Raw genomic sequence first — 72,089 nt, forward strand, 5'->3', positions numbered from 1 at the left:
AACTTGGCTCCCAACTCTGCCAATAATTAGTGGTGTGATCTTGAGCAAGTTACTTAATGATTTGGGGCTTCAGTTTCATCAGCTGTGAAATGGGAGCATTGGGCCAGATGATCTCTAGGACCTTTTCCATCCCTAAAATCGTTTGATTTTTTATCTGAGTTTCTTTCTTAGAGACTCCTTTTCTGTGGTTGGAGATCCAATCTGTGGACAGAATGCATCAGTGTCTGAGATGTAGTCTTTCTCATAAAATTTATTTTATTTCTATTTATTTGCATTTATTTATTTCTTCATTGAGACACAGAGTCTCATTCTGTTGCCCAGGCTGGAGGGCAGTGATGCAGTATCGGCTCATTGCATCCTCTGCCTCCTGGATTCAAGCAATTCTCATGTCTTAGCTTCCCTAGTAGCCGGGATTACAGGTGTGCACCATCATGCCCAGCTAATTTTTCTATTTTTAGTAGAGATGGGATTTTGCCATGTTGGCCAGGCTGGTCTCGAACTCCTGACCTCAGGTGATCTGCCTGCCTTGGCCTCTCAAAGTGCTGGGATTAAAGGCGCGAGCCCCCAGGCATGGCTATAAAATATATTTTAATCATCTGTGAAATCAAAATATGGCAATAGAGTTCACATTTGCATTTCCATAGGCTCTGTGTCTGTCTCTCTCCTATATTTTCTTTGTTTCCACAAATAAAAATTATGAGACATCCTAATTGTTTCTATTACTAATAGAAAAATCGGTGAATTTATCAGAACCCAAACTGAGCTGTTTTAGCTTCACCTAGTGGTCTATTTATGTATTCAATATTATTAAACATATTGGGAGACAAAAATATATTGGGTCAATGCTTTATTAATGTCATCACATATGTTATCTGTTTCCACTCCTGAGAGACGTCACCCACATGCTTATACCATTTTAACAGTCAACATTAACAATGACTTTTTAAATCCCAACTTGTTCTCTTTATCCTTTCACACATCTGTCCTATTTTGAAAAGCAACAAAACAGATCTCCTTATATACACTATTACTCTAATCACCTCCCTTTCTTGTTTTAACACAGTCATACATTTTTAAATGTGTGTCACTGATTTTGAAATAAATATGTATCTCTTTTGTCACTCCCTAAAACTGATTTCTAGCAGAAAATATGGAAAAATAACTTTGTCAGTAGAAAAATATTTCTCAGACAATACAAAAAAGAATGATTCTTAATGTAAAAGACTGACACTACTGACAACATTAAAAAATAAAGACGTCTTTTCAGCAAAACACACCATAAACAAAAGACAAACCTTAGATCGGGAGAAGATGTTATAACCCAAATACTCAGTAAGTAATTACTGTATAAAATATACAAATAAAACTTAAATCAGAAAAAAAGACAAACAACTCAATAGAAATAGGCAAAGTGATATGAATAGTGAATTCACAGATGAGGAATTGTGAATTGTCAAGAATATTTGACTCTGTGCTAAGTCTCACCAATAGTCAGGGAAATGCCATCAATAAAAGCAATGCAGTGTCATCAAATAACAATTCATCTGGAAAAATGTTTGCTAGTTGAGACAGAGGATTTGAGGAAACTTGAACTTCCAGTATAAATTGGTACAACTACTATGAAAATCATGTATCTCTTTCTCTATATATCCATAAATTAGAAGTTCCACTCCTAGGTACACCCCTTGGAAACTCTTGTATATGTATGTTAAGATATAAATGCCAAAATGCTCATTGCATCACTATGTGTGATAGCAAAGAAAGAAGAAAAAAAGAACAAAGAAAAGTAGAAATAAACTAAGAATAGTTGAATTGCATGTATTTATATATTAAAATACTATATAATGGTTTAAATAAATTATAGCCCTAAATATCTACCTGAAAAAATCCCCAAAGTCTTAATTGAAATAATAATTTAATCATGCAATCCATCAGATAGTTTATATTAAGTTAATAAATACAAAACACTACTATGTATGATTTTTGAATGCACACATATGTAGTAGAAGTATAAAAAAATATGCAGGGGAATAATAAATGTAGCATAGTGCTTTCCTCTGAAGAAAGAGTAGATTATGATTGGGGAAGAGAATACTGAGGTTTAATGTGTATGTAGAATATTTTATTATTCTTATAAATCTGTTGTGAATAAAGAAAAATATTGAGTCAACAAAGCTTCGTGATGAGTAAGGACACTATGTCCATGATATTGTTCTTTGTAACTTTAGCATGTTTCTCATGTTTCATGAGAGTTTCTCATGTTACATGAGAACCATATTTCAAAAAAGAAATGTGATCTTACTTTGTTTTGGGCTATGGAAACTGATCTCTGAAGGTAACTAGCAGTGTCCTTCTTGTCAACTTCAAAAATATTTTTTTCATTCCTTGCTCTTTCTTTGAAAGACTGAAAAATTCTGTAGACAAATTCAAGAAACGGCCTCCTTTTCCCCCCTTTCTCATTAGTGCATTATTCTGCTACTTCTCAGTATCATGGTTGAATCCATAATATCTTAATATATCCCATAGATAAATAAACATCCTTCTATATTTAAGGCCCTAATTATGTATCTATAGATTTCAAATTTTCAGTGGAACAATATCCTAAACTCTTCAAAAAATTAGTCAGCTTTTTACTAGTGAGCTGAAACCCAAGATTAGTAAAATAATATTGGTCAATACATTTTTTTGTCATATTTTCCAACTCGAGACTTAAAAAACATACCTTCCAAAGAGAAATCTTGTACTGTTAACTTGTATATAGTATGGCTAAAATATTTTTCCATTCCCTACAAGAAAAAGGAAACAAATGAGAGAAAAAAATTAAAATTACCAGTTGGGAATATTTAATTGGAAGAATTAATATCAGATATGTAATAATCTATTTTATTCATAAAATGATGAAAGCACAAATGTATGTTTTCAAAGGGATTTTTGATACCAAGTTCCTTTGATGCTTTAAAGTACTCAGCTGTGGAATGGGTGGCTTCTAATTATAAAAGAAATGCCATGAATTGACTCATTCTTGACAGTAATATCCAGAAAATCTTAGCAAATTCTAGATAATTTTTAAAGTACTGAATTACATTTGAAAACATATACGAATAAAACTTATTCTAAGATATATATCGCTTTTTATAATTAATTTATAATTTGTTTCAGGAAAAGTACAAGTTAATGCACATGTGTGTAAATATGTCTCTACATACATAATACATGCATACATACATGCTGTGGGAATGAGTTAATCATGTTGAAAAGCAATTAATGATTTGGACCATTGTGTTAGTCCATTTACATCACTGTAAAGGAATACCTGAGACTTGGTAATTTATAAAGAAAAGAGGTTTGTTTGGGTTCACAGTTCTGCAGACCATATGAGAAGCACAGTGCCAGCATCTGCTCACAGTGAGGCCTCAGGAAACTTCTAATCATGGCAGAAAGCAAAGGGGGAACCGGCAAATCACAAGGCAAGAGAGAGAGAGTGAGAGAGAGGGGAAGCTCCTAGGCTCCCTTTTAAATAACCAGATTTTGTGTTGACTGATTACCACGGGGAGGGCGCTAAGCTGTTCATGAGGGATCTGCCCCCATGACTCAAACACATCCCACTAGACTCACCTCCGACATTAGAGGTCATATTTCAATATGAGATTTAGAGGGGACAAAGCAGCCAACCCATATCAAGCATACAGGTGTAACTGTCCAACAACGTCCACCCTAAGACAGCTATTACAATTTCAGAGAATGATTTAAAGAAAGTATACCATGTATGGTGTATAGCTTTTCACACCCAATTTTAGAAAATAAAAAGTTTGCACATGTCTTGTATCAATTATAGCTCATCCTAGGTAACAGAGCCCAGTTCTCAAATTCAGTTGATGGGGAAAAACAATTTGCAGTTTATAAAACTGAACATTCTAGATGCAAATGGGGCTATGGGTGAAGCTTGACCCAAGGCTCACAATGCACAGGATGGCATCAGGACTAGTTTCTCTTTTCTTGTTTCTAGGTGATGCTTTTCCGGTTGGCTCATGGTTTTAAGAGGACTTCCAATAGTTCTTAGTCTAAAGGCACAGAGATTTAGATCCAGAGGTGAAGAATATGAGTCTCTTTCAGAAGACTCAGTAAAAAATATCAATGTGACTTGGTGGTTCTGATTGGTCACCTCTCCAAGAATATAAATGTTTAGTTGACAAGACTTGGGTTATGTGCCTTCTCCTGGAGCTAAGGTAGTATTCATTTCCTTGAAAGTACACAAAACTGGAAGGAGTGGGTGGACCTCAACAGAAAATATCAAAAGAGCAAATTAATGCTGCACAAGGGGGAAGAAAAACATTATCCATCCTCCTCACCACCATTATGTCACCTCCTCCTCTTGGAAGTATGGTGTTTCCAAAGCTTAGTCCTAAATGTACTATTTTGGGCTCTCCTATCTCATTTGAGGACTCACTCACTTTCAGTCCTCAGATGTTGACTTTTGGCTAGCCTACCAAGTTTAGATCTATAGTCTGCCTTGCAGTTCTGAGTTCATCGTTTGTTTATAGATACTTAATAATCCACTGTCAAATTGGAGTCTGGAAACTGGGGTAACATAAACCCTGGAGGTATAGACCGAACACTTCACAGAGTACTTCTGTATAGAGAGTTTTATGAGCACTAATTGATAGATTATCAGATTCCAATTGTGCTTTTCCCAAAAACAGATCTGCCTGAGAAGGGATTTATATTCCTACTAGTCTTGTCACCATTGTAGCAACAAAGGGCAAACATTATACTCTTTCCAAATTATATTGGGGTGGTTAGTTCTGGGCTAATCATTAAAACTTTCTGAGCATTAAAATAATCATAATTTAAAGTACTGGTTTTAACAATATCTCCATTTTTGATTAATTAGAATATCTTAAATCTGAAGAGCTTTCTTTCCCTGCTATTCATGTCTGTTAAAGATGAGATTTTCCTTACCTTAGAATGTTCTGAATTCAGAAAAACCTAAGGAGTACAGGTCATGATATTGATTTTTAAATATAAAACTAGAATATTTTCTAGGGTTATCACAATTTTCAAGAACACATTACATAAAAACCTATTAATAGAATATTTGTATGATTTGTTTTCTCAAATTATGTATATATATTACAGTTGTTAATGTCTATTTAATCCAATTATAACATGGTATTTAATCAGGTAGTCAAAATCTATTTTTACCAAAACATGAAATATTTATTCCATTAGAATAAATTCTTATTATTTTTTAACTTACTAAACCTATTATTCCCTCCAAATAATAATTTTAAAATAAAGTTTTAAAAATTCACAATGGAAAATTTCAGACAAATTAAAATGGGTTGGAGGGATGTCATTTTCCAAATATTGTAAGATTATATGAGTTAAAATATTTGAAAACCACTGTCCCAATATGTAGGGAATTATATGTAAATGACCATTACAAGTGAGGTATAAAATCCTTAGATCAGCTTGTAGGCCATGGGTAGATACAGTGAGAGTGTGAAACATACAGTGCTGATTTAGACCAGATTAGGAAATATCACTCTGGCCTTCTTTTTTCTCAGGGTCCAGGTCTTCCGCATGCTCACGGCTCCCTTCTGCAGCATGTTATAAGAACTGCACTCCAATTTTCCTGACTTTTTCAGACAGTCCCTCTTATCAGAACCAACAAGCTCTCCAAGTCGAAGTGGGTCTTTTTTTTTTTTTTTTTTTTTTTTTTTAGGGAGTTGACAAATCAATCAGACTAGCACGATGGGGTGAGCGTATATGTGCAAATACTATTTCCATCTAATAATAGGTTTGGTTATTAATGAAAACGAACACCTTCTAGAACTAGTGCTGCAACTTGGAGAAATTCTATTGACTATAGTACCTGGGGAGTAAATAATTCGGGGCTTACACTTCATAGTATCTTTCAAGTTATTTTGGCTGTGTAAGCTCAACTTGAGAAATAATTATATAAGTAAATGACCATTACAGATGAGTTATAAAATCCTTAGATCATCTACTACTGAAATAATAATGAGAAAAAATGCAAATAATTTTACTGAATATAAACATGAATTTCATATGAGCTTCAAGAAAGGTTATTAGGTATCTTTCCAGTTATTTTTACATAGATGGAACCTGTGGTCTCAAAAAGATTACTTCTTGTCCTCTCCAGGAAACAAATTTAGAAAACAGAATTGAAATTCTGTCAATACAGTTAGATACAGTTTTTTTAATTGCATACCTATATGTAACTTCAGATTCCTAACTCTATACATTCTTAATTTTAACTTTAAGCATATCTATGGAGTTACATTTCTGAATCATCATTCAAATAGCTAGCATCTTTGTCCAGCACAATAAGCTTATCAACTTCCTCCTAACCATTGTATATCAGAGAAATGTAAATGAGACCCTATAGTGAAATTCAAGATATTTAAAAATATATCCAGAACCTGCTGCGTCTATCACACAGACCCTGGCCAATGGATAAAATGAGTACTCATTCAAAGATATGCAGTGTAAGAGCAGTTAGGTGACTGCCTGGCTCTAGCGGCCAGAGAGCAGCCCCGAGAAGCTGGAGCTGCTTGCTTTTATGTGGTGCAGGCACAACGCTGAAAACCTGGAGCCCACACAACCTATAGGTAATTAACTCTTATTTTTCCCCTTTCAGGGAACGTCACACGTGTGGATGATCAAAGGTTAGTTCCTGGTCAAATAAACAAACAAGCTTGTTTAAGGTAAATTCCCCAACACTCCCTTGCGCCTACTCCTTGCCCTCTGCCTCAGGGTTACAGAACAGGTGCCTTCAGCTATTCTCCCCCGGGGCTCTGTAGAACGTTCTGACCTTTCAGAAGGTTTGTGTCCTTTCCCTATAGCTTTTCCCACCACTCTGGCCGATCCCGCACATTCAGATATCTGGTATTATATTAAGGCATACAGTTCAGTTAAATACCCTAATATTTAACAGATCCTAATATTTAACTAAACTGTAAATTTTTTATATTAAGATATTCAACTGAACTGTAAATTTTTTATCTGGATATTTAGGCACAATGGAACCACAGACAAAAAGAGTGAAGGTGAATCTGCACGTCTTTGCATACTCTTTAGAATAGCTTCAGAGTAGATGTGTATAAAAGGCATATAGCGGGGCCGGGTGCGGTGGCTCACGCCTATAATCCCAGCACTTTGGGAGGCCGAGGCGGGTGGATCACGAGGTCAGGAGATTGAGACAATCCTGGCTAACACGGTGAAACCCGTCTCTACTAAAAATACAAAAAATTAGCTGGGCATGGTGGTGGACGCCAGTAGTCCCAGCTACTCGGGAGACTGAGGCAGGAGAATGGCATGAACCTGGGAGGCAGAGCTTGCAGTAAGCCAGGATTGCGCCCACTGCACTCCAGCCTGAGCGACAGAGCGAGACTCCATCTCAGAAAAAAAAAAAAAAAAGGCATATAGGCATATAGTTATAACTATGTTATAGTTATAACTATGACATATTTGAAAGTACTTCCAGACTTTTCTTACATGCTATCATGGAATAGCAGTTAGTTATTCTTATTTGTCTTTGAAGATGGTGCTGGTTTTTATTCAACCTAGTCATAAACTGAATCTGAAAAACAGAACTGTTTTAGGCTAAAAAATCCCCAAGCCCAACTATTCTTTAAAGTATTGTACTGATAGCCTCAGTTCATACAAGTCTACTGGCTATTAGAACATATGGATATCACCTGGGAGAGGTTGCCTGCTATCCACTTGACTATACTTCTTTCAGCACCCTTAGTTCCACCATTACGTTATAAGAGAAATAAAATAATGATGTAATGCATACTCTAGGGTGGCTTCAGTAAAATGTGAGAATTAAATGAGAGCCAAGACCATTCCGAAGTAAGTAAAAGCTAGATGCCTGACTCACATCATAATCAACATAAATTTAACATGAATTTGACATTTAGATGTAAAAAATGAAACTGCAAAATTATTTTCTAAAAGAAATTGTGGGTGCTTATTTATGTGATTCTGGGTGGAAAGAGCATTGTAAATACACAAAAAAGGGAGAAATCATAATGAAAAAGACTGGTAAATGTAAGTATTTTAAATATACACAAGTAGCTATTGTGCATAGAAACGTGCACACACGCGATGACTTCTGGGCATTAAAAAGACTTTTTTTTTTAAAGGCAAAGATAAACTGGAAAAATTTATTTTCAATGATAAATAGTTCTTGCAAAACAACAAAAATAAGACAAACATCTCCAAAAATGGGCGCTGTATTAAGAAAATGCAATGACCAATAGAAGGAAAAAATGAAGTATTATTAATTCAATTAAAAACAAAAAATATATAAATTTTAAAATAAAACAGACAAAAAAAAAAAAACCTCAACGTTAGTGGGAAAAATGTGTATTTTCATGCACTACTAGGAAACTTAGAGAAATGCCCAAAAAGCCTTAAATGTTTGCATGCCCATGACACGATCTTTCCATGTGCATGAATTTTTCCTAAGGAAATATACACAGATATGTGTCAAAATAGAACTATAAATCAAAAACACCGTTGATAATTCTACAAAATTAGAATCAAACAAATTAAGTAAAAATAAGCTTTGGCACATTAATTGAATGATACTTAATTACTAGTTTTTATTTCTTTAAAGTTATTTGGTACATATTATTGCAAGACATTTTTTAAAAATACGGACAAATATGTGTAACCCTAATATCAGACCTGTGAGGCAAGGCAGTTACTATAATTATCCTCATTTTACAGGAAAGGCCAATTTACAACTTTACAACTTTATATTTTACAACAGGCCGTTTCACAACTGAGGCCCAGAGCAGTAACTGACAAGTTCAAGGTCATATAGCCGGTGAATGGTGGAATTTGTCCACCTGACCATGCAGTATTCTTTAAACTGGCTACCTTCTATCAATATTAATGAAAGCAAGCTAGCATGTTTTCATTCCCAGAATTACAGTGTCCAAGTTAGACCAGCAGTATTTGATATAATAAAACACATTTCTTCCAAATTTTGCTTTCCTTCTGATCAAGAGCTGAATTTCTATGAGGGCGGAGGGAAAACAAAATCAGCCTTGGAAACATTCCACCTTAAAAGCCATTGTGGAGGATGCACAGAACCTATTTTACATCATCCTGCACAGTGCTCATTCAGTATAAATCTCTTCATTGCATGACTTTCTGCTGTATGCTTACGAAACAGTCCATTTCGGTACACTCATATATACACTTCCTTTCCCCATCCCCCATGCTCTGAGTGCTATCTTATGCTGTGAGCTAAAGAGTTAGAGCAGTGGCAGACCGTTCTGTACATTCTTGGACAATGAGTTTTAGTGTAAATTCTCTCATCCATAACCATTCTAAAATGCTATTCAGAACTGACTGCTTTGCAATGTGTATTATTTATTTTGGTCTGACCTCAATTTCTGCCATGTATTTTATCCTTGATCAAGAGTTTTGGCATACTTAAAGCTGACAAAGAATGAGCAAATGCTAGTGCGGGCATTACCCCCCAAAAAGAGAAGATGATTGTCTCTCTGCATATTCAAATGCAAGGATATATGTGGGGGGTGGGAGTGTGTGGAGCATAACTCCAGGGAGAGAACACAGAAGACAGCGGATAAGGGGGAAGTGATGGTAGTTAATTGACATTATGAAGAACAGTCTAACCATCACTACAACCTGTGAAGTTTAACCAAAACTGGATGGGTGGGGAGGGCAAGGTTACGCTGGTGAGGCCCTAGTGAGGACTTCAGGGAAGCTGAGAGGAAAGGAAGACAGTTGTTGTTGTCTGATGATTAATGGAACACTAATCCTCTTACTCTTTCCTTCCAAATTTCCATTTTTCCCAGTTAAATCCACTCTCCTATCTTTACTTCTGACATTGTATTGGGTTCTTGGTCTTGAGAAGGGGGCTTCCAACTCAAATATTTTCATCACTTTGAATTTAGACACCTCTTAGTTGCTTAAGGGGCTAAGGATACACATCCAGTTTAGTACAGACTTCATCTCCATTACTAATCGAGTCAGTGTCTGTAAAGATTTCTTCATCCCCAGGTAGTTATACTCCACAGACTAAATAAAGAGTGTGATATCATGAGGGCTGGGCCTTTCTCCGAGGTAATGTTCCTCAAATCTGCATTCCTAAGTGTTCTGAAAGAAAGACAGCAAAGTATCTTCTGGTTAAAAAACGTTCAGGAAAAACTGGGTTAAATCAAATTGCTCAGTGTTCTTTACTCTGGGACCATTCAACAACTTAAATATGCAAATATATTTTAGGTATTTTTCAAAGAGGGATTAAATACTGATGTAGCATTTCCCAAAGAGAATTTCCCATAAGGATCCTGTTTCATGGAGCACAATTGCCATTTGCTAGAGCTGAAGCCCTGCAGAACACATTTGAGGATGCTGATAAGGACCCCATCCAACAAGCCTCTTATTGGGTTCTTTCTATTGCCTCATCTTCCTTTTTTTGCAGTTCCTACTCAGCTCTCACTGGCAAACTATCAGTAGAAGAAGCCTGGCAGGTGGTCCTTTATCTCTTTAAAAGTTCTCCACGTAATTTGAGTAAAAGTGTCATAAATTTTTCCAAAAACTTTCCATCATAAAAACATACATACAAATCATAATAAGAAAATTATCAACACACCTAATCCCCCAAATATAGGCAACTTGTGTACATTTTTGTTACAGGACCACCAGGTTTGTATGCCCACCGTGTAGTAACAAACCAATACACTGAAACAGCAAGGTTTGCAGCAGAGAAATAGTTTAATGATTGCAGGGTGGCTGAGTGACTGAAGGAGGAGATGGGAGGACCCTCAAATCTGTCTGCCTGAAGAGTTCTGGCTTGGAGCTTTTAAGGAGATCCTGGAGAGCAAGGGGCTGTACGACTGGGGCCATTGATTGGTTGGGATAAGGATGATGAAATCATCAGGATGTGGAAACTACCTTCTTTGGTGAGTGAGTCAGCTCCTATGGGGTTGTTCACAACAGCAGACTTTAGAAGTTTTATTGGTATGCAGGACCTGAAAGAATATCTCAAATGAAAAACTAAACACTTCACATCATTCAAGTTGTTATCTCTAGAGCAGTTAAAGGGAACTATAATCTTGTGGCAGGGTCTGCATAACTCTTGGGTAACAGGCACCAAACAAGTATGAGGAAGCAGGTCAGAAAGCATCTGACCTAATGATTAATGCCAAATGTGCTGCAAACTTGGCTTATTTTCATTTCTCTCCCTATTTTCCCTAATTAATTTTATAAAGTTTATAGGACTGGTTTAATTTCAGTTTCATTTCTTTCATTTTACACATTTTTACTTATCATTTTTTAGGTCAGTTAGAATCACGCTGTATAATAATTTTGTATCCTTTTTTCAACTTTGCATCATTTCAATAGTATGTCCTAATGATATTACAAGTTGTGCAAACAGAACATTTGGAATAAAACCCAAACTGTTAAGCCCATCAGGCCCTACATGTCCGGTCTTCTGTTTCCAACTCCAGAGGAAGATCGTAACTCCCTCCTTCTTTGAAACAATCTTTGGGCACATTTGTCTCCTTGCTGGTTTCCAGGTCAGAGCTTTAGTACTTACTTTTGATCTTCTGGAAACTTCTTCCAGATCTTTAAAAGGTGTGCTCCTTTTCATCATATAGTTTAATGATAATTACACAGGTTAGGAATACTGATTTTCTGTCTCCCAGGAGTAACGTATCTGTTATTATTAAGAAGTAAAATTCTGCTATTTTATTAGTATTATACCATCATTGCACCAATAATAATAATCTGAAATTGGAATCGTTAATGTTTTGGAATCAAGATAAAAAATTCAATTATTCTATTTCTATCAGAAGACAAAACAAAGTTGTATGTACACATCTGGAGTGGTCCATACCTACAGAGATGACAATGTATTGAGGTACTGCAGAGCTTCTGTTGCAACTATAATTCTCACTTTAGTTCAAAGACAGAGTGAGTGGAATATAAATATGAGGGTACTGATATTGATTCAGGCAGTTTTATCTATATATGATAAAACTCAAACTATGACAAACTACAAGTCTTTTTTGAAACAAAAACTACAGCTTTCTATCAACAAAAACACTGAAGGTCCTTTAAAAATATCAAAATAAAGATATAAACATGGTTTTTCAAAAGATCTTTTCAAATATTTTATCAAGAAGTGGAGTTATTAGAAACAGTCAGAAGAAAATATTCGGTGTTAGTTCAACAAATGGCATACAATGACCTTCGCTACAAAATTATGACATTAATGCAGTTTGTTGTTTAATACATAGACTAAATTATGTTACTTTTGACATTTTTGTGTTAAATGTCTTCATTTTGTGGAACGTTTATTTTTAAATAATAATTTCCTAACAATTTTATCAGCTAATAATTTATATTTAAAATGATAATGCTTCTTTGGCCTTTGAATTTATGAATGTATGATGTCGTAATACATTTACAGATTTTATATTTGAAATATATTAAATATCTAGTTTCATGGTATTGTATCTTATTTTGTGAAATTTGAACTTTTTTTCTTTTTGTAAAATATCAGTAGGTCAGTATTATGTAAAATAACTGATGAAATATCACTGTATCCTTTTGTTTTCAGTATTGCCTTCTTTAATCACTAATTTGGGTCTCTTGTCAAATGTCACCATGTCAGAAAGGCCTTTCCGGACTACTCTGCCCAAAATAGAACACTCTAAACTCCCACACCTGTCCCTTTCATTAACTCACATTGCTTAACAAATTGCTATTTATTATGCCTCTTCTTGCAAAAGAATGCAGTCTTCCGGAGGGTAGAAACATTTTCTATGCCCACGGCATAGAAAAATGCTTTGCATACAGTCGGTGATCAATACATATTTATTAAATGAATGTGGTAATAACTGAATTTAAGATATGTTTGTTTATTTTTGGACAGCTAATAATAATGATTACTATATAAATTGCTAGTGTGTGGGAGTTCTTAGTATTGATACTGACATGCATAGCTTTGTATATAAAGCTATTTTCAAATTTGGTATTATTTATTTAAGATAAAAAATCCATTTTTAAAATCACTGGGTCTAAGATAACGACTATTCTAAAGTGACTAGAAATCCATTTCAAAATTGCTCTTCGGGAAGATTCTATGAATTTACATCTCTACCAATGATTCATTCTCACTTTACTGTTTGACTTTCAAACTTCTGTTCATGGGCTTCTGTCTCTGCTAGTGTTGGCGTCTCCCTGCTTTCTTCCTTTCAAATGATGGTATTAGATCTGTCTTTCTCTACTAAGAGTTGCGATGCTCCTGTTACAGAAAAAAATATTTGAGGAGACAACTTGAAGCATCATTGTTATTTCCTTAGGAGTCTCTATAAAATTTGCCATGGTATATGATCTTAAAGATTAAAAACAAAATTTACTGAAAAATCATCAATTTCTTCCAATATGCCTTTGCATTCATTACTGTGAACAAATAAAACTAGGCGCCTTTCAGAGGATCGACTTGAGTTTGTATTTTCATTTAGTTTTTATACCAGCAAATTGTTTTATAGTGGTTTGTACAATGTCTAACATTTTGGATTTTGCCAATATACAAACAATCATGTTTAGGTTTTGTTAACAGGTTGTCTGTCAAAATCTGTATGTGAATATGACCATTGAGGCAAGATACTGTTTCTTTTTTCTTTCTTTCTCCTTTCTTTTTTAAATACATGCTTTTGTTTTGGAGGGTTAATAAATGTGGAATGCTGTGCATACATCTGCAAGGTACCACCTTTAGCTTTGCAGGCTTTTATCCCAGACATCTGATAATAATTAATGCATAAATAAATTCATAACACAAAGCAGTTAGAAGCAGTCTAATTGCAACAATTAATTTGTAGACTTACCTAATTAAATTTCCCTAGCCAGGATGTGTTGTCTGCATACATCAAAGTTTACAAAAGAGAAGTAACAGAGCAGAATAAAGAATGACACTGTCCCTAATAGAGTCCCTTGAGGAACTTCTAAGGTTAAAAGAAAAATCTATCAATGCTGAACAAGAAAATATGCAGTTCAGCTGCAATGATGGATGGTTCTGCTAACCTTCATGCAAAGCAATGCTGACACATATTATTACTGAAACAGAAATGAGCATATCTTTGTCTACCTTATTGCTTTTATAATGTGGCTGAAATGGTCTGGGAGTCTGAAAACTCTTTTTTTATTTCATACTTGGGAACATTAAGATGATCCTGATCTCTTTCTTCCTCTTGAGACTTCTATAGCTACTTGGTTATCTGCTTTCTTGCCTTCATGTAAGAGTTGAGTAATTTCACAAATGCATGCTGAGGATAGAAAACTGCACAGCACGCACCTTTGCTAGCACAAAAGGGCTTGCCCTGCCACTATGGGACACAGGCGAATTCCAATTTTCCAGCCTTGTATGCGACACATACAAGAACAAATGACAATTACAATGTTATAATATTTTTACAGAGAGGGAAAGAAAAAATTTAAATGATTAAAAGGAAATAGCAGAGGTCAGTTTAACTGGGAAATAGCACTATCAAAAATTTTCAAGAGCATGTCATTAAGCCTTTAATTTTTCAAAAGCCTTTGTTTTTAATCTTTCTTCCTATCCCCACATTGGTAGCTAATTCTTTTAACCTCCTTGGTATTGATTAATAGATAAGGCACTCTCATTTTCAACCTTGCATTACACCCCTCTCTCCTGGGCACCTCACTGCCGTTACTACACTACAAGTGTCTGTCCACCCTGCTTCCCGCCATGGCCTGCCTTCACCTGCCACCACCTCCTCTGCCCACTCCCCATCCATGCCTGGCAATGACTGCTGGCTGCTGTGTAAATGCCCTGCCCTGCCGGAGCTCCTGAGCCATCCTAAGAAGACCAGGCTGAGAATTAGGTGTCCTGGTTCTCATCTGTCCCCTGCTAGTGATAACAAGTATGAATTTAGTTAGCAAGTTTGGATGGTGAATTCTTGACTGCTAATGGATGATCCAATCAGCAGATCTTAAGGTGACCTTCAGCTTTTTCTTAGCACACAGTTGCTGCCCAGGGGCAACTACCTCTCATTTATGAGACATGGGGATGAATATTCTTACTAAAATAAAGTATAAATTAACTTATAAGGCCATCCAAACAGGGATGATGTTAATACAAAATTATTAGGAATTTACTACAGGAGATCAAACCTTATTTTTTATTTTATTTATTTATTTATTTTGAGATGGAGTTTCACTGTTGTTGCCCAGGCTGGAGTGCAGCGGTGCGATCTTGGCTCACTAGAACCTCCGCCTCCCAGGTTCAAGCGATTCTTCTGCCTCAGCCTCCTCAGCAGCTGGGATTACAGGCATGTACCACCACGCCCGGCGAATTTTTTATTTTTAGTAGAGACGGGGTTTATCCATGATGGTCAGGCTGGTCTTGAACTCCCGACCTCAGGTGATCCACCCACCTCAGCCTCCCGAAGTGCTGGGATTACAGGCGTGAGCCACCATGCCTAGCTAATGAAGCCTTATTTTTAGGCACTTTACTATGTCTCTTATTCTATCCCAATCTATCTCTGGAAAAGTAGGTAAGAGTAAGAGGCAGACAAGATAGGGGACACATACAAGAATCTCCTCATGTATGTTGCATAGAAACTGTCATTAAAGTTTTAATATCAAATTTAAAAATAACACCCAGAGGATATTTAAAACACACATTAGGGTGCAAAATATGTGAGGCTTGACTAATTGTGAGGCTTCCTTTACCATTTCATGTAGAAAACATACATTGTTGACTTCAGCGGGGAGGCATGTACAATAAATATGTTGGCTCCCTTCAAGTCTTTTATTGATATCATTATCATCTCTTTATTTTCTCTTGCATATTTTTAAACCGATAGTAGCCCTTTTTATTTTATTTTATTTTATTTATTTTTCTGAGATGGAATCTTGCTCTGTCACCAAGGCTGGAGTGCAATGGCGCAATCTCTGCTCACTGCAACCTCTGCTTCCCGGGTTGAAGCAATTCTAGTGCCTCAAACTCCCAAGTAGCTGGGATTACAGGCATCCGCCACCACACTCGACTAATTTTTGTATTTTTAGTAGAGGTGGGGTTTCTCCGTGTTGGCCAGATTGGTCTTGCCTGGCCTGACCTCAAGTGATCCACCGGCCTCAGCCTCCAAAATGCTGGGATTAGAGGCATGAGACACTACTCCTGGCCAATAGTAGTTTTTCAAATGACAAATGAAACAGTTCCCACTAAATTTTAAGCGTCTTCTTTCCATTCTATTGGGGAAATATAGTTCCAACAATTGTTTTGCCTAGAAAGATTACCTTTGTTTAGACTGAGTTCTATTTGTGATTCATACCCACGCAGCGTGACAATATGACAAATAAAAGTGGGTGGAGAGAGAGTAAGAAAATCAGAAAATTCCTTGATTAATTTCTAATCAGACTATTAGTATGACATCACTACTCTATTTTATGTGTAGATTCCCAGGGCATTAGTTGTGGTTAAATTCAAATGCAAGTCTAATATCATATCATGTAAAATACAAATGATTTTTGAGCCTATAAAATAATAGACTATTACCACCATTTGTTAAAGTAGAAAATGAGGAGCTTTCAATCCCTGTACCCAGGACACTTTATTGAATTTATATATCTGAGTCAAGTAAATTTGACTTTGAAATATGTCTGCCACAGAAGGGTCTACATATAAAATTCAGGTCAAAATAAAATAAAAGCAAATCCTATCTTCTGATGTGAATTAAATTAGAAACTCTCAGAGCAATAGGATGAAAGAAAGATAACAAAGTTTTGGTAATGGAATTAACCATGAAAGAAACCCTCCCTTTCTGACCTCTTTTGAAACACTGTTTTTTTTTTTTTTTTTTTTGGCTTCTGTGACAACACTCGCTCTTAGACGCGTATTCTCAGTAAACTGTACTGGCTCATTCTTTTATTGGAATCTCCTCTGGGCTTTATCTCAGCCCCCTTTTCGTTTGGTTCTATCTCAGTGTCTTACTAGTGGGATCTCTTAGTCAGTGGCATCAACATGTCTGATACTGTCAAAGATGCACATTTCAGGCCCCACCCCAGAATCTCAAAACTTATTTGCTAGATCAGAAACTCTGGAGAGAAGCTCAGCAAATCCTCTAGATGATTCTGAACGTACATTCAAGTTTGAGAACCTTTTCTCTCTCTTCTTATGAGGCTTTCTGATCCTTGACTACTGGCTTCAGGTGCAATGTACATACTGTGGAAGACTGTATTTTCCAAAGATGGTCACATACATATCTACATATCTCTTGTCTCAAAAACCCTTTCAGAACCTTGCAACACCTCTATCAAGAGGTGGAATCTTGGCTGGTCATGGTGGCTCACGCTGTAATCCCAACACTTTGGGAGGATGAAGCAGGCGAATCACCTGAGGTCAGGAGTTCGAGACCAGCCTGGCCAACATGGTGAAACCCCATCTCTGCTAAAAATACAAAAATTAGCCAGGCATGGTGGTGGGCGCCTGTAATCCCAGCTCTTTGGGAGGCTGAGGCAGGAGAGTCGCTTGAACCCAGGAAGTGGAGGCTGCAGTGAGCCGAGTCCATGCCATTGCACTCCAGCCTGGGTGACAAGAACAAAACTCCATCTTAAAAAAAATAAATAAAATAGGTGGAATGTCATTATTTTCCTCTTGAATTTGGGCAGATTTGTGACTTGCTTATAACCAATAATGCACAGTATAATTGAGTTTGAGTAATTTCTGAAAATAAGTTATAAATGGAGAGTCTTTTGTTTGGCTTGTTGGAACATCTCAACTTGGGTTCTTGCACCACCAAGTAAGAAGTCTGACTTCCCTGAGTTTGCCATGCTGTAAGGAAGCCAGCTGCACAGAGACACAACATGAAAGATCTCTGCTCTAGTCAGCAGCCCTAGACTTTAGGCCCTTTCTGGTTAGGAACCAGACATGTGAGTGCAGGAGCCCTCAGCTGACTCCAGCTCCATTTATGGAGCTGCTCTCCTAACTTTGAGTTTTTCCAGCTGTGGCCTGAACATCACAGAACAGAGTCAAGCCATCCTTGCTGTGTTTTTTCTGTGTTCTTGACTCATAGACCCCATGAGCACAATAAAATGATTCTTCCCTTCCCATAAAGTTTGAGGTGGTTTGTTACATATTGATAGTAACAGGAACATGCAGTAATGTCCAAATTTATATCTCTATTTCAAACTTCTATTTAAGGTCCAGAAATACACATCCAATTGCCTACCTGACAGTTCCACCTGGAAGTTCACAGGCATCCTAAACTCAAGAAGCAAATAAGAAAAAAAAAAAAGAAGAAGAAGAAGAAGAAGAAGACAAGAATTGATGAGTTAGAAAATCTTAAAACACACACACACACATGCATTCACACACACACACACAAACCAATATAATTAATTAATAAATCAAAAGGCTCATCCTTTGGTGGAAAAAAAAATCTACAAAATAGATGAATGTCTAGCAAATCAAACTTTCATAAAAGAAGAAAGCAAAAATTCATAAAATGGACAAGTTTAAATAACCACCAAAAAGGGGAAGAATTTAAAATTAAGAGACTTCTTCATATCACTCTACGTAAATAAATTTGAAAATCTATATAACATGTTTAACTTTCTGGAAAAATGCAATTAATAAAATTGACTCCAATAGAGACAGAAGTTCTCTTCTGACAAATTTTCATATAAGAGTTAAAGAAAGTTGTAAAAGAGCTCTTCCACAAACTAAAATACACTTGAAGACCAGATGGCTTCTTGCATAATGCTCCCAAACTTCACAAGGTTAGATATTCTCAATCCTATTTCACCATTCCAGACCACTGCAAAAGTAAGAAACCTCCAAAATGGTTTTATGAAATACATTTACATTGATATTAAATCTGACAAAGAATATACCAAATGTACTATAGTGCAATCTCACTTATGAATATCAATACAAAAATGTCAATAAATTAGAAACAGAATCCCACATCCTTATAAAAACAACATATGTCATGACCAAGTGGAGTTAATCATATTAATAACAGAAGAAAAGCAAGCAATTATCTTCATAGAGCATTAAAAAATTGTTTGTTAAAGTTTGGCTGGGCGCTGTGGCTCACGCCTGTAATCCCAGCACTTTGGGAGGCTGAGGTGGGCAGATCACCTGAGGTCAGCAATTTGAGACCAGGCTTGCCAACATGGTGAAATCCTGTCTCTACTAAAAATACAAAAAGTTAGCCAGGTGTGGTGGCAGGTGCCTGTAATCCCAGCTACTCAGGAGGCTGAGGCATGAGAATTGCTTGAACCTGGGAGACAGAGGTTGCAGTGAGCCAAGCCAAGATCGCACCACTGCACTCCAGCCTGGGGCATAGAGCAAGACTCTGTCTCCATAAAAAATAAAAATAAAAAAATTGTCAAAATTCAACTCTCATTCATGCTTCAAAAAATACACTTGAAATAGAAATTGGCAGATGTCTCATTCATATTTAGCATATATATGTATTGGTGTCATATAAATCATATCTACCCTGATGAAAACTCTGTGGGGTTTCTCCTTGTTTTCAAATTGAAACCAGTACCTTTCACATGGTATTATGGACTGAATGGTTGTGTCACCCCAAAATTCTGATATTGAAACCCTAACCTCAAGGAGATGGTATAGGAGGCAAGGGCTTTGGGAGATAATTAGATCATGAGGGTGGAGCTCTCATGAATGGAATTAGTGCCCTTACGGGTGAAGACAGGGCAGCCTGCTTCCTCTCTGTGCTATCTGCCATGTAAGGATACAATGAGAAAATGGCCATCTGCAAACCAGGACGTGAACCTCACCAGAAGCAAATCTGCTGACACCTGGATCTTAGACTGCGCTGCCTCCAGAAATATGAGAAATGGCCTGTGTGTCCGTGAGTCATCTAGTGTTGACTACCTTTTCTAGCTTCATCTCTTATCTTTCTTCTGCTCATTTTCTGAACTCTAGCCACAACAGATGTATTTTTAGTTTCTTGAACCCACCGCTTTCTCTTGAGTGTCAAGGCCTTTGCTATTACCTTTCCTTGAATGTTCTCACCTCCATTCTTTTGATTAATTTGTATTTGTTCTTCAGATCTTAGAACCAGGAATTTCTCCCCTGACTCTCATGACTGTGTCAGACTCACCCTTCCCCATTCCCAGTCATTACATGCTCTCCATGAAACACATAATTTCTTTCATAGGAGATTGCATGTTGGTACATAAATTATTTGTTCACTGTTAGTTGTGTTCCATGACAGCAAGCAGTGTATTTTGTTACTTCTCGCCATTGTCTCAACAATGGTGCAGTGCCTAACACATAGTAAGCATTCTGGTATATTTGTAGACTGAATGAATTGATAAATTTCTAGGGAAACTAAGACAGTCATGATGTAGTCCAAAGCATACTGGAAATGAGGAAATAACATTTGGGTTCCTTCTCCACTCTATTTTAGCTATGGATCTTAATTCTGATAATTGCGTTTTACAGTAGAAGAATAATGTATTAGCAAACTTTAGAGCAACATACAAAAGAAATATGCTGTTATCTTTAACAACTTCAAAGTGTTCTTGATAGCGTAGCTTTATAGAACCAGGTGAAATGTATAGATATTAATGACATTATGCAATGCAAAAGTTTACAGTACCCAGGCATTCTAGGATGAAGTAGTAAAAACATCATGGGCCCCTTTCTGGACCCAGGCTCTGCTGCTCAGTGCCTTTGTGATCTTAGGACTTGAGGTCACACCTCTGAGCTTCGTGTGCTTCATTTAGAAAGATGACAATACTACTCATGGAAAGAGAGGAGGCTCAACAGAGGTAGAAAGCAGTGAAAGTTATTTTCCTCTTTACACTTTAATAGAGTTGTGTGTGTGTGTGTGTGTGTGTGTGTGTGTGTATGTGTGTGATTGTTCAAGCCAGGAATTGTTCATTTTTCTAGGGCCCTAATTATGGATTTTCATTTCAGAGATAGGGTCTTGCTCTGTTGCACAAGCTGGAGTGCAATGGCATAATCATAGCTTCCTGCAGCCTCAAACTCCTGGGCTCAAGCAATCCTCCTGCCTTGGCCTCTCAGGCAGCTGGGACTACAGGTATGAGTCACCATTTGTGGATTTTAAATATGAAGAAAGGAACAAATTGAAGATATAACAGCTGTAGAGACCACTTCCAATGGTGTTTCTACTGTCCCTTTATCCTATTTTCTGCCCCAAACAACAATTAATTACATTGGCTGCACTGGCTTTAGCCCTCTGCTTATATAATTCTTCTTTTTTCTTTGTTTTTCTTCTGTTTTGTTTTTCTAACTAAATATCTTGCTAGAACTTACCTTTCTATCACTCCCATATTTTTTTCTCACCACTAGTGTCTGTTTATAATGGGGAAACTGTTTTGGTGCTTTTAAAAAGTCATTTTGGAGCAGAAATGATTGGCAGCATTGACAGTCTATCACAAATCCACTACCACATTTGAGGTGGCTTTAGCTGATGGGTTTTGCCTCTGTTTTTCAATAGCAACATCAGATGGTAGGTCTCTTTAGAGATAATCTCCTCACAGGAGTGTTCCAAACATTGCAGTTTTACTGGCAGCAATTTGTGAATTTATCTTTGGGGAAGAGTATACACAGATCTCAATGTGACATATCTAACGACAACACATGCTAATTTAATTGTAAGGAGACTGATGGAAGTCTTATCAGATCCATAAGAGTCTTCGAGAACATGAGCATAATTCCTTAACATAAACACTCATTGAAATACTCTCAAATTTGCTCACTGGCACAGTCTGAAATTCAGTGATACTCTGAACTATGCTTGACTGATTTTTGGGTCTAGTATATTCTTTTTTTATTTTCTTTTTTATTCTCATTTCACTTTAATGATTATCCAAGACCTCTATAACAATTAACCAAGCAGATTTCATTCACATTAATGACCAGAGTATAACCCTTTAAACCTTTGAGACACATGCTTCAGATTTTAAGTTTTGAGAGGTTTTCTTCTACTTGTTTTATTCTGTCATTGAAGCTTTTGAGTTTACTTTGTATTTCATCTGGTGATTTTTTTTCAGTTTCAGAAGTACTGTCAGGTTCCTTTAAAAAATATCATTGCAGTGGGTAAATTGTTTCTGCAGACCCTTGTTTCCATCTTTTCCCTTTGTTCTTTTCCAAATGACTCTTGCACCTTGCCCATCGACTATATAATCAGTATATTCAATTCTCTATCAGTTTCTTTTGGATTGGGATCGGTTGCTGGAGAATTACTGGGTTCCTTTGGATGCGTCACATTTCCTTGCTTTTTCATGTTTCCCGTGTCCTTCCGCTGAGATCTGCTCATCCTGTGTTAATCGCTTCTTCCAAGTTTGTGAATTTGCTTTGCAGTGGGGGACTTCTTCCCGTTTACCCCGTACCCGTAATGGGAGCTGCAGGCCGTCCCTGCCCACCCGATTTCTCCGTGCAGGCTGCCCGGCTACCTCTGCTCGGCTCCTCGGGCTCCCCGTGACGTCTCCGCTGAATCCCCGCGTTCTCTGTCCTAAGTGTGAAAAATCTACTGGTTCCTTTGATTCCCGCCGGAGGAGAGGCGCCTGCCGGGTGCATCTTCCCGGCCACCTTGAGCCTGTGGTTCGCGCGAGTTACTCAAGGGCATTCCCTGGAGGCTCCTGGTCCTCTTTTTCTAAAAAATCTTAGAAGTATTTCCCTGCACACATCCCCCATCATCACCCCCACTCCCAGCCTCACCCTCTGCAGTGAAGCTGGAACAAATGATTCTTGAGGAACATTGGGTAATCCCTAAATTCTTGCCATCAACACAGTCGGGGCTGCCCAGACTAACTTAGTGTTCCGGCTACTATTTCCTTGCCCAGAACAAAGAATAGGTCAGTCAGGCCAGGCCTTACAGGTTTATGTCTGTTTCAAATTGGTTAAAAATGACCACTTGGATTTGGTTGGATTTACTTTTTTCTTTGTTTTGCTATTCAATGAGCAAATTCATAGTGCACATAGTATGTCTGAAGTTATAGATCCAGGGGGACCTACTTCTCAGGGCCTCACTGGTCTCTCAGGGAGAGATGCTGGTACTTCCATGTTCTCAGGCGGCTGCGAGGAAGGAGGAGTCCACCTCATCCAAAGAGCCCAGACCCATTTAAAACAATTTTACGGTGAAGAAAGAAGTGATTCTCTGCATCTAAATCATGGCACCTCACCTAGACTGAACGCCTGGGTTCCAGATTTGTGATTTCCTGCCTTGCCATCATGAACTTCTGCAATGGATTTTTCTCCGCATCATCTGCCCTATCTGAAGTTTCGGTGCAGCAGGACTGGCCATAGCCATAAACTCAGAAAAATAGAATTTTTGAGGAAAATGACTGAGGGAAACGTACAAAGCAGAATAGGTTCCTGGGGTATTAATCTATGATCTATGATAAAAGGACCATTGAGAAAGTCCCTCTTTACCTTTAGGGAGTGATGGAAATAAATATAATGTAGATGAAAGCATGCAATTTCAGAGTATGTGTACTCTGACTGGAAGAAAGCAAGAAGGTAATGCTGTCAATAGAGAGTCAGCTACTCTGCCCCTGTGCAGGCCACCTTCAGGAAGGCACCAGCTAACTGTCCCATTTAAATAGCCGCTTGGTTACGACTTCATCTGAATGTTAACGATTTCCTTATTCATAAAGTCTTAGGTGTTCACCAAGCAGTGGCGTCTTGCCTTTCCTTTTCATCAGCTCTCTTTTGACTACAAGTATGCACAACATTTATTAATTCATCTATTCTATTCAGATGCATTTGAAGCCAGGGTCTTCTTTCCGCTTTCCTTTTAAATGAAAAGAAACTAAAATTGAAAAGAAATCTTTCATCTCACCACCTTTCCCTTGAATGTGAGAGCTTTTCTGCCACTCATAACCTCTCGTGGAGTTGTTGAGTAGGTTTCCTTACAAAGTAAGGCAGTGTATTTTGCTTTCAGAGAATAAAGAATGATTTTTTTAAATACCATACATCATCAAGTAGATTTCCATTAGCACTGTGGTCAGTTTTATTAAATGGTATGAATACTTCTATTATGTGCTAGAAGCACTCATTCTCCTTTCAGAAGTACATTGAAAATAATTTGATGTCAATTTCCATGGTGATAGAAGAGAAGAACATCACTAAGAACCATAGTAAGTATATATACACACACACACACACGCACACACATATGAGTTATTGTGGAACACTGAGTTGGTCCTTTTGTGTCAAGAGTTCTCTGTTTTTTGTTATTATCATTTCATTACCTGAGAAGAAAAAATGCTTCTTAGAAAAATGTAGGGCTATTATTGAATCACATCCTTTTTTTTTTTTTTAGACAGAGTTTTGCTCTTGTTGCCCAGGCTGAAGTACAATGGCAGAATCTCGGCTCACCACAACCTCCGCCTCCTGGGTTCGAGCAATTCTCCTGCCTCAGCCTCCCGAGTAGCTAGGATTACAGGCATGCATTACCATGCCTGTCTAATTTGCTATTTTTAGCAGAGACAGGATGTCTCCATGTTGGTCAGGCTGGTCTCGAACTCCTGACCTCAGGTGATCAGCCCGCCTCAGTCACGCCATTCTCCTGCCTCAGCCTCCTGAGTAGCTGGGACTACAGGTGCCTGCCACCGCATCCGGCTAATTTTCTGTACTTTTAGTAGAGACGGAGTTTCACCCTGTTAGCCAGGATGCAGGCCAACCAATTTTTTTCATGAAATAATGCTTCAAAAGAAGAAGAAGATTTTCATAATAGAACTCCTTCTGGATGGAAAGGGTTTTATATAAGGTGTCAGTTCCTAAGATTCTCTTTACTTTGCCAAATATCACTTAACCATGTTTTTTATTGTTTACAAAGCAGAGAAACTACTGATTAAGTACTATATTGATATACCTTCCTGTCATTCTTTTCTTCCACTGTTTGTGCCTACTTGGTATCACATGTTAAACCTATGTGAAAATGGATATTATTTTTATTGATGCAGTAGGTTGCAAGGGATGTAATTAACCTGTTTTGCTCTCTCTGAGTCCAGAATCACACCAAAAATTGTCAGATAGGGACCTCCCAGTCCAGGTAGGATCTATATCATGTTTTAAAGAACTTTACAGAGTCAAGACTTCCAAAAAGAGACATACAATTAGTTGAACATGAATGAGCTCACACTGTTGGTTTACTCTCTATTTTACCTTATTAAATACAATACCTGCTCTGGTCAAGACACTTCTCAGTTATTCCACATAAAGAAATTCATGAAGAACCTGAAGCCTGTAGCCAGATGTATCTAATGTACTTTTCTCCCTCCAAGTCCTGCTTGCATTCTCTGCTTTCATTATCCTGTGGCTGTGTCCTTCTTCCTGCCTTCATCCCGTACCAGCCTCTATTAAAATGGTTTCTTGCTTCTCTCACAACTTCTACTGCTTTTTGCAGAAATTCATTAATCTTCCTTCCTGTAGTGATCTCTTATGTGTCTAAGGAAGTTCAGCTTTGCACTCTTCTCTCTCTGAACATTGCTGGACTCAGTTACTGAGAAAGCTCTAGAGATGGCTTTCTCTCTGCTTGCCAGTAACTCTTTTGTACCTTTTCTATAGTTAGCAGAAGGGATTTCCTTGTCTTCAATTTTCTCCAAGTTGGACATGATTCAGAAATGACTGTAAAATCAGAGAGGGATTATGTTCTTATGGCCACCTCTGGCTTTGGGATTTACTTCCACTTAATTAACCCAGGTAATGGATTATTTGACTGTCTTTAGCAGCTGCTCCTCTTTCACGTGGTGATACGGGGTGCAGCGATGGAGTTGGACCTTTCCCTGATTTACACACACTGAGACCCACAGAGAGAAGAGTACACCTCACTGAAGACTTACAGGAAGTTACATTGTAGAAATATAAAAACTTGAAATTGTATATTAGATGTCCTTCTTCTGAAAAAGTCTTTTAACTACCCTACCACTTGAGATTTTTCCCTAATCTGTCATAATTTATTTTCTATTATTTATCTCTCCTTTTCTCTTACCTCTCTTCCTCAATTTTTCAAGACTTCTCCCTTCCAAATTCTTCTATTTGGCAGAACAATTGGTTTACTCCTTTGCTTCCACTCTGAGGCTCAGTCCCAAGCTTCCCCAAACCCACCATAGTGCTCAGGTGAACATAAGCACCATCTGCTCCACTAACAGTAACACGGAAGCTGGGCAAAGAACTTGAAATTTCACTTAATAGGAATGTAGCTATGATTTCATATCTATTTTTCTACTATCCTGGTTATAGTTTCATTATAGTTTACATGGATTTGAATAAAATCTGCATCATCATATTCAATTTGTGACATTTCATTTTGAAAAGGATTTGACTAAAGTAGAATTAGAGGAAGAGAAAGTTGAAAAAAATTAACTATATGCAACTCTTATGATAATTGAGATACATTAATCTGAAAAAAGACCCACTTGAGCAAATGAGAAAAATTAGCATATTCATCACTTATTAGAAATATTCCTATAGAAAGTACTTAATGTGCTACCATTTCTTAAAGGGTTAAAAAATATGAACCACATTTATTAACTTCATAGTTATAGAAACTGGTGGCAGTAATTTTGTTGTAATTAAGTCAAATAAGGCTTTCATTCTAAAAATGTAACTGCAAATGGAAGTAAAATCTAATTTGAGAGAACAGTTTACCCACTGTCCCTGAAAAGTGACATAAAATTCTTCATAGTATAACACAAACTCTGGTGTGACCTTGGAAAGAGTGGACACAAAATGCTGCCTATACATTTTTGTGTTCAGCTCTTTAAAACAAAGTTTATCCAAAAAGTGTGCCATGATGAGTACGTGACTGAGCCTTCCAGAGTGGAGCCAGTTACATAATTTGGATTCCCTTGAGAAGGATATTTGATGACATGATCATGGGTCCAATTTCCTGATTATCCCAAGAGAAATGCTGGTCAGCATTTAATTTATTTTGGGAAAGGGAGGGTAATCCAGTGTGTGTCTCAGGCACTTGCCAATTCCCCTGTCTGAGGCCAAATTACTTCAGCCAGCTGTCTTGGCCTTCTAAAGCATTTCAAACCCTGCGCTGGCCATACTTCACCACTGATCATTACCTCTGGCAGAAACTGCAAAACAGACATGACCTCAGGGCAGGCTTACTCCTAATGACATTGGAGGATGTAGAAGCACAAGTCTACTTTACTCTGAGGTCACTATTAGAACATGCAGAACTCTGTAGTCACTCTGGTTGTAACAATAAATATGGGAGTTCCATTTTATTTACCCATGTTATCATCTTTTTATTTGGTAAGATTGTACCACAACATCGAAAGCAGACTTAGACGGTTTTGTAAAAATTGATTTTTTTGGACATGTACCTTTTCTCCATTTACTCAAGGCATCTATAACTCAGTAAAAACCCAGACTCATTAGTAAACATAATTTGAATATGGTTGGAGAAATTGAGTGAAGAATTTGATATTTGTTCAAAATGATTTCAAATCGCTCTACATTCAAAGACAATAAGGTTTTGAAATAAGACTAGTTATACTCTTACTATAATTCCTGTCCAAGGCACTTTTTCAAAGTGTCTTGGAAACATTCTTTCATTCAAAACATATTCATCGAGTAATCTACCATGTATTAGACAATTATCTGGATATGAGAAATACGATCACAAATTAAACAGACAGGTGCTAATCTTCACAGAGCTAATTGTTTCTGGGGGAGGTAGCCACAAAACAAGTTAAAAGATAGACAAAAATGTTCAAGTCTAGTAAGTGCCAGGAAGAGAACAAACAAGGAGCTTAGAGGGAGAAGAGCAGAGGCCATTTTAGGGATGTTTCCAAAGAGGCCATGTGGACCCTGAGATCCAAAGGCAGAAGGAGTAAAGGAGGCAAAAGCAATCCATGCAGAGAAAAAGAGTAAGTAAAAGCCTAGAGATGGGATAAACCAAAATAAACAAGAGGGACACTGGAATAACATGAGGTTGTAGAGAGAGAGAGGGTTTGAGGCACGCATGCATGGATTTATAGACCATAGCCAGGTGTTTGGATTATATTCTAAGTAAAATGGACAGTCCAATAAAGAGGGCTTTTATTTTTATAATATGATTCCATTTTTGTTTTAAAAAAGGCTTTTTTTTTTTTTTTACTTGAGAGTGGAAAAGTTTGGTGTAGATAGAAGGAAACAAGAAAAGAATTAGAGAGACCAATTAGATGACAGTTGTAGAAATCCAGGAAGGAAGTGACTTAAGATAGTGGCTGTAGGAATGGAGAACAACAAAATATTTGAGATACATTTTGGAGGTTGAATGTTGAGAAATGGTTAATAGATTGGATATGGGTGAAGCAATAAGTATAAAGATGACTGTAGTTTTCTGCTAAAATAATGTGGAAGAAAATGGAAACAAGACAGGAAGACCTGTGTCTTATCCGGGGAATGGCAGTTTTATCCAGAACCAGTCTGTAGGCTACAATCGTACATATTTATTTCACAGACATGTGGGTCTACATAGGAAAAAGAATCTGATGAAGAGTGCCTTCTTGTGAAGACTGGAAAACAAAGTTCTGGGGATCATTCGTCTTATTTTAGGTGACAACAAAAGCTCTCCTTGACCTAACTCTAGTTGGGTTCCCGTAGGCCCTCAAGGCCCTGACCTTTGGCTCTCTACTTGGCTGGTTTACTCCTGTTTCAGCAAGAATAGTGCTGAATTCGTTTAGTAAAAATTTCCCATTCTTGATATGTGTTTAAATTCCTCATTCCTTGGCCTCAATATCTTACTCTCTGGCCTGCCTTCAGCAAGAATCCTAAGTGGTTGGTCTAGCAAGAATTCCCCTAGCCTTGATGTTTCCTCTTAGTAACTTTTTAGCCTCTGATTACCCAATCCTACTCCTCGGCTATAAATCTCCATTTGGCCTTGCTGTTTTCCGAGTTGAGCCCAAGCACTCTCCCTTACCTCAGAACTCCGTGGTAACAGCCCCCTCGCCCCTACCGAATAAAGTCCGCTTTACCCATCTTTAGCAATTGTCATGAATATTTTTTCTTTAAAAGTGGAGAAAAAAAAGAAGGAAAGCAGTCAGGAAAGAATGAGAAAGTACAGCAAGAGGTAAGAGTTTGGAAAAATAGAAGTGAATGGATATTTTTAAATGGTGGGAGGAGAGCCATCAGCAGAGAGAAGTGATGGCTAAGTGCCTTGTAAGTGAGAATATTGGATGACAGAGATTGGGGAGAAAGATTCTGCATCTCCGCCAACACACCCGCCCACTCCTCCTCCTCTTAGAAGAAAAGGCAAAGTCTCCCACACTAGGGGCTTTCCTTCCCCTATCCTCCCAGCCACACAAGTTGTTTTCCTGTTAAAATAAAATTTCTCTTTTAAATTCCACAAATCCCCAGCATGACGATTCTGTAGAAAAGGAAATATTGTGGAAACATTTGCTTACCTCAGGAAGCACTGACTTTGTATCATTCAAGACCCTGGAACCGAAGCATGTGTACTTAGGAGGAAATGACTATAGATATCCCACAGAGCTAGCATGCTGAGATCATTGTCATTCCAATGACACTTGCGTTTCCATTACACTTAAAGCTCTTAATTATTTTGAATGCATCTTTCAGTGACATGTAAAGCTGATCAACCTGAAACTTTCCAAACACACACACACACACACACACACACACACACACACACACACACCCCTAGGAAGGGGCACATGTAAGATAAACTCAGACTACTCTGGGTATTGATTGAGTGTGATGTTTTTCATTCTGGATTTAATTCCTCAAGGATTCTAATATAAATCTGAATGCAGATTTCACTCAATTTACAGTGTACCTCTCTAAGAAAATGGTTAAAGCATTGACAACTCAAAATCCATGTAGATCATTTTAACATTACTTGCCCCCTGAATTCGATGTTTTTGAGTATACTGGCTTATATCCATTTCTTAAATAGTTGTACTGTGCATGCATTTCTTATATTCCTAACAATCCAAAAGACATTCTCTAAAAATGTGGTCCAGAAGTTGCCCCTTCTTTGATGTATTCTCTTTCTCTTTCTCCAGAATATTGGTGGCAATCTGCCTTGAGCAGTGAGAAGGAGTAGAGTACAGGATATAATTTCAGTATCTTTGGTCTGTAGCTTTAGATTATTCATCCAAAAGTTATAACAAAGGTTAAGAATCTCTCATCGACCAAATGGTCTTTGGTATTGGAATTGCAGGTGTCTCGTTAACAGTTTGATCAAGTCATAGTCATTTCATCAGGCAAACTCCTGGTGGGTGTGAGGAGCCTCCTTCACATAATGCAGTCCCACAGCTATCAATCAGTTCTCTAGGGTTTTGCCCACTTGAATGGAAATAATACCTAACTAGCATTTATCATCAAGTCCAAAGTACTTTTCAAGTGTGAGTATTCTTCTATCACTGAACCAGGAGAAGCCTGTAAAATAAATTGTTAGGGGGAAAAAAGGATCCTTTGTCCTTTGGGTCTTGAACTAAAAGGAAAAGCTTTCTTGCAATAACCTACAGCCGAATCAGGGCCATCAGGTAAATCAGAAAATAGGACTTTTGCAAAGGCTAGGCAGATGTCTGAAATACATTTGCAAAAATGCAAGCTTTTCTAGGATTTGTTTTTCAGTTTCAGACTTGAAATTCAGCTAGAGTTTTGAGCAAAGTCCAGAAATGATATTTAGAACTTTTTCAAACTCTGAAACCCTGAGGTCTTCCTATTCTATCCATATTTTTCTTTTAACAGTCAACAGCCCTAAAACGTAAAACACAAAACAAAATGTACACACTCTCCAAACAACCAAAAACGTCTCTCACAAGGAATATGAAACAGAAGTTTGTCAGTTATAAACATAATTACAAACAGATGCACATAGAACCTGAGAAAATACAAATATCTTTTCATCTCTTGATAACAATCACTCTTGTCAGGTATTTCTGGTATCAAATGTTGGTTCTATCTTGCCGAAGTCTTGCTTTCTCTTGCTTCACAATTTTTCTTCTACATTTGATTTCTCCTCTCTATTTGTAACACTTCTATACTTCCAATTTTCTTCTGTATTTGGGCTTGATGGCTTTTAATATCACATTGTCTCATAAACTGAATAGCAGTTTGGGCTTGATGGCTTTTAATGTCATGTCTTCCAATAAACTCAATAGCATTTTGTGCAGGTTTGTGTAGGTTTCACTTACTCACACATTCAGGTGTATGTGAGTAGGTAAAAGCATCAATCTCTTTTAAGCAGCAATATTAATATGACCACATATTGAAGGAATTTGTTGTTATATGAAATTAAACAGCGGTGGCAATTTCTAGTTCTCACAAAACACCTACATAGGATTTCTTTTCAAATCGTAAAAGCAAACATAGAATAGCATCTTTTGCACGCTGTGTTTGAAAACTCTTCCACACTGGCTGAGTCGTAATTTATTTTTTCTGCAAGCTGAGTTGCCACCACTATTGTATGTGTTGGAGAGACTGCTTGAGCAGAAAGTCTAACATTTTTTCTCATTCTTATTGTTTACTTATAAGGATCTGCCAAAGAGAGATGTACTTCGCATTCATGACTGACAAAAAAATTTTAAAAATTAATTAATTTGATGATTGGGGAAATTATTATGTAGATGCACTTCAAGAATTCCATACATGGTCTATAAAATAAGACAAAGTAGCTGCTGCTGGCTTTGGATCTATAAGCTGTATTTAGTCACAAGACTCATTTCTAAGGAAAAATCGTAAATAAATAATATTAAATCTGTGACCATCTGACACAGTTATGTGATGTTTGAAAGTGTTTGAAACTACTTACCATAATCAGGGCTTTTCCAACTTTCCTAACTTAGCAGTAGAGAAAAGTAAATATGAACCCTTGGGCAATTCAGGGGATAGTCTGTTGCTCTAAGTATGAAATTTCTTTGAAGTCTCATAAATATTCATGAGTATTTTACATTCTATACATGTAATATACCTGTTTATTTCAATACAAAATTAATATGTCCCCTACCTCCTTGAATAAAAAGATGCTGGAAGAGATAACCAGCTTTATTCGGTGACTTCCAGTAGCTGCAATGATTCTGCCAACATTGCCAGGGTGTATCCCTGGTGAAGAGGCTTGCAGTGATCTGTCCATCTTGTCATAACAACCCCTTAGAGTATTCTAAGGAGGTAGCTCTTGTTATCCTTAGTTTACAAAAATAGGAACTGGGGCTTAGAATTTTTAAGTAACTTGATAGAGGTAAGCTGTAGTTTCTCAATTCCAAGCCCCACTGCTCTTGTCATGGAATTGAGCTGCCTGCATAAATAAATCAACTTGTATCCTCAGCGCTCTCAATGGAGCCAAAAATAAAACCTCTTCTGTCAGCACCTCACTGCTGCTCCCACCCCCTCATCCCAGCCCAAGAATTTTAGAGATGTTACATAAGACTGACATTTTTCAACTGGCCTGTTTTTGCTTCAAATAAGCTCTCAAAAATGTCACCAACATTTGGTAGTTTTCAGAGTGGGGAGCAGGGATAGAAGGAAAAACACGTACACATGGGCCTTTTCTCTTCAAGTTAATTCAATTTATAAATCACTCACTTGCTCACTCACTCTCCATCTCATAGACAAGCATGCAGTCACCAAAATGGTAGGCGCCATGTTCTATGCACTGTGCTATGAGATTTAGTTGCTCTCTGCAGACAAATCACAATGTAATTTTTCTCTCTTCTTGATTCACTCATATCTCTCTCATAGACTAGTGAGTGGAATAGACAGACAACTAAATATAGAAGATGACACAGTGCAAACAGCTCTTTCATAGAGATATGCCCAGGATTTTATGAGAACATGGGAGGTATACCAAAACGAGAATGATCAGTCAGGGCAGCCTTCTGGGAGAGTGGAAGTGAGCTGAAATTTGAGGGGTGAGTAGGAGTTGGCTAGACTAATCAAGGCAGAGAGGAAGGAGACGCGAATGGTTCAGGGAGGTCACACTGGTTTCCTCATGTTGCTAGTTCTAATCCCACATGGAATTAACCAGAGAAATATGTTGAGATAGATTTGTAGACCTGCTATAGTCTCTATTGGGAAATGCTCCCAAATCAAACTGTGATGTGTACCATTGGGGGACTAAGGGGAGTGTCAAGCATTTGCCAATTCAGCCTTATTCTCAAGGGCTTGTTGGAAGGGAACCAAAATGGAAGATTCAGATTTAATTATTATGACATGGAAAGAAGTAAGAGTGATACAAAGCAACAATGGCAATATATTGCAGAATGAGAGGACATTATATGTTTGTTCCAGTCTTTTGTGTATTCTTATATTTTCTTATTTAATGGAAGAAAGATGTTACTGTATTTTTCCTGTGAGATTCTGAAAATGCCATTGTTCTTATTTGCACATTTTTAATCTATTTGCTACCATGGTCACAATATCATCTTTCTTATTTATATGAAGTATTTTGAGAAACCTTTGATATGGGAAGACTATGATCTATTTGTTAATGTATTATACATAAGCATGGTTTGAATCTATTTTATCTAAACCTGTGCTATCTTTTCAACTGCGAGTTTGCATAAAAACGTATTTCTAGTGCCCTTAGAATACATGACATTTTATCAAAAGTGACCTGTGTGCTCCTGTATGTTTCTCCTGCAATGATACCTCCTGGGTTTCCCGTAACAAAGAATCTGAAGCTTCTGAGAGAAGTTAATGTTCTTTCTTTTGAAGACTGTGAGTTTGTGAGATCACACACTAGGTAACTGAAACCTGAAACATCATAAAGGTATTTTCAAAACTCAGGCATTCTGTGAATGAGACATGAAATGAATTTCATGCGCATCAGTTCCCCGGAGCCTTGTCACAATAGATAAGGCCAAATAGAAGGATACAGCATTACTTCTTGTGGGCTACTGAGCAGCAGAGTTAATAACTGAATCATAATTTCACTCCAGGACATAGAAGCTGCTACATCCTGTCCTCTTTTGATCCCTTTATCCATAATAACAAAAGTAGGAATACTTTTAAATCAGACAAAATGATGAATACATCCATCTGCGCTCTCTTATAATTTGACTTAAACACTTATTCAAAATCACTTTGTCTGGATGGGCTTCTCAAATTAATCTCACCATCTGATAACTTAAATATTTCATTTATGCAATACATTGATTATATTAATTGTCCCAGTTCTCCATCACCACCACCACCAATCATATTGGCGCCTTCTGCAATGTGACTTAGCAGAGCACAGCATTCAGAAAATATATTTCCCTGATCCTTGATTTAGAGTTCGGCCATGCGACTAAATTTGGCCAGCATATGTTCACAGTTGTGATGCAAGTAGAGGCTTGTTAAAGTACCTGCCATTTCCATCTCTTCTTTTGCTTTGCTCTGACTTTGCCATAAGAACATGTCCAGGCTAGCCTGGTAGAGAATGAAAGACATGTGACCTAGGTGTCCCTAGTGCCCCAAATGATAGCTAGCCAACCACCAGACATCATTACTATGGAAATAATCCACAGATATTTGACTAACCCTGCTGAGCTCAGCCTACATTGGCTGAATCCTACAGACTCTTGAGTTAAATCTATATGTATTGTCTTATGACATCAAGATTGCTTGTTACACAGCTGTAGCATAGCTCAGGATAATTTCCATTGTTTCTTTATATTTATATTATTTTAGAATTTATAGTATAGGTATATATTTATATTACAGTTTTGTCATATGCACTAAACCTATTCCATTATCCTCCTCTGTCCTTATTAGCCTTAAATAACTTTCTATAAAGGGACTTCAAAAATCTCATGGAAAAATAAAATTAAAGGATAAAAATAAAAATATCGAAATTGTTTCACAACATAAGCTCTGGCAAGTTAAACACACTTTTGTAAGCAATGATATCAGCCATTTAGTTCATCCTAAGGAATTGAGGGTCCTGGGAAATTAACTATGTAAATGCAATATTTTTCAATGATTAACAGAAGAAAAGTGGGTGCTCTTTAAAGATTTATTTATTTATTTATTTATTTTGAGACAGAGTCTCTCTCACCCAGGCTGGAGTGCAGTGGCATGATCTCGGCTCACTGCAACCTTCACCTCTGGGGTACAAGCAACTCTCCTGCCTCAGCCTCCTAAGTAGTTAGGGTTATAGGTACCTACTACCATGCCCGGCTAATTTTTGTATTTTTGTTAGAGATCAGGTTTTGTCATGTTGCCCAAGCTGGTCTTAAACTCCTGACTTCAAGTGATCCACCTGCCTTGGCCTTTCAAAGTGTTGGGATGACAGGCATGAGCCACTATGCCAAGCAAAAGATATTTTTTTAAGATTAGGAATCAAAAAGAAGTTAGAGATGTCAAATGAAGACTGTAAGGTGGTGTCTAATGATTTCCTATTGAAACTTCTGCACAATTATCCTTGTTTGATGAGATAAATAAGCAGGAGCATTGTAGTGGTGGAGAGGGACTCTCTGGTGAAGATTTCCTGGGCGTTTTTCAGCTCAAGCTTTGGCTTTCTCAAAGCACTCTCATAAATAAGCAGATGTTATCATTCTTTGGCCAACCAAAATGTCAACAGCAAGATGCTTCAGCATCCCGAAACACTGCTGCCATGACCTTTGCTCTTGATGTGTCTGCTTTTGTTTTGACTGAGCCACTCCCATCTCTTGGTAGCCATTGCTTAGATTGTGGTTTGTCTTCAGTATTGTACTGGTAAAGTCATGTTTCATCTCCTGTTACAATTCTTTGAAGAAATGTTTCAGGATCTTGATCCCCCTCATGTAAAATGTCCATTGAAAGCTCCACTTTTGTCTACAGCTAATCTAGGCACAACAGTTTTGGCACCCACCAAGTGGAAAGTTCACTCAACTTTAATTTTTCTGTCAGAATTGTGTAAGCGGAGTCAGTTGAGATGTCTATGGTGTTGGTTATTGTTACTGCTATTAGTAATTGGTCCTCTTCAATTAGGGCATGAACAAGATTAATTTTTTCCTTGAAAATTGATGTGAATGGCGTGCACTTCAAGCTTCATCTTCAACATTGTCTTGTCCCTTCTTAAAACTAGTTATCATTTCCATAATGCTGATTTCTTTAGGGCACTATCTCCATAAACTTTTTGTAAAGTGTCAGTGATTTCACCATCCTTTCACCCAAACTTCACCTTAAATTTGCTATTTGTTCCTGTTTCAGTTTTAGCAGACATCATGTTACTCTGATAGGGGTTCCTTTCAAACTGATGTCTTACCCTTCTTAGTGCCTCAAACGAGATTCTGTTCAGATACGTTATAACAAGTTAGTACGAGTTTATTCTGGTGCAAAAAAATTTGAGATCCATGCACAATTTTTTCATAATACACATCTTTCATGAACATTTTAAAGACCCTTCATATTTGAGACCCTACAATATCACATGGTTCTTTGCCTCCTCCTCCCAAAATAATCTTGTGGACTAAGGTTGCATATCTGTTCTAAGAACAGACAAGCCATTGCCTGACTGGCAGCTAATCAGATTCCATGTCTATTATGAAGAAAAAATTGAATTAAGTCAGCCAAAATGCTTGCTGAAGCTAATGCAGTGACTGAGAGATAGAAATGCTAGCCATGGTGAACCATGTGCATGGTTACTTAGTAGATAAAGAAGGTCGTGAAAGAGAAGCTAATATATCAGATAAAGCATAGATGAGAAATCCTGTGGCTACTGAAAAACATCAAGGATAGCTTGTGCCTTAATGCTCTCTAGTCTCCAGGTCTGGCTTTTCATAGGCATGACCATGAGTCCAATCTTTGACTCTAAGATATTCTCTTTCACCTTCAGTAACCAGCCAGATTTCACTTTCTCCACTTTTTAAAAATAAACCTTAAATTTTTAGAACAGTTTTATATTTACAGAAAAAATGCAAAGATAAGACAACAGTTTCCCAGAAATCCACATCTAATTCTCCCTATTATTGCTTTTATTAACATCTTCCATCAACGTGGTACATTTGTTACAACTAATAAGCCAATACTGTTACAGCATTATTAACTGAAGTTCATAATTTATTCAGATTTCCTTAGATTTTATCTAATATACTTTTTTTTTTGGTTCCAGGATCACATCTAGGACACCACATTACATTTAGTTGTCATGTCTCTTTAGGCTTCTCTTGGCTTTGATAGTTTCTCAGACTACTTGTTTTAGAGGACCTTGATAATTTTAAGGACTGCTGGTCAGGCGTTTTGTAGAATGTTTCCAAGTGGGATTTGCCTGTTGTTGCTGTTGGTGTGTGTGTGTGTGTGTGTGTGTGTGTGTGTGTGTGTGTGTGTGTGTGTGATTAGACTGGGGTAATGTGTTTTGGAGAGGAAGTTCACAGAGATAAAGTACCATTCTCATCACATTGCAAGAGTACATCCTATTGACTAGGCATGGCAGCTCACAGCTATAATCCCAACATTTTGAGAGGCTGAGGTGGGAGGATTGTTTGAGTGCAGGAAGTCAAGACCAATCTGGACAATACAGCAAGACCCCACCACTACAAAAACTAAAACAATTAGTCAGGCATTTTGGTGTGTGCCTGTAGTCCCAGCTACTCAGGAGGTGGAGGCAAGAGGATCACTTGAGCCCAGGAGTTCTAGGCTGCAGTGAACTATGATTGCACGACTGCTACAGTCGTACTATGAGTGCACCACTGCATGTCAGCCTGGGAAAGTGAGCAAGACAACACCTTGTTTTGTAAAGAAATAAATACAAAATTTTTAAAAAATAAAAAATAAATAAGAGTACCTGTGCCTGGGTGCAGTAGCTCACGCCTGTAACCACAACACTTTGGGAGGCCAAGCCCAGCAGATCTCCTGAGCTCAGGAGTTCAAGATCGGCCTGGGCAAATGAGTGAGACCCCTTGCCTCTACCAAAAATACAAAAATTAGCCAGGCATAGTGGCATGTGCCTGTAGTCCCTGCTACTCAGGAGGCTGAGGTGGGAGAAGGGCTTGAGCTTGGGAAGAAGAGGTTGCAGTGAGTCAGGATCATGTCACTGCATTTTAGCCTGGGGAACAGAGCCAGACACTGTCTCAAAAAAAAAAAAAAAAAAGAGTACATGCTACTAACATAACTTATTGTTGATGATGTCAACTTGGTCACCTGGGTGAGGTAGTGTTTGGTAGGTTCCTCCACTATAAAGTTAGCCTCTCTTCCCTTGCTTTCTATACTGTACTCTTTAGAAGAAAGTCACTATGTGTAACCTACAGCTAAGAAATGGGGAATTATGTTCCCTCTCCTTTAGGTCAGAGTATCTACATAAATTACTTAGAATTCTTCTGCAAGGGACATTTTTAAATTCTCTCCTATGTATTTACTTATTCAATTACTTATTTATATTCATATAATGAATACATACACTGTTATGAATATTTATTTTATACTTGCGATTATAACCCAGTATTATGCTATTTGTTTTATTGTTTAAATTTCTTCGTCTTTGCCTATTGGAAACTCTTCAGTTGGCTCCTGTGTCCTTTTGGCATTTGTTTTTTTTTTCTCTCTCTTTTTTAGCACTTTCTTACCTTCCGGCACTACAAGATGTTCCCCCTGCCACTGTTTACTGGAACTAATTTGAGCAGTTCTCTTGCTTGCAATCACCAAGCTTAACTAGAACATAGATTTCCTTGGATTCTTGGTTGCATGTTCTTACTATTTTATTTTCTTAGCTCTATGTGCTAGTGTGTGCATTTGTTCGTTGTGTGTGTGTTTTCATGTGTTCATTAGGTGCAAAGGCATGCCAGAAAGAGAGACTTATGATGAGATAGAGGACCGAAAAAAAAAAAAAAACTAAAAAAAAACCAGGTTAGGAAATACTGACTTCTGGAATATCCAAGGGTGAAGTCAGTGAAGAACAAAGCTATTCTTGCTTTGCTCTACTTCCTTGCCAATGAAAAACACAGATACATCTTAGCAGAGATGTTTAAGAGCAGTTATAACTTACACTAATTATAATGTGGTAACTGCCCATATTTCTAATATTTTAGCTGTGTATTAATAGCATGGACTAATAAAATCATGCTAAAATATGTCAAAATATCAGTAGGATATTATCTTTTAGACAGAATGGTGGAGGAGAAGTTATTTCAGAAGGATTTGTTCCACAGTGAGTCCAGAAGGAGAGAATTCACGTATCAGATTAATGATGGCTGGGTGCAGTGATTCATGCTTATAATCCTAGTCCTTTGACCGGCTGAGGTGGGAGGATTACCTGAGCCCAGGAGTTTGAGGCCAGACTAGGTAACATAGGGAGACCCCAGTCTTCACAAAAATATAAACAAATAAATAATCCAGGTGTGGTGCCGTGTGCCTGTACTCCCAGCTACTAAGGAGGCGGAAGCGAGAGGATCACTTGAGCCCTGGAGTTTGAGGCTGCATTAAGCCAGAATCGCACCACTGCAATTCCAGCCTGGGCAACAGAGCTAGACCTTATCTCTGAGAAAACAAACAAACTAAAAAAGAATAATGCCAGCACTTTGGGAGGCCAAGGCGGGCAGACCATGAGGTCAGGAGTTCGAGATCAGCCTGGCCAACATAGTGAAACCCCACCTCTACTAAACATACAAAAATTAGCCAGGCATGGTGGCATGCACTTGTAGTCCCAGCTACTTGGGAGGCTGAGGCAGGAGAATCTCTTGAACCTGGGAGGTGGAGGGTTTGGTGAGCTGCTATCGCACCACTGCACTCCAGCCTGGGCAACAGAGCCAGACTTTGTCTCAAAAAAAAAAAAAAAAAAAAAATGCTGATGAATACTCTGTGCTCTGTGCTGGTCACTCTACTAAGTACTTTACTGAAATGGTCATTTTAAGTGCTTTACTGCAATGTGAGTTTCTTGGGGAAAAACTCTGCATCTTCAATCACTGCATTCCTTGTAACAAGGACAGGGCTTGACAAAGAGTAAAATACGTGTTGAATGAATGAATTCTCATATCCGACTTTTCTCCCCTCTCTCGTCTTTCAGCAAATTTTGTATTTCATAATACATTTTATTCAGTTCTTCTTTCACTTTCTTCTTTGATGCCAACAAGGCAATAATTACAGGAAGCTGAACTTGAGTCTATATTTATACTTTATCCCATAACAGAAAACACTATTTCAAAGAGTAAATGAGTTTGTGAAATGCTTTTAAGGTAACTATTATAGACACTGCATGGTAACAATCAAAATGGCAGCACTCTCTCTAAACTGTACTGCTTTCCGCCCTTCTCAGAATTTCCAGCTCTTAAAGTTCTCCTCTGGTTTTTCAGAGACCCATTAGTCTCTCACCCAAGGTCTGCCTCCTTGTAAGAATTTTGCCCTTTTTTTGATGATGTGTTCTTTACATGAACACATCAAAACCATCAAATAATGTGGTATCAGAGGTCAACTGCTTCTAAGATTTCAAGTGCTTGACTGTGGCTAAGGGGCAGTAGACATCTGAGAAATCCTCAGCTTGTGATTGTTTATTAGTGACATAAAACACAAGCTCTCAAGAAAATAGAAAAAGTACAAAGATAAAACTTTAATTTGAGCTTCTTTGTATGAGTCTGGGCATAGCCAGGGAAAATAACTGTTACTCAAATTAATCTTGTTTTTCTTTTTCCATTAGACTCTCTGCTCATCTCATCTAATAATGGCACAATATACAATAATGAAGGATGCAAACTCTACTCTAGAACCACTCCGCCCTTTCTCTCATTGTGTCTCTTCTGTTCTGACTCTGTCCCTCAGAGCCAAGCTCCATTCTAGAAGGAACTAAACAATAACTGGAATCTCAGAGAACATTAGTACCTCCAGCTTGTTAGTTGATTTAACAGCTAAAGCTATGCAAAAACAACACTTATGTTAATCACATATGGAATCACATTGTCTATTTTAAGTGTAGTATTCTAATTTGTGTTTTGATATTTTTAAATCTTGGAAAAAGTGAACACTAACCACTCCTCAGTCTACTTTGCTTGTTCCTTTTCCTATCCCTCACTCTGAGAGTTGGAGTAGTCCAGAGATCGTCTTGACCCTTTTAAAATTTTCTTCTCTATCTTGTCCCATTTCTTTTAGTCCTGTCCAATGCAATTTTCTATGATGATGAAAATCTCTATCTGTGTTGCCCAATAGGTAGCCAATAGCTATAAGTGTCTATTGAGCTTGACATGTGACAAGTGTGCCTTGGAAACTGAACATTTAATTTTATTAGCTTTTAATTAATTTTAATGGTAGCTGCATGGAGCTAGTGGCTGCCATATTGATGAAAGTGGTAGAGTAGGATGGTCTCATTTAATGCTATGACTTCGAACTACTTTCACGATTTTACATCCAAATTTTATTTCAAGTATTTCCACTTCTTATCATCACTTTGGTTACCCTAGTCCAAGCAATCATAGTTGCTTTCAGCAACTATGGCATCCTATCTTGTCTTACTGGCACTATCTTGGGTTTCTTGTGTTAAACCACTCCTGTTTTGAGTGATTACTCTGACAGCTATGTGGGGAATATACTTCAGAGTGTTGACAATATGTTCTCCACATAGCTGTCAGAGTAATCACTTAAAACACAGGTTGCACACATCATATCACTCCCTTGCTCAAATCCCTCATATTAGTTTTATTGATGCTATAAAAATTACCACAAACTTAGTAGTTTAAAACAGCACAAATTTACTTTCTTACCTTTGTGTAGGTCAGAAATCTGATGCACGTCTCACTGGACTACAATCAAGGTGGCCACAGGGCTGTGTTTCTCTCTGGAGCCTCTAGAGAAAATCAGTTTCCTTGTCTTTTTCAGCCTGTAGAGGCCACCTGCACTCCTGGGCTTGTGGCCTCTTCCTCCATCTTAAAGCCAGCAAGAGAGCATCATTCTGGGCCAGCTTCTCTCCTCACCACTTTCATTGACCACAGTCAATAAAGGCTCTTTGATTTTAAGGTCTCCGATTAGTATGGGCCCACATAGATAATCCAGGATGATCTCCCTATTTCAAAATTCTTAACTTAATCGTAGATACAAAGTCCCTTTTTTTCGTGTAAGGTAACATATTCACAGGTGCTGGGGATTAGAGCATGGGCATCTGGGGGCCATTATTCTGATTATGAGAGACTTTGGATCACTTGCTTGATCTGGTCCTTTTTTACGTCTTTGAACTCTTTCTACTACTCTGCTCCATTCGTGTGACTTCACAATAGTCAATATTTTCTTCTCAAACTTTCCATTTAGCTTTAAACTTCTTCAACATCTTCCTTACCCTTCCCATTTTTTTTTTTTATCAGGGCTCTATTCAACTCAACTGTCACTTGCTTTGGGATACCTTCTCTAACCATCTTGACTAAAAAACAAAAAACAAAAACCCAACAACAAACACATCAAAAACAGCCCTCCCTGCCTAGATTAAACTCTACTAAACTTAAGTCTTACTTTTTAAAATTGAACTTATCATTATCTGAAATTATATTAAAATAAGATTTGTGTGTTTGGATCTTAGCTATCCACTAAAGATGCAAGCTGTTGAAAAACAGGAACCTTATCTTCTAGTTCACTGTCAAATCTCTAACACTTAGGAGCATTTGTTGAATGAATGAATAATTGAATAGTGTGATATATAATGTTTTCATAATAATGGAATTTGATTAGGTAATTCTGACCACATTTAATAAATGTTAACAAAGACTTAATGTTATTGAGTAAAAGGACATACTCACTCACGAATAATCTATATCCATTTTTGCCCATTATCAAGCTGAAGTCTCAAGCTAAATTAACTCTATTGATATAATTTAGAGAGAAAATATCATAATCTTATGATTTCCCTTGAAGGCAGAAACTATATTTGCTTACTGTACCATGTAAATGTAGGTGCACAATAAATTACATTTTATGAGAACAAAATAATTCTGATAAAAGCAAATGGGGCAAACACTTGCATGACCGATAAAAACTAAATTTATCCTTATTTTCAAGAATAACTTCTACATCCATTTCACTGATTAAAATTGTATACTCCATAGTGCAGAAGTCCCCAATTTCTCATTAATACCTGTACATGGAGTAACACACTAATTGTTACCATGGTAATTTACAAAGCCTGTAATTCTCAGGCAAAGTCTGGCTTCTCTCTATTAAATATTTATAAAGAGTAATTAGATGTTTTCATACCTTCACAACTTCATGTGTCTGCCAAATATTTCATATTCTGGATTTCACACTATAAAGTTAAAACAATTAAAACAAATTAAGCACAGAATGGTGATCAGTGCCTGGATATTGAAGCACATGCAAGAGCCTTTAATATATTGTACGCCGTACTCTTGAATGGATCTATTTTAACAATTGTCTCCCTTGACCAAGTCAATAACTGCTGGTCAGAGTTGCACATTTTTTTAGGGGGTAGAGAGTTATGGTATCAGGTTCATGCAATTTATTCCATGTCATGGGGTGTGTAGGTAAGGAGGGAAAAGCCAGAGGAAACTGGAAGTATGAAATCCTGGTGTTCATTCCTGAAACTGAAATAGGAATAATGATTATTTCATAAAGCCTAAAATGGCAGAAATCAATTAAAAAAAAACATAAGGTATTGCTTTATACTGCCCACCTGTGAGCCTCTCCCTGCTTCCTCGTCATTTTTATATTAAAGTTCATGTCGGTACATGAATTTTCTTACACAGTGATCCCTAGCTTGAGTAGCCACACACAGTTGTCCGGTTTGCCTGTGACAGACTGGTTTATGTTGGTTGTCTGAGGGTCATTACTTAATAGCTTTTCCTTTAGCTCTAAAAGGTATCTTGGTTTGGATGATACATTATATTTGTACCCTAACACTCACCCATATGCATTGCAAAAGAATAGCAGCTGGCAAATGTTACAATGAAAAAAGAAAGATTTTTATATAATTGTCGGTGTAAAAATACAATAATACAGTTCATGCTTTTCCATGGAATTATTTCCATTAATTGGCATGAGATATTGTCTTTTGGAAATATAGCAGCTGAGTTCTGGTTTACTTGCTTAGAGAAAATTTGTGGTATATTTCATTGTGCCATGTTGGTGTGTGTTGCATACATAAACACACACAAAGGTCACACACTTGTAAATATCATTACAGAAGTAAGACTTAAGTTGTTTGTTTACACTGTAGGCTCTGACACGTTCATGCTTGTCTAGAGAGCTAGTAGAATAAGTCTGCCTCTGCACTGGGACAGGTAGAAGAGTGGGTTCCATTCACATAATGAGCAGAGAAACCTGACAAAAATGTGAAGACTCACAGACTTTGTCAAACCGGAATGGATCCACTCAATGTGATTATGAATTAGTGTGAGTGTGGATGTGTGTCTTCCTACACAATTTGACTAGTGTATTAAGGTAATCATGTAATGATAATTTAACAAATTCTAAGGGTGATTATACTTAAAATTTCCTATCGTTATACATTTACTCACTCCCATCCCTCATTGCAGTGTCTCCTCCCTCCCTCCCTCTCTCCTTTTCTTCTTACTTCTCTCCCTCTCTTCTTTCTTTACTTTCTTCCTCTCTGTCTATCCATATTTAATCAAGGATAATTATAAATAGTATAAACTTGACAATTGATCCAACTTGCCAGATAGTTCCCACCCAGGAACCACATACTCATCCAAATACACAGATTTTATCACATACACCTAAAACTTGTAAATTCATCTGATATCAACTTTTTTGACTTTTAAAATCTTTCTCTATTACATCTATTATTCAGACTATGATGATAGCATTTTGAAATAACAAGGCTCTCTCTCTCTCTTTCGTTTATTCTGTTTCATTTTATTTTAGTGTGGTAAAAACATTTAACCTCATGAGATCTACCTTTCTAACAAATTTAAGTGTACAGTACATAATCAACAACCATGGACTATAGGTACAAAATTGTACAGCAGATCTCAACAACTTATTCATGTTAACTGATGGGATTCCTGTTGATTAGTAACCCCTAATTTCCTCCATCTCCTGGTAACCACCATTTCAACCTTTGATCCCATGAATTTGACTATTTTAAATACTTCATATAAGTGGAATCATGCTGTAGTTTTCTTTTTGTGACTAGTTTATTTCACTTAGCACAATATCCTCAAAGTTCATCCATATTGTTGCATGTTACAGAATTTTCTTATTCTTTAAGGCTGAATAGTATTTTATTGTATGTCCATGCCACATTTTCTTGATTCATTCATCTGTAGATCAACATTTAGGTTGTTTCCGCATCTTGGCTATTGTGACTGGTACTGCAGTGAACATGGGAGTGCTATCATCTTATCAAGATCCTGCTTCCAATTCTTCTGAACAAATACCCAGAAGTGGGATTGCGGGATCTTTTAATATTTCTATTTTTAATTTTTTGAGTACTTCCGTGCAGCGTTTTCCATAGCAGCTGCACTGTTTTGCATTCTCACTGAAAGTGTGCTAGCCATATGAACTTATGATAACCTTGTATTTTAACCTGTCAATAACTTGTGTGCATGTAAAATTTTCACATATTTATGTCATGTTTCAAAAATAGAGTGTAAGGTCCTTTTGAGCAAGGATCGTGCCTTATATATGCTAGCATAAGAGATGATCAATAAGTATTTGTTACATTTCATTAGCATTGCTATACCACAAAGAACTAGGAATAGATGTTAGAAGATTTGGGCTTAAGTTCCAATTATGCTTCTAACATTTGCATAATCTTGGGCAAATCAATCCTTTTGAGACTACTTCTTTGTTTATATAATTGTGCATACTTTATCAATAAAAAAGCAGGCAGGCAAACTTGGAAAGAAATTTGTAAGATGGCTTATAGGCTTTGTTCTCTTTCTACCTTGGGCTTCACCCCTTGAAGGTATGTTGTGCCCTAAAGCAGAACCATGCAGTCCCATTCTGCTTATTGCTAATTTTGCTTCTCTAGATGCTCCAATGTAATAATACAAAGCAATGTGTGAACAAGGGCTGTGGTGCTGTAGCAGCCTTGCTGTGAGAAATAATGGACCTCCTCTTCTTTAATATAGGAAAGAAAGGATTCCATTCATCTTCAAGTTGCCAATACACTGTATTTGTCTGGAAGCTCACGTCTTATAGATTAGAGTCACAGCTTTAAAATACAGTTTGCAAACAAGTAAAGTGTTTAGTAAAAATTCAAAGTAAGGCTGTATAAGGAAGGACACCCTGCCCATGAAAGAGAAACCAGGCAGCTAGCTGGGCTTCAAACATAGAGGTAAAGACACAAAGTCAAAGCACTTTGGATCCATAAATCAATTTATGGATTTGATGCTTCTATTAATGTTAAGACAGCATGACATTATAGTCACATAAAAGGACACAAACCATAAGGTCAAATGCTTCCCTGCTGGCCACACACTGCCTGCCTTCGATTACTATTTCTTGTTTCTGCTTTAATTGGCTATGGGATGATTCTGTCCTATGTGAACCATATATTTGGTATGAATTCTTATGTTTATAAAGATATGATATATCATAGCTTTTATTACACATATGTATCTTTTACATAGCTTTTAGGAATGTCTATATCATGGAATTGTTGTTTGAGACATTTGGGAAATCCTTTTGTAAAGCAGGTAATAAGCTCAGCATACCTATATCAGCTGTCAAGATAAGGGAGGAATAATAGTTCATTTGATTTTGAGAATGGAGGCTCTTGTTAATATCAATGTATATTTACCTGCAGGCTACAAATGGAAGAGGGTGCCCAGGTTGAAAGTAGCTAGAAAGTCTAATAAAACCATGAATCAGAGTCAGACAGATCATTTAGGATCTGACAAAAGGTGGTTTCAAGGCATCATCAATAACAATAATGTTGGGATCCTCTAGAGCTTCTTATAGTTTAATTAGCATAATTAGTATTTTCATACACATTTTCTTGTGTTATCCAGGCACAGTTCTATAAAACACATATTGTTATCTTTATTTTGCTGAGGAGGAAGGAAGTGTAGAGAGAGTTAATGAGTTAATAATTGTCCTAACTCTACTACTTACCAGCTTATGCAAGTAACCTAACGTGTCAGTATAAGTAAAATGGGGATGATAATAATACTTACCTCATATTGATGTTGTGAGAAATAAATAAGTCAAAGCATTTGGAAAGCAAAAGATAGAGTCTGACATGCAGTATGCATCCATAAATATTAGCTGAAGATTGTGCTGATTGTATGAGGAAGGTCTAGGATTTAAATATGGGTCTTCTGATGTTAAGTCCAGTAAGTGATCTATTGTGGCATAGCTGTTCTTTGAGTAGAGGTGTCTGGAACGGAATCAGAGGCCTTAGATTCTGGAAGTGTATGTACTTGTGTGTGTTTGCAGGGAAGGAAAGCAAGCAAGAGGAGCTCAAGCTAAAAATATGAACAACAAGGATCAGGTTAATTACTATGAAGCATAAATTGAGAGAGAGGGCCTGATATTAACTCAACCTTCTCTTCTCTGGGAATTGGGGTCTGATGACTTTTAGGGTGGGGACTATTTCCCAGGAACTGCTAGCCCAAGGGCTGTGGGCAGAGGTGAGGGGTGGACAACTGGGCTGTCCATGACATCATGACAGCTAGTTTACATGTCATATCAATTTAGAGAATGAAAAGTCCAGTGATATTTCTTGATCTTTGATGACAAAGAAGTCATAAAATACTGTTTTTAGATTGCGCCCTGGAATCTTTTGTGGCATACAGAAGAGGAAGGTTAAAAGTCATGAGTCAAGTCCCTAGTGTGATTGAAAGACTTTTGAAAATAAATATAAAATCTCTGGTTGTTAAGCTTATAAATCCTGGAGTTTATGCCTCATAGACTACTATCTCTAATATGGGGGTTAAATTTGGATAAAAAGAAAGAACTATATAATAACTGCAAGTTTCTACATTCTGTTCTGCAGAAAGTTACTAACAAGTACCACTTCTGGGATTTTTAGCCAGTTTTAAATCTCTGAGTATCAATTCTATCATTGGAAAGGGATTCCTACTTTATGAAATTGTAAAAATTAAATGAGAAAATACTTTGAAAACTGTATGATGCATGATTAATAATCTACAAATTTAACATAAATTTGTCCTTCTGTTCAATTGTTGATTGTCTAATCTCAAACTCTCCAAGGTCACTGGCTGAAGATGATGGTGAACCATGCAATTTGAATTGCCAATCATACCAATGATATCAACAGAGCTGTTGGAAATGCCCAAAATTTCCCAGTGATAGATTACACAAACCTGTTAAGATATAGGAAAACTAAAGTCAGAATGACTAAGTAGGAGGCTCTTGTAAAGGGACACTTTAGAGAAAATGGACCTTCTATGATTGAGATGATGAGGGTGTCTCAAGTTAGGAGGAGGAGCTGCATTTGTAAAGAGGTGATGAATTCAATCCTAGATGTGTTACAACCTTGAAGCAGAACCTCAGAATCATCTTGATTTATTCATCTCTACTGCCATTTCAAGTCATTTACCAATCCCTGAATAGTCCCTCTTCTCGAGACCTGGCAATAATGATCTTTCTTTCATCTCTGCTTGCCAAGGTCCTCATCATTCTGGGCTGACAACGGCCACAGGCTCCTCAGGGTTGGCCTGCCTTCACTTTTGCTCTTCCGATTTCCTCACTCACCCTATTGGCATCTAAGGTGCTAAGTACAAAAGTGTGTATTTTCAATCACTCATTTCCCAAGTAACATACATTTAGGGGCCTGTTGATCTCTTCCTTTGTTTAGCCCCAGTGAGCCAAAAATTTTACTTTAAGAAGGCTGCTATGTGCTGGGCTAACTCATTCTTTCAGTTTAAATTTTATATAAAAACTCTAAGGTTCTTTGTGATTCCTTTCAGAGCACACATTGATAAAGTAAATGGTTATTCTGAAATTGTTGCAAAGCTTCCAGGGAAATGATGTTTGAATACAGTAAAATGCTTAAGTAAGATATACCAAGTGATAACTCATGCCTTAAAGTTAACTAAATATTCATAAACAATTTCCATAAACCTCATGTTACAAAGCTTACATTTGGTTGCAGTAGTGTTAAAAGTTTTCCTGAGAAATGAAAAAGTATATGATATATTCTTGAAAATTTTAGAACAAGAAAAAAGTATTCCCTAATGTCCCAATGATATCTAAATGTGTGTTGTGAATAGTTGCAGAGAGAGTATAGTAATTGCAGTTTGATTATAAAATGAAAATGAAATCAGGTGAAGATTCCTGAATGGATATGACACTTGCAGTCAAGACAGTAGTTCAAATTCGAACAGTTGGTAATTTCTTAGAATCCTAGACAGAGACTTAATAGTAGTTGGGCCTAATGTATTTGATTTTTTTAATGTATGGGCCTTCATAAACTAAATTATCTTTGTTTCTTCTTATGATTTATGATATCCAGCAGCCTTCAATGGTAAAATTATGAACAAATAAGTCTACTAAAGGTCATTTCAATCACTATCTTGCAGGACATGCTTGTGTGCTCTTGACCTTTGAACATTAAACCAATGGTTTGGTATCACAATATTGAAGGTCATTAACTGTGATGGATCTATGAAATTAAAGAAAGAAAGCTAAAAGCTGTGAGTAGCATATATATGAACTATATTATATGTAGTATGTGTGTATGTGTGTGTGTATTGAAAGAGAATGGAGAAAGAGGGGAGAGGACGAGAGAAGAAAGAGGAAAGAGAAAATCAACTTTATTAGTATATTGAAGGAAGGGAAAAGTCAGAAAATGTATGTGCTTTTTTAGAGGAAATATATGGTATGCTGATAGGAGAGCAGAAGTTCAGGGAAGATTAAGTTGGAATCAGTATAATGGTCACTTTATTACCTCTGAGATTTTTCAGTCTTCCTTCTCAGCTCCTGGATATCATATATTCCCTGTGTGGAAATGCTAACCACAGCTTGGTCAACCAGGAAGTTTTTGGTCTTGGATAAATTACTTCAATTCTGTGTCATTTATTTCATCAAATGTGAAGTTTCATATGATAACACTTTCTTATCAGCAGAGAGGAGCTGTTTCTTTTTCAGACATGTGGGAATTTATGATATTCTGTCTATGGAAACTATGTTATCCTGATTGCTTACATAGAGCAATTAGTTGGCATTAGTTGTTGTTTCCCTGTATCCCCTAACCACACCGTGAGCTATTTGACAACAAGAACTACCTTATTTATCTCTATAATTCCAACAGTAGGCCCAGGGCCTGACTCATAGAAAATGCTCATAAGTTATTATTGAATTCAAGGAAGTTTCAATTGTATCAAAGGGCTTATGATAACACGAGTCCATTTTACTCAACAAATTATTTAGTATAGTAAGTTCAAAGGCAAATTTTTATGCAGAACTATTAACAAACCAAGAGCAAATATTTTTAAAGTAAAATTCTATGGTACAAGATTTCTTCTATAAATAGCTCCATAACAGTTACGCACAAAAGTAACTTGGAGATAAACTATATTGTGGAGAAGTCTTGAAATGACGCTTAAAGTATGGTTGCTTATTGAAATGGAAAAGTATTCTTCAATCAAGATGATCCTAGAAAATGTTTTAAAAGTCCTGTCACAATAATAAGGAAACTGTCTGAGGCAGCTATATTTGTTTCAGAATCTTTTCTGGAAATGTACAGGACTTTAAGCATGGAAGGGTCAGGGAACTGGGAGATGGAGAAGGGTAAAAAAAGGGTTGAGAGTTTGATAAGAAAACACTCTTTGGTACTCAAATAGCACGACTTCATGTCATTTGAATTCTCAGTAGGCTACTCCAATTACCATTTAAGTCATGGGACACACAACATATTGGATTTACCTCCGATTTTTTTTCCCCTCTTTCCTTAAACTTTCTCACTTAGGCACTTACAAGGCCAAGAGAAAAGCCAAAGTGTTAATACACAGAAACAGAAGTATTTTTAAATACTGCTATGGAACAGCACAGCTTGCCTTCCCGACAACCAGGCAGAAAAGGCTGAACTTTAAGTCAAGCTCAGGGTGGTGGTGCACTGGCTCTCCGTGTGGAATGCCCTACGGGGTGAAAGATCAATTCAGCTTTGCTGAGCCGTGTCAGCAGTGGCTGTCTTTAAGATGCTGACACGGCTCTGGTTGACAGTTTGAAGAAATTTAACTGCTTTGATAAGGTTAAAGGGGGCAACCAACCACAAAAAGAAAACAAAACATAAGGCTGCTTAGAAGCTTGATTGCATGGTAGAAACGAGTTGTCAACTGGCAACATTACCAACACCCATTACCTCCTTTTCATTTAAAAAACTAAAGAAAGAAAAAGACAAAGAAGAATACATAGAAGCAAATAAAAGAAATAAAGCAAAGTCTCTCACAAAAAAATAGTCCACTGTATTAGACGTTTGTCAGTTACTCTGGATGATACTGTTCAAAAAGTTTGGCTACAGCAAGTTAAGGGCACACAATGTCTATTGTTTTTGCTAACCCCTTTGAGAAGTTTAATGGGACAAATAAAAAATTTACTTGGGATCATGGAAGGAATTATGACCTTTCTGTATCTATTGGGAAAAATAACAAACTTTGTATTTTGTTCAGAAAATAAATTTAACATAAAGAATTGCTGCTGATGTCCATACAATATAAAAATAAAAATTTTGTGAAATATACCTAAATATGTCTTATAATCTCATTTTTAGAAATCAAGCAATAAGTGGTAGTGTTTATGCCTTGACCATTAATCATGGACACTTAGCTTTAGTTGGAAGCAACTCAATTTAGTAATGTGGCAAAAAGTTATCAAAATATTTCCTTGAAATCCACAACAGCTGTTACATGAAATGAAATATCTGGTTGGATATATTTCTTCACATTTTTTTTTTAAAAGGAAATTGCATTTGTGCGACTCTTAGGATGTGAATACCCATATTGTAAAGATGTTATCTGGTGGAGTTAGTCACAAAGCATAACCCTTCCGATTTCTGTTTATTACTATCGATGAGAGAACAAATCTTGAATTACTTGAAATTATATAAACAGTGCCATTATTTATCTATTACTGTTCTAGGGATTCATTAATGAAAAGAGCAAAGGTATCTTCTGTCATAAGGCTTAAATTGAGAGGAAGGGGCCATAGATGGATGAAGAAAGAAAAAAATAAACATGACTATTGAATTGCCTGGCTGGTATGTTAGAACATGATAAAGCCTATAGAAGAAAAGGAAAGGTAGAGCAGGGAGAAGGGTATGATGCTCATGTTGCACCATCAAGTAGGGTGGCATTTGTGTGTTTCATGGGAAGGAAGAGATTAGAATTAAAGGAAGAAAAGGAGATACTGTGTGTATGAATACAGGGGTGATGGCAGCAAGTGGAAGAAGGGTTCCAAACAGAGAGAATGACTTGTGAAAGACCCTAAAGCTGGAGTGTGAGCTTGGAGTGTTCAAGGACAACAGGGAGACAGGATAGGATGGAAATGGAGGACAGTAGAAAATCAGGTTAGAGAGGGAATGTGGGGTGCAGATTATGTATGTGAATTTGGAGGCTTTCGAAAAGACTGATTTTCTCCGATAAAAGTAAGGCGTTGTTAGAGAATTCTGAACAGAGAAGTGACATGATCTTACTTATGTTTTCAAAAGATAACTGGGTCAGAGTGGGGAGAGGGAATAGAAGCAGGAAAGGGTATTTCAGAAAGTCAGGGGAGAGGGCTCAGACCAGTGTGATGGAAAGCAAGGTGTTGAGAAGTATTCAGATTCTGAATATATTTTGCCTAGTTTGCTTAACTTTTTGTTTGGAGCTAATTATATAGACTTCTGCTGGTAGGGAGACTGAAGGGAAAAAAAGGAAAAAAGAAAAAAATAATTATATAAGCTTAGGGAAGTTAGCAAAGGTAGATTGAGAATTCCTGTATCCTACTCACCCAGCTTCCCCTGATGGTAAAATTTTACATAACCATAGTATAAATATCGAAACCAAGAAACTAGTATCAATATACACTATTAAGTCAACTCCAGACCCTATTCAAATTTTACCAGTTCTTACAATGCCTTTTTTCTGTTCCAAGAGTCCACCTTTGCTGCTTTAACTCCTAAGTCTTCTCCAAACTGTGATAGTCTGTAGTCTCCTTGGTTTTCAAAATCTTGTCTCTTTTGAAGAGTACTCATCAGTTATTTTGACAAATGTCCTTCAATTGCATTTCCATGATTTTTTGTGATTGGAATAAGCTATGCATTTTTGTCGAGAATACCACAAAAATGATTTATACTTCTCAGTGCATCACATCAAAGGTTTCATAATGTCTACATGTCTTATTATTGGTGCTGTTTAATCACTTGTTATAATGGTGTATTCCAGATTTCTCTATTTATAACATTAATACTTTGATACTATGCAAATCTGTTTCTCAAAATTCTACCCACTCGTTTTTGTATCCATCAGTAGATCTCGTCTCCAACAATGTTTTACTGTGGTGCTTGTCTAATAGTGATTTTCCATGTCTTTTCTACTTTTATTAATTAGAATTTTATTGTAAGGAGAGTGATGTCTTTTCCCTTAAGTATTTACTGATTCTATTATTCATTTATGGACTCAGGGAAGTATCTCTTATTCTATGGGTTAAAATCCAATACCATCATTATTTATTTTGTGCTCAAAATGTTCAACTTTGACTCTTGGGAGTTTTTTCAGCTTGGCAGCTCTGTTCTTTCTGCAAGCCCCATCTGTTTTGTTTGTTTGTTTGCTTTGTTTTATTTTTTGATCACTTCCTGTTTCTGGTACCATAAGATACTGCCAGCTCATCTTAACCCTAGCTCTGGAATCAACCAATCCTCCACTGAGCCCTGGTTCCTTTTATTGGAAAATGGTGTTAAAAAAACCATAATTAAGACACTAAGTAATCTGGTGTGTTCACTGCTGTTGGATTCCATCTTTAGGTCCTTTTAGGGAAGAGAACTAGGAAATTCATGTGTACATTGAACCATGTGGAGCAGGCTCACTGTGCCCTGGTTATCATCTTATCTGAGTTTGGTGAGAGGGACACCTGCTCACAGCAAGTCACATGAAGCAGGGTTACTACTTACAGATAGGCAGCAAGGGAAAGCCTGGGATTCTTCGCAAGCAGGTAGCACAAGGCTCAGGAAAGCCGGGGTAGCTGGAGTCTTATCTGCGCATGCCTCACTTGCAGGGCAGTTGAGGGACCTGGGGAAACAGCCTGCCTGGGGTTTTAGACCACTGAGCCATGTGATTTACCATGCTAAAGAGGTGAAGGACATCCTGTTTCTAGGGGGGACTGAAACAAAGCCGGAACTGTTGTTTCAATAATGTTTTAACTTGCTGCTTTCTATTCGTATTTGGATATTTTTCATGTTTTGGAGCCTTTTTAATATCTTTTTAAAAATATATGGTGTGTTCTTGATATATTAGGGACATTAATTCTTTATTTGTGATGTAGTTTGCACTATTTTCTTCCAGGTTTTCCATTGTCTTTTGACTTTGCTTATGATTGTTTTCATGCAAAATGGTTTTTATTTTTATGTAATCAAATTTATCAATCTTTTTTTACCTCTGAATTTTGAGTCCTAGTTAGAAAGCCTCTTCTTATATCAAATTTAAAAATGAATTCACGTGTGTTTACTTCTTATACTTGTTTGGTTTTATTTTTATTTTTAAAATTTATATCCCTAATTTCTTTTGAGTTAATTCTTGTGTATCAGATAAGCAATAGATCTCATTTATCTTTTTCCAAGTGACTACCCAGTTTACCCAGCACTGGTTATTTAAAAAGTTGATCTTTACCTCAGGGATTTGAGATGCCACTTTTATCATATACTAAGTTTCCATTTTATTAAGGTCTACTTTTGGACTTTTTATTCTGTTCCACTGGTCTATCGTCTGTTTATGTGCCTGTTTTAATCACAGAGGCTTTACTGCAAGCAAATTTTAATATGTGGTAAGGTTAAAAACCGTAGCAGTTTTCCTTTTTCATTGTTTTAGTGACTATTCTTGCATATTTGTTTTCCCATATGAGCTTTATTTTTAATTTTTTCTAACTCCATAAAATAGCTCATTCGTATTTGTCTTTGGATTACATTGAATTTATAAGTTAATTTAGGGAAACTGACATTTTTTATAATGTTAAGTTGTCTTATCCAAGAACAGGGGATGACTTTCCATTTGTTCAAGTCTACTTTTGTGTCTTTTGGGAATATTTTAAACTTTTCTCATATTAGTTTCATACATTTCTGGTTAAGTTTATTTAAAAATGCTTATATTCTTTGTTGCTGTTAAAAATGAGGTATTCTCTGCCATTATGGTCTGTCACTTTATTTTTGTATATATGAAGGCTATTGATTTTTTATTTGTTAATTTTATATTCTGCTGCTCCTTGAATTATTTTATTGTTTGAGTTATTATTATCATTGATTCTCAGTGGGTTCTCAGTTTGCTATCATATCAACTAAAAACAGATTGTTTTATTCCTTTTTTCTCATACTTACGCTTCTAATTGATTTCATTTGTTAAGTTTCTTTGGCTCATACCTCTATAACAACGTTGAATAGTAGAGAAGATAGTAGCAGCCTTACCTTTTTTCTGATGTTAGTAAAAATTCCCCTTTTTCCCCATTGAATAAGATATGGTACTGACTTTAGGACTAAGATATGTGTGTGTGTTTATGTGTGTGTGTGTGTCTAATGAATATTTTGTTTTGTTATATTTATTTTTTTAGTACTTTCTCAAAAATATGGGTATTTAGAAAATTTTATATTTTGATCTTTCTTTTCTAATTATACCTTTGTAATCCCCTTAGTCTCCTATTGTATTTTTACTTTTTACTGTGTTTATCAGTATTTTCTAGTATTTTGAGTGTGTATCTATTGCTTTACAACAATACACTTTTTGTATCTTACTCTTTATTTTCTTATCTTCCTCCATTTTTCAGTAGCATTACTTCTAATTTGTCACAACGTATATTAGCCTTTCACATTGACCTCTATCATCTTAATCTTATTATAAATGTATAAAGTTCTCACAATCAGTAATTTTCCTGAAGTTTTCCCAGTAACCATTGTTTGATAAAGCTTATCCTCTAATAGAGTCCTCAAGAAGGGCTGATGGATGCAGAATTCCCTAAGATCACTAAGATCTAACATGTGAAATGTGTATTCCTATAGCCTTGATATTTGAATGACAGCCAGACTGGATATACAGTTCTTTTGTACACTTTCATTGAGATATGTAAAAATTATACTTCCTGTTGCCTTGCTTTGCATATTGATTTTGAAACTTCTCCTGGTAGTCTGATTATTTTGGATTCAATGCCCCTTCTTTAATGCCTTTAAATTTTTTTTTTCATTTGTCTTTCTTTTTCCTTGAGTACCTTCTAATTTATTCTTTATTTGTGTGGTAATTTTCTCATTTTCTTCCATTTCTCCCTGAGTTCACTGAAATATTTTGAAACTTCTCTCTGTTTTCAGTCTGTTTGGCCTTTCAGTTTTTTGAATTTCTGATTTAAGGGTAAATCCTCATATCCTTAAGGACGTCTTTGAGTATATTTAATTGAATTTGGAGTGTAAACGTAATCATTTTCTTTGTTGCATGGTTGTTTTTCAAGGGAGTTTTATGTATTTGTGTGAAACTTTATTTTCTGCTTTTGGCTTTTTGGGGGGTTTTGTTTGTTTTGTTTTTGTTTTTTGCAATAGTTCTCTATGACTCTTACTTTCCTTCTGTTCATTTTCATGATATTGGAGTATTTTACGTGATTCTTAGTTTAATGACTTTTCTGGCAGCCTAGCAAAATCTAGTTCTTTGAGGAGGCTTTTGTTGTTCATTTTGGTTTCATTGGTGGGGAAATATGTTGTGAACCATTTTATGGTTCTTTTTGGTCACTCAAGAACCTAAAATCTAAAATTGTCTAATTTCTCCCCGATTTACCACCACATTCCCAAATGGCATGTCTTCTTTTGTCTCCCACTTCTTTTCAGAGCTATGTTATTGAAAGACTGTCTTCTTAAACTGTGCCTGTGCTTTTAAACTGTATTCAACCCTTAAATCTTTAAATTGCACACCTGGGCCTTGATGCACCCTCTGTCCTTTAAATCATGCGTATGTTGAGCTTTGTGACCCCTTTCCCATAGAGAGTGCTCTGATCTGCCTGGTTACTTTTTTTCATAATTTCAGATTTTGTTTGGATTTAGTCTTTCTCATGGTCACCCAAACTCTTATACTTTGCTAGAGACTCCTTTTTGGTTTTTGGCAGTTTTTACTGTTTGCTTTTGCTTAAGGTATAGCTTTGTGACTGGGCAAAGGTGGGCAGAAATGTTAAGGGTTAAGGGCTGTGGCTCTTACTACTTTTTCTCTTTTTACCCACAGTTATTTTGAAGTTTCAGTATTCTTCTGTTTACAAGTCACATGGAGTGTCTGCTTTTGGGTAGGATTCCTCTTCTTCTTCCTCTTCCTCCTCTTCCTCCTCCTCTTCCTCCTCTTCCTCTTCCTCCTCCTCTTCCTCTTCCTCTTCCTCCTCCTCTTCCTCTTCCTCTTCCTCCTCCTCTTCTTCTTCTTCTTCTTCTTCTTCTTCTTCTTCTTCTTCTTCTTCTTCTTCTTCCTCTTCTTCTTCTTCTTCTCCTCCTCCTCCTCCTCCTCCTCCTCCTCCTCCTCCTCCTCCTCCTGACAGAGCCTTGTTCTGTGCCCTATCCTGCTGTGGCTGAGCTGATATCCAATATGAAATGCAAAGTTGTATTAGTCCGCTTTCAGACTGCTGATAAAGAAATACCTGAGACTGGGCAATTTACAAAAGAAAGAGATTTAAAGGACTTACAGTTCCACCTGGCTGGGGAGGCCTCACAATCATGGTGGAAGGCAAGGAGGGGCAAGTCATGCCTTACATGGATAGCAGCAGGCAAACAGAGAGAACTTGTGCAGGGAAACTCCTGTTTCTAAAACCGTCATCTCTTATGAGACTTATTCACTATCACGAGAACAGCATGAAAAAGACCTATCCCCATGATTCATTTATCTCCCACCAGGTCCCTCCCACAACACATGGGAATTATGGGAGGTACAAGATAAGATTGGGTGGGGACACAGAGCTAAATCATATCACTTGGGTTCACTCTAATTTTTATTTTAACTATCATTGGCATTTTAAAATTCAGGTTTATCTCTATCTTTTGTCTTCAAGGTGCCTTGGGTTTTCCAACACTACTTTCACTCCTTTTCAGACAGAACCTATCTCAGACATCTAGAAGGTACTCAAACATATTGGCTTTTCTGTCTATATCTGGCAGCTTACGTTAAATATGCTGTGATTATAAGCAACTCTAAAATCTTAGTGGCTCACATCAACAAAAGCCATTTCTGACTCAAGTTCCATGTCTGTTTTGGGTTGACTGAGCTTTGTTCCATATCCTCTTTGCTCCAGAATCCTGCCTAGGGGCACAGTCTCTTTCCAGGCCATCGCTGATCTCATGAAGGAAGAAAAAATATGTGATGAGCTGTGCTTCTGCTCAGACGTGACACATATAGCTTCTGCTCACAGTGTCTGAAGCAGGGCACGTGGATGACACTGACATCAATGAAGAACAGAAGTTTAATTCTCCAGCAAGGAGCATCCTCCAGCGGCATGGGGGTGGTAGGCATAAGATGTAGGTGGGCAGAAATCCAAGTCTAATTCACCACGTTGTTCTCCTTGCCTGTGTCCTATCTGAAAGAACTCTGCTCCCACATTGCAGGCTTTGCTGACACTGTTAGTTTTGTCATGGGATACATTCTAGCTACAACTCCAAGTTCCAATGTTCCTACCACATGATGTGACTACATTCTTAAGTTGATTTGCTTCATTCATACCTCTTCAGCTTGAGGTAGAAAGTCATCTATTTTTAATGTCATTTTTTCAAGGCTTTGTTGAATCTGGAAATTTCCTGACTTAATCTTCTTTGACCAGTATCTGTGCAATTATTGACATGGCCATCCTTTAGAGCCAAAGATTAGAGCAACAAAAGGATATGTTCTTACAACTAGGAATATTTAGCTATAAACATATTGAGGCTATTCTCCAATTTTATTTTTAAATTTGACCTTGTACAACTAATAGGAGAGCAATGCCTTGAGCAAGGAAGACTTAAACTCAGACAATACCATTAATGAGTTAAGTTTAATAAAGTCTTAATTATTCCTATGTCATCAAGATGGTTTTGATAACACATCATAGAAAAAAATGTGATATTTCTAAACGTGTCACATCTGCCCTCAGAACACATTATAGGCCTTGTATTGGTGACATAGTATAGCTTCCTTGTTATTATCTCTTTTCCCTGATCTTAGTATTAACAATAGTCTGTATTCCATTTGTTCATACAAAAATATTTATCAATACCCAATTATGTGCCAGCACTCTGTGCTTTGACTAAAGGTATAAAGGAATTTTGTTTTTTTCTGAATGAGCTTGCAGTTGAGTAGGGAGATACAATTAAATATTAAACAAATAACTTTACAAGTAATGAACTACAGTTATGATAAATGTTATTGACCAGATGCTCATCTCACTCATTGAGTGCATAAGGGAAATTTGATGGTACACAGATTGCTTGTGGGTGGGCATAAACCAGAAACTTACAAAGGAAAAGGAAAAAGGGAAAAGAGATGAAAAGTTTGCTATGAGAACTTCATGATACATGGAATTTGGAGACAGTTGTTAATTTACATAAACAGATATATCATAAAACTGACACATCACAGGGACTTCTGATGGTGTGTTACGCAAAAGTGGGTAGGTGGGTCCTCAATTAGTACCCAAAGCAAATGCCTATGTTAATACAACATTTAAAGCCAAAAAAAGAAGTTTTTCCAGTGTCTAAGATGTATGAATTACAAATTTGGAGATTTCTTATGAGTTTGCTTTGTCTCAAGGCCTTTTATTCAAGCTATTTAAAAGCCTATAGAGTTAGAAATGTTTTCTCGTGAGCTCAGTATTGGAGAAACCATTTCTATTTCTAGGAGAGTTGTTAATTAGCTCGGTTACCTTAAGAGAATAACAACCTCTCTGTTTGTCAGTTTTCAACTCTAAAATGAAAGATTGAATTGGATGATCTAAGTTTTCTTCTAGCTATGCTTGCTAAATGAGTCAAATGACTGCAGCAGATTGAAAGGCAGTACATAGTATAACACACACATACCCGTAAGACTCTGTCCTTACACAAACCAGGCACCTGTGACATTTAATGACTTTTCCTCTGTTTTTACTCTCACTGTAATTTATCTGATATATTAGACACCTATACAAGGAAAACCATTAACTACATTATACTGATATTTATGTATAAAGTTTATTTAGAGAAAAAATGTCCAAACAATCAATATGACACAGAATTTTACTGGCATGTGAATTGTAAGGGCATTAATTTGCACACACAAACACACACGTACACACACATTTTCTACACACAAAGTATCTCTTGTCACCTTACACTTTTCTACTATTAGAGAGTTCTGAGTGTTCCTGTTATTGGTAAAAATGTATGTTTGTCTTTTCTCTAAGAATGTCAGGTCACAACTTTCCCAGAAAAATCATTTGTTCACACTTTTTAATTTGTACATGGTCACTTGCACACATTGCTAAGCCCCAGGATGTTTGCATCCATCTGTTCGATGCTTAGTCATTTCTTTTTTTTTTTTTAATTTTATTTTTTATTTTTTTATTATTTTTTTTTTCATTTTTTTAAAATTTATTTATTATTATTATACTTTAAGTTGTAGGGTACATGTGTATAACGTGCAGGTTTGTTACATATGTATACTTGTGCCATGTTGGTGTGCTGCACCCATCAACTCATCATTTACATCAGGTATCACTCCCAGTGCAATCCCTCCCCCCTCCCCCCTCCCCATGATAGGCCCCAGTGTGTGATGTTCCCCTTCCTGAGTCCAAGTGATCTTATTGTTCAGTTCCCACCTATGAGTGAGAACATGCGGTGTTTGGTTTTCTGTTCTTGTGATAGTTTGCTAAGAATGATGGTTTCCAGCTGCATCCATGTCCCTACAAAGGACGCAAACTCATCCTTTTTGATGGCTGCATAGTATTCCATGGTGTATATGTGCCACATTTTCTTAATCCAGTCTGTCACTGATGGACATTTGGGTTGATTCCAAGTCTTTGCTATTGTGAATAGCGCTGCAATAAACATACGTGTGCATGTGTCTTTATAGCAGCATAATTTATAATCCTTTGGGTATATACCCAGTAATGGGATGGCTGGGTCATATGGTACATCTAGTTCTAGATCCTTGAGGAATCGCCATACTGTTTTCCATAATGGTTGAACTAGTTTACAATCCCACCAACAGTGTAAAAGTGTTCCTATTTCTCCACATCCTCTCCAGCACCTGTTGTTTCCTGACTTTTTAATGATCGCCATTCTAACTGGTGTGAGATGGTATCTCATTGTGGTTTTGATTTGCATTTCTCTGATGGCCAGTGATGATGAGCATTTTTTCATGTGTCTGTTGGCTGTATGAATGTCTTCTTTTGAGAAATGTCTGTTCATATCCTTTGCCCACTTTTTGATGGGGTTGTTTGTTTTTTTCTTGTAAATTTGTTTGAGTTCTTTGTAGGTTCTGGATATTAGCCCTTTGTCAGATGAATAGATTGCAAAAATGTTCTCCCATTCTGTAGGTTGCCTGTTCACTCTGATGGTAGTTTCTTTTGCTGTGCAGAAGCTCTTTAATTTAATGAGATCCCATTTGTCAATTTTGGCTTTTGCTGCCGTTGCTTTTGGTGTTTTAGACATGAAGTCTTTGCCCATGCCTATGTCCTGAATGGTACTACCTAGGTTTTCCTCTAGGATTTTTATGGTATTAGGTCTAACATTTAAGTCTCTAATCCATCTTGAATTAATTTTCGTATAAGGATTAAGGAAAGGATCCAGTTTCAGTTTAAAATTGACACTCTAACATCACAATTAAAAGAACTAGAGAAGCAAGAGCAAACACATTCAAAAGCTAGCAGAAGGCTAGAAATAACTAAGATCAGAGCAGAACTGAAGGAGATAGAGACACAAAAAACTCTCCAAAAAATCAATGAATCCAGGAGTTGGTTTTTTGAAAAGATCAACAAAATTGACAGACCACTAGCAAGACTAATAAAGAAGAAAAGAGAGAAGAATCAAATCGACGCAATTAAAAATGATAAAGGGGATATCACCACCGACCCCACAGAAATACAAACTACCATCAGAGAATACTATAAACACCTCTATGCAAATAAACTGGAAAATCTAGAAGAAATGGATAATTTCCTGGACACTTACACTCTTCCAAGACTAAACCAGGAAGAAGTTGAATCCCTGAATAGACCAATAGCAGGCTCTGAAATTGAGGCAATAATTAATAGCCTGCCAACCAAAAAAAGTCCAGGACCAGATGGATTCACAGCTGAATTCTACCAGAGGTACAAGGAGGAGTTGGTACCATTCCTTCTGAAACTATTCCAATCAATAGAAAAAGAGGGAATCCTCCCTAACTCATTTTATGAGGCCAACATCATCCTGATACCAAAGCCTGGCAGAGACACAACAAAAAAAGAGAATTTTAGACCAATATCCCTGATGAACATCGATGCAAAAATCCTCAATAAAATACTGGCAAATCGGATTCAGCAACACATCAAAAAGCTTATCCACCATGATCAAGTGGGCTTCATCCCTGGGAGGCAAGGCTGGTTCAACATTCGCAAATCAATAAACATAATCCAGCATATAAACAGAACCAAAGACAAGAACCACATGATTATCTCAATAGATGCAGAAAAGGCTTTTGACAAAATTCAACAGCCCTTCATGCTAAAAACGCTCAATAAATTCGGTATTGACGGAACGTACCTCAAAATAATAAGAGCTATTTATGACAAACCCACAGCCAATATCATACTGAATGGGCAAAAACTGGAAAAATTCCCTTTGAAAACTGGCACAAGACAGGGATGCCCTCTCTCACCACTCCTATTCAACAGAGTGTTGGAATTTCTGGCTAGGGCAATTAGGCAAGAGAAAGAAATCAAGGGTATTCAGTTAGGAAAAGAAGAAGTCAAACTGTCCCTGTTTGCAGATGACATGATTGTATATTTAGAAAACCCTATTGTCTCAGCCCAAAATCTCCTTAAGCTGATAAGCAACTTCAGCAAAGTCTCAGGATACAAAATTAATGTGCAAAAATCACAAGCATTCTTATACACCAGTAACAGACAAACAGAGAGCCAAATCAGGAATGAACTTCCATTCACAATTGCTTCAAAGAGAATCAAATACCTAGGAATCCAACTTACAAGGGATGTAAAGGACCTCTTCAAGGAGAACTACAAACCACTGCTCAGTGAAATAAAAGAGGACACAAACAAATGGAAGAACATACCATGCTCATGGATAGGAAGAATCAATATCGTGAAAATGGCCATACTGCCCAAGGTAATTTATAGATTCAATGCCATCCCCATCAAGCTACCAATGAGTTTCTTCACAGAATTGGAAAAAACTGCTTTAAAGTTCATATGGAACCAAAAAAGAGCCCGCATCTCCAAGACAATCCTAAGTCAAAAGAACAAAGCTGGAGGCATCACGCTACCTGACTTCAAACTATACTACAAGGCTACAGTAACCAAAACAGCATGGTACTGGTACCAAAACAGAGATATAGACCAATGGAACAGAACAGAGTCCTCAGAAATAATACCACACATCTACAGCCATCTGATCTTTGACAAACCTGAGAGAAACAAGAAATGGGGAAAGGATTCCCTATTTAATAAATGGTGCTGGGAAAATTGGCTAGCCATAAGTAGGATGCTTAGTCATTTCTATCAATCACACAGCAGATGCTGTTCAATCAGAATCCTTGGCTTTTTTTCCCTGACTTTTTGGATGGAATGGAGGGCCAGTAAGGGGTTCTGTCCGCAGTGCTTCAATGTCTAGTGGAGTCACTTGGACAGTGATTGTCCTCCCAGGACTGATCAGTAGTCATGTAAGGTAATGACCTGTTCTCACAGTGTCTATTCCATCAGGTTTTCCCCATCACCTCGGTGCGGAATTGCTGTGGCTTGGATAGACCTTCAGAGAGCAATCCCAGACCACCTTTTACTACTTTTGACCCATAGGGATGCTTTATTGTTCCAGGAACTTCCACAACAGTTCTACTCTGACCTATAGCTAAAATTTGAACTTTGACCTGAGCCCAGAATACTGACGACTGCTCAGGGGAAGCTGAGTTCTTCCACAGGGATTTGAAATAGCTCCTGGGTATCTCAATTTTGTCAGGAAGCCAGACATATTTTCATAGTTCTGGGCATGTTCAGCTTCTTAAGACAAGTTTTGGCTGATATTTATTACGTAGATATATGTGTCAAGCTTAGAGCTAAGTGTTTCTGTATGTATTTTGAATGTAATTCTCACACAACTGCCTTGAAGAAAGTGAATGCTTTTAGTATGTACATTTTGCAGAAAAACTGAGTTTTAGAGAAGCTAAGTAACTTGTCTAAGCTTGCAAGCAGTATAGTCAAGAGCTTAAACCCTGAACTTTCTTATCAAAACTCTAATATAAACCCTAAGCTATACTGCACATTTTGGAATTTCAGTTCCTCTCTACCTTTGTTCTCTCAGCAGAGATGAAACCTGGAGGTAGCTTTCAGGTTATAGAAAAAACTTTGGTCTTTTGGACAAACTTTTGAATTAAACAAAGTTAGGCAAAGTGCTGGCGCTGTCAATTACTAGATATTCTATACTGTACTCTGAATCTCAATTTCTTTATTTATTAAAAGGAGATGGTAGTACATGTCTTATATGTTTATTAGCAAGATTACATATGTAAGTGTGTGTGAAACTCTTAGTAAATAACTAATCTTGGCATCAAATCTTATCAGTAAATACTCCTTTTTTTCATTTTCTTCTCAGATGACTTAAAGCGATCTGAATATTCTTCAGGGTATACTGGAGTCTTATAAGTTCAGGGATCTCTTGAAAGACCAAGAGCTCTCATAGTGGTAAAATCTTTCTCATTACTAAAGATCAAAAATTATTTTCTTGTGAAGTCTTCTCTGATACTTTAACCAAAAACTTGACTTTCTCTCTGTTCCAGGGACTGTGATGATTATTCTCGCACTAGTCTCTCTCAGCAGACTAGATTGTTTAAGGACAGGATATAGATTATGTGCTTTATTCCCACTAACTAGCACAACTTGTGTGCTACATTGTGCCCAATAAGATTTTGTGCAATAGTTGTGACAATCTATTATTGAACAACAAATTTTAGAACTCAAATTTTAGCTGTCTTTAATTATATGAGCTACAAAAAGGTAAATGTAGATGTTTAAATATCCAGTAAAAGATATAGATGTTTCTGATTGGAAAAGACCCACAAAACATGTTTTGCTGCGGAATCAACTTCATGTAAATGACTGAAAAGGGAATTTCCCATTGTGCCACTCCGTAAAGCCTGTGCAAGCAGGATGGTATACCATCTGAAACTGAATTCACCCATTGTTATCTAGGAGGATTCTCTCTGGGGCCCAGGATAAGATAGAAATGGTGGAAATTCTCTTTGACACAAGATATTAGAGGCATCAGAGACTAGTAACCACAAAATGCTTTTTTTGGAGGGACATTGCCCTGGGTGTTTTATCTTAAACCTTATCCCCTCTTGGTATTTATCTTGAGAATGAGTCAAATGTAATATCTACAGCAGGGCCAAAATATGCCATTCAAGCTTGAGGCAAAGAAATTACTTGCTACTTCCTTGTCTTATATTAATGTTCTATCTAGAGGCAGAGCGTGAGTACTTTGATCCTCTAAGTAATCCATATTATAAAGCTAAAGTAATCAGTTAATTTGGTAAAATTGGTACTTCCAACTTTATTAGAAAACAAAATAAAGGCATTTTATGATGACAGATGATTAATATTAAGAAAATGAATGATAGTGTGATTTAATTTTCAATATTTTAAAAATAAGAAGTTTATTAATTATTGTGGCTAAGTGATCAGTGCAAAATGCCAGATAATTTAATTCTGAAAACTCTTTTGGGAAACTGCATTACCTGCTTTAGCTCTCTCCATTGACAGCTAATCTATTTTGTATGCCTTAGCCTTGAAGCAATGATGAAAAATATATTTACTCTTAACACTTTTATTCATATGAAGTATTAGAGGGATTTCAAAGAAGCTGGGTTTCTCCCTGATGATTAAGATTCTGTTATTCTATTTTTTTAATGTTGACACCAATTAACATATCATTGATAATGACTTAATTAAAAAGATATATTGGTTTCTAGATTAGAATATATAGACAATGAAGGAGATAGCTTTTCACTCTTGATGTAAAGAAATCGTGCTCATGGACTAGAAGAATTAATATTATTCAAATAACCACACTTCCCAAAGCAATCTATAGGTTAAATACAATTACTATTGAAATGCCAACATCATTTTTCATAGAACTAGAGAAAACAATTCTAAAGTTCATATGGAACAAAAAAGAGCCCAAATTCAAAACAATCCTAAACAGAAAGAAGAAAAGTGGAGGCATCAGATTGCCTGATTTTGAACAATACTCCAAGTATATCGTAACTAAAACATGATAGTGGCATAAAGAAAAAGGGACACATAGATCAATGGAACAGAATAGAGAACCCAGAAATAAAGCTCAGTTTTACAGCCAACTGGTCTTTGAAAAAGTCAACAAGAATACACAGTGGGGAAAGAACATCCTTTTCAATAAATGATGCTAGGAATATTGGATTGCCATATGCAGAAGAAAAAAACTAGACCCCTATCTACCACCATATAAAAAATCAAATCAAGTTGGATTGAAAATTTGAATGTAAGACCTGAAACTTAAAAAATACTAGAATAAAACCTAGGAAAACTCTTCTAGACATTGCTCTAGGCAAAGGGGTCATGACCAGGACCTTAAAAACACAGGCAACTAAAACAAAAATAGACAAATGGGACTTAAGTAAGCAAAAATGCTTTCACACTGATGTCTGCCTGTGTCCCCACCCAAATCTCATCTTGAATTCCCACGTGTTGTGGGAGAGACCCAGTGGGAGGTAACTGCATCATGGGGGCAGGTCTTTCTCGTGCTGTTCTTGTGATAGTAAGTCTCACAAGAGTTGATGGTTATTATAAGGGGGAGTTTTCCTGCACAAGCTCCTTTAACCTTCTGCCATCCATGGAAGATGTGACTTGTTCCTTGCCTTCTGCCATGATTGTGAGGCTGCCACAGCCATGTGGAACTATGAGTCCAATTAAACCTTTCTTTTGTAAATTGCCAGTCTCAGGTATATCTTTATCAGCAGTGTGAAAACAGACTAATACACATACATCAAAAGAAATAATTAACACAGTGAACAGACAACTTGCAGAATGGGAGAAAATATTTGCAAATTATATCATCTGACCAAAGGGTAATACCCAAAATTTACAAGAAACTCAAACAACTTAATGAAAAACCACCAAATAATTACATTAAAAAGTGGGTTGAGGACATGAATAGGCATTTTTCAAAAGACAACAAAGTAATGGCCAACAATCGGCTGGATGCTGTGGCTCACACCTGTAATCCCAGCACTTTGGGAGGCTGGATCACTTGAGGTTGGGAGTTCGAGACCAACCTGGCCAACATGGAGAAACTCAGTTTCTACTAAAAATACAAAATTAGCCGGGCGTAGTGGCGCATGCCTGTAATCCCAGCTACTCGGGAGGCTGAGGCAGAAGAATCACCTGAACCTGGGAGGCAGAGGTTGCAGTGAGCCGAGATCGCACTATTGCACTCCAGCCTGGGCAACAAGAGTGAAACTCCATCTCAAAAAAAAAAAAAAAAAAAAAGGAAAAACATTCAATATCACTAACCATCAGGGAAATGTAAATAAAAACTATAGTGAGATATCATCTCACACCAATCAGAGTGGCTACTATTAAAAAGAAAAAAATTAACAGGTGTTGGAGAGGATGTGGAGAAAAGGGAACTCTTGTACACTATTAGTGGGAATGTAAATTAGAACAACCTCTATGGAAACAGCCTGGAGATTTCATGAAGAACTAAAAATAGAACTACCATATGATCCAGCATTCCCACTACTGGGTATCTACCCAAAGGAAAAGAAATCATGGTATCAAAAAGACACCTGCACTTGCTATGTTTATTGAAGCACTATTTGCAATAGCAAAAATACAGAATAAACAAAAGTGTCCACCATTGTAGGACTGGATAAAGAAAATGTGGTGTATATACTTAATGGAATACTATTCAGTGATCAAAAGGAATAAAATCATGTCTTTTGCAGCAACATGAATGGAACTAGATGTCATTATCTTAAGCAAAAGAACTCAGACACAGAAAGATAAATATTGTATGTTGTCACTTGCAAGTAGGAGTTAAATAATATGTACACATGGAAGTAGAGTGTGGCATGATGGACAATGGAGACTTGAAGATTGTAGAGGGGTAGAAAGAGATGGATGATACAAGGTTGCTTGGTGGGTACAATATGCATTGCTCCAGTGATGGATACACTGAAGGCCCTGACTTCACCACAGTGCAATATTATCAGTGGAGTAAAGTTGCACTTGTACCCCATGAGTATATGCAAAAAAATAAGTTTTAAGCTCAAAACACTTAAACATAAAAATAAGCATTTTATGTTGATTTTGGGACCCAACCCTATCATTAGAAATGAGATATTGATGAAAATTCTAGTATAATGTGTTAAAAGTACAAAGGCATATTCTCCCATGTAGAAGTCCAGAGAGAAATGGAAGAGTCCAGGCAGCTCAATTACCATAAGATAGCAAGTGTGTTCCCATTTTGCATCATTATCCAAGCTCTTGACATGCATCCTCACCCCTTGGTCCAAGACAGTTGCTGAGTATTCAGTCACATATGTATTTTTTAATTTTATTCTGAAATAAGGAGGTTAGGTAGAAGGGGTAAAATGTGCCATCTTCCTTTCCTATGAGGACTGTTTTTGGACTACTTTTATACCATTTTTCAGAACATCAAATGGGCCATAAAGCTTTTAGTTGGGCATGTTGCAGAAAGGAAATAGAATTAGGAGTCTTTGTTACAGCTATAATAATTAAAATAGTAAATCTGACATAGTAAATAAATTAGTTAAAACTGCAGGTATTCTAAGAGCTTGTTATGTGCCAGGCATTAATCTAAGTGCTATCTGTACTGTTTCTTTCACTTAATATTTAAAACAATCATATTTAAATTAGGAAAATGAGGCCCAGAGAGGTTAAGTAATGTGTTCACGGTCATATAACAGTGGCAATACCAAGTCTGAACTCAGATTGTTCCACATTGTATTGCTTTTCTAAAGTAATAATAGATCAGCAGAGCAGAATAGAGATTCCATGAATGGGTCTGTGCATACACAATCATTCAATATAAGATAAAGCTGTAATATGGCCATTACGGAAGACAGTATGGAGCTTTGTCAGAAAATTAAAACTAGAACTACCATATGATGCAGCAATACCATTTGTGCATATATGTCCAATGGAAAGAAAATTAGTATTTCTAAGAGATATCTGTACTTCTATGTTCATTGCAGCATTATTCACATATGGAATAAGATATGGAATCAACCTAAATGTCCAAATATCCACTGATGTATGAACAGATAAAGAAAATGTAATGTGGGGTGTGTGTGTGTGTCTGTGTGTGTGTGTGTGATAAAATAGTTATTATTCAGTCTTAAAAAAGTAAATTGTCATTTGTGATACCATGAATGAACCTGGAGGACATATCATAAGTAAAAGGGATTAGACAGAGAAAAACAAAAACTACAAGATTCCACACATATGTGAAATCTAAAAAAGTTGAACTCATAGAAGCAGAGAGCAGAATGGTGGCTACTGGGGATGAAGTGTGGGGTGGAGGGAAATGGGGAAATTGTCGGTCAAAGGGTCAAAAGTTTCAGTTAGATAGGAGGAATAAGTTCTGGAGATGTATTCTACAGCATGGTACCTGTAGTTAATAATAATGTATTGCATACTTGAAAATTGCTAAGAGAGTAGATCTTAAACATTGTCACTACAAAAAAAAGATAAGTATGTGACATGATACGTATGTTAATTAGCTTGATTTAATCATTGCCCAATATTCACAGATATCAAAATATCATTTTATATACTATAAATATATACAATTTTCATTAGTCAATTATACCTTAATAAGGCTGGGGAGGAAATAAAATTGTCATAAATTCATTAGAGAGAAAATTATAGAATCATGATACCAGAATATTGATTTGTTATTTAGGAAAAAACCAAATTCACTTCTCAATTCATACAATTAGATAAATTTTACGTTAATTTTTTAAAACTATGAAATATTTGAATAAAATATATAGATATATGTGATCCAATACTGACTCAGCAAAGAACTTCTGATCATCTGTATGAGGAATAAGATGCAAAAGAAAAATGTATTTGACTTTAAAACCATTGTCCAAAAAAATAAGAAGAAAACGTAAAGAACAAGCAAAGAAAATGTAAAACAGAATATTGAGAACAAATTTTTAATTTGATACATAAAATTTTTATTCAAATCTGAACACACTAAATATTGGAAAAGATCACAAATAATAGACAGGAAACATAAACACGAATGAATAACCAACATAGGAAACATTAAATATGAAAAAATATCCTGTTATGTTTCACCTGTCAAAAATTAACAAAATAAAAAAGCTGATCTTTGTTAGACTGCAGTATTCCTATGTATTGATAGAACTAATTTCAGAAAAGCAATTAAGCAGTATGCATCAAGTCTCCTTGAAGAATCTATACTTTTTGACCCAAAACCTTGACCTCTTAACCCCAGTTTATGAATCTAAAAATATAGTGATATGTACTATATTTTTATATATATAAAGAATTATACAGAATTATAAAGAATTAATTTCAATTGTATTTAGCATAGCACTATTTATTAGGCAGTGCTATAGTAAGACTATGTGTACTGTATAGTGACAATATAAACAGTATAATGTAGAAAAGACTGCCGTCTACAGAGTCAGAAGTCAGATTCCACCACTTACTAGCTATGAGACCCTGAGAGAGGTCTCTAACCTCTCTGATTTTAGCTCTAAAATTAGCATAATCATCATCATAATAATGATCCCTGCCTCACAGACTTATCATTAGGGTAAAATATTAATGTATGCAATGGTACTTAACAGTAATTGGTACAAAAAGTTGTTATTTGAATTATTATAATTATAATTTTTTATAATGATTATTATTATGGTAGATACATGGGATGGGCTTTTATTCAGCCATAAGAATTGTGTTCTTAAGGTTCAATAACATGAAATATCTCAAATAAAATGTTGAGAAAGAAGCATGTAAATACTATTATTATTATATAATACTATTTTTGTATTTTAGTCAATGTTATATTTAGAGATTAAAAATTGGAAGGAAACTTATGAAAACATAGATGGTTTTTATTTCTGGAATTGGTAGAATTATGAGTTATGTAATTCACCATATCAACAGACAGAAGAAGAAAAACGATAGAATCATCTCAGACGAAAAGCATGCATTTGGCAAAATGCAACCTTCTTTCATAATACCTCTCAGCAGACTAGGAATATAAGAGAAATTCTTCAAACTCATATATGGCATTTTTGAAAACCAACAACTAACATCATACATTAGGAGTGCAAGACTGAAGATTTTACCCCAAAGATTGGAAAAAAGGCAAGAGTATCTGCTCTCACCACTGCTATTCAACATTATACTGCAAGTCCTAGCCAGAACAGTGATGTGAAAAAGAGAATTTGTAAAAGACATACAGATCGGAAATGTATAAACAAAATTGTCTTGATTTTCAGGTAATATGTCTATGTAGAAATTCCAAATAATCTATATTAAAAACAGTAGATCTACCGAGTTCAGCTAAGTTGTAGGATATAAAGTCAGCAGACACACAAAAAATTCTATTTCTATTGGCTACCTATAAATAATTGCAAATTGCACTTTTATTTAAAAGTAATATTTAAAGTAATTCAAAAGGAACTACTTTAGGGTAAATCTCAATGTATGTGGATATTCTGTATGTTAAAAAGTATACAATATAAATAAACATCAAATAAAACTTCAATAAATGGTGAGATATGCCAGACTCATTAATTATAAAACTTAATAT

General features: G+C 36.7%; 1 long non-coding RNA gene across 1 annotated transcript; it reads right to left on the reverse strand.

Moving 5' to 3' along the window:
• Window positions 1–8,655: 8,655 nt before the first annotated feature.
• Window positions 8,656–11,064, reverse strand: LOC144336584 (uncharacterized). The gene is made up of 2 exons (XR_013408477.1): window positions 10,963–11,064; window positions 8,656–10,164 (listed from the first exon to the last, which is right to left on the reverse strand). It is a non-coding gene; the product is annotated as an uncharacterized LOC144336584 (long non-coding RNA).
• Window positions 11,065–72,089: the final 61,025 nt, after the last annotated feature.

This window comes from Macaca mulatta, chromosome 18 (genome assembly GCF_049350105.2).
Source record: "Macaca mulatta isolate MMU2019108-1 chromosome 18, T2T-MMU8v2.0, whole genome shotgun sequence".
Taxonomy (NCBI): Eukaryota; Metazoa; Chordata; class Mammalia; order Primates; family Cercopithecidae; genus Macaca; species Macaca mulatta.